Raw genomic sequence first — 72,089 nt, 5'->3', positions numbered from 1 at the left:
GTCAGAAGGGAAATGAAGCGGGTTGAAGTCGCCCCCGATCAAGAGGGGTAGCTGGCAAGATTCTATTTTAATACTAATCTCGTCCAGAAAAGCAGAAGACATCGCGTGGTCAGCCGGACCATATACCACCATTATTTCCAGCAAGGAATTGAGAGATCGAAGAGAAACCACCGTGCTAGCCCAAAAAATGTCATGGTCAAAAGCCACAAAATCAAAAGTATCTTTTTTGGTACCAAGCAGAAAACCTCCCGAATGACCAACTGAGGCCACAAAGTTCCAATGAAATCTGTCTATCCCAGCAATGGCCGATAATTCGCTCACAGAAAAGGAAGATTTGAAAGTCTCGACAAGGCCGATAAATTCAACATTTTCAGCTCAAACCAAGTCTTTAAGTTGGTCCCTGCGCCCCCTAGCGCTGAAACCTCTAATGTTCCAGAATAAAGCCTTCATCTATAAGACAAGTTTTTAATACGGAGACTCGACCTACTCGGCGCCATGCAGGATTTTGCATGCTTCCCTGTCCCACGTTTAGAGACCACCAGGGGAGCTTGACACCTGTCATCTCCCCCCTCGTCCCCACCGGCCACAACCAGTGGGGCACCCGAACCCACCCCAGCCTCCTTGGCTTTCGCAATATCAGCCTGGGCTATTTCATTCGCCCTAATAATACCAAGAATAGATGAGGGAGAACCCAAGCTAGAGTCTAAGCAAATACCCACATCATCTAAAATTTTGAGCAAGTGATTATCAGATTGTGAAGGAAGAACTAAACGCACAGGAGAGGGAGCCGTGGGGAGGGAGGGGGAGGGGGCTGGGAACGAACCTGAAGGGGGCAGATCCCGCGCCGCAGCACGCCGAGCAGCCCGATCGGCCACCCGCTCACCACTGTTGGAGACGCGGCCGCTCTTGCGAGCCGTGGAAGCAGGCGAGCGCACAGGCACAGGGCAAGCACGACTGGGGGAAGCCGCAGCAGAGGACGGGCTCGAGGCCGTACCCAGATCAGCATCGAGCCTACGGTAGAGCCCAGCCGCGGACTGCCTAGAGTCATCAGAAGCATGGCTCTTGGCGGAGTATTTCTTGACAGAGGATTTCTTCTTCTTCTTGGACACAACGGGGCTAGCCGAGGGTAGATCTTCAATGCCAGACAAGGAGGAAGAAGCGGGACAGGCAGAGAGATTGGAGCACACCGTTGAGAAAGGCGTGCCCTTAGCCCCACCAGAGGCCGCTTCCCCGCCGCCCAAATCAGGCACCGAGTCCTGGGCACCCCTGCCATTAGGCGCATTCTCCTTTAGCATCTCCTGATCTTCGGGAGAAAGTCCATCCCACTCCGACTGGGTGAAATAAGGATCAGTCCCTTTCATGGAGTCGTCGGGGCATCCGTCCCCATCTTTGCTCTTGTCGCTGTTGCCAGAAGCCGGGGGCGGGGGAGGAGGAGGAGGCGACACTGGACCCGAGGCCCCCTCCACCCTCACCCGGAGCCGAAAGCCACCAGCCGCAGGGAAGACGTCAATGACGCCACAGATGCACAGAGGGTCAACACACCAAACCCGAAGCAGGGCCGGCCCTAGGATGGCCAGAGAATCTTGGTCCACTTCAATCGGTTTCCCGATGAGGACCCCAAAAGCCATAAGGAACGTTGTGGTGCGCATGTTAGGAGGGACATCTTCAACCAGCACCCACACATCAGACAGAGAAGAAATTGCCTTGGACCCGTTAGAAGCAGCTTTGACCGAGACCACAATTTGATTCAGAGGCAGCGTGAAGCTAGTGCAAGAGGAAATCATACGGAGGCTCTCTTTAGAAGGAAAAGTCGCAGCAAATTCGAACTCAGGAAGTTGGCAAATTTGTCAATCCCAACCACCCTCATCCCATAGCTGAAGTTCGTCAAGAAGGGTCTGGGAAGAAATGCGTTTAGCCTGGACGGAGATAATGCCAACATTGGATAGCGACGGGATAGGGGCTACCTCCAGGATCCCCCTATCTAAAGCAAAAAAAGAACACCCAGGGATGCCGGTACCATAATGGACAAAAGCGGGGGGCTTGACGCGATTCTGACAGTCCACCGTTAGGTGACCGTCTTCCCTACAAATGAGGCAGAAGGGTGGGTTTTCGCATCGAGATTGGAAATGGCCGGGGCGGTGACACACAAAACAGGTGAGGATGGGGTTGGAGACTTGGGATTGGGGAGGGATGCGACCAGAGCCACGAGGAGGAGGAGGAAGGATACCGTCACCAGGCGCAGCAGGCCCAGATCCGGAGCCCCGCCCAGCAGCGGGACCGACAGGGCGGCGAACCGGGGCCCCCGACGCGCCTCGGGGAAAGAAGCAGGACGGTCCACCCCTAGCCACCACCGGAGCCCGCGACGGCGCGCCGCCCCGGAGAGCAGCACCCAGCGGAGGAGGCGCCTGGGTTGGCCCCGACGAGCCCGCCCTACTGGCCGCCGCCGCCGACTCCCAGGGATCGACCGCAGCCGAAGGAGCACCAGACACGGGGGGGAGAGGCACCGACGAGCCTGAACCAAAGGCGCGGGGAGACACGCCAGCCGACGCCGCTGCCGACCCCGCCTCCGGGGCGAGCGAGGCCTGCAGCTTCGCACGAAGAGCCGCCTCGTACTCCAGATCCGTGGCCGCCTCGTCGGAGCCATCACGCCCCCGCTTCTGCCTGGAGACCGCCTCACTGGAGGAAGCACGAGAGCAATCCATTGTAGCCACCGTCGCAAAGGAGAGGGAGAGGGGAGGGGGAGGAGTAGATCTGGTGAAGCGCCGAATGGGTAGACGGTGTCGAGACAGATCTGAGGAGGAGGCAGGAAACCCTAGAAATGGGGGAACCGCACCCCTCCGCACCCATAAGTACCCTGACCGAGCCAGGCCTGGCTCGATACAAGGCCTCACTGGAGGGGTGGGCTGGACCTAGGCCGCCCGCGGCCCAGAGACCAAAGAAGGAGGGGGGGAATCAGAAAAGGACGCCAAAGCCAACACCGAGACCGGCCCACCAGGCCCAGTAGCACCCACCGGGGCCCGCGCCACAGGCGGGGGAACCAGCGCCGCCCCTAATCCCAGATCTAGGGTTGGCACCAGCCCCGACGCCGCCGGAGCGACAGAGACTGCACCCGAGGGCGAGCAAGCAAGGGGACCCGCGTGAGGGCAAGACCCCGACGGCGGCGCAACCCCATACACCCCAATGGACATTAGCGGGACCGCAACAGGGGACCAGCACGAAGCACGCCGACGACCACGCGAAACGCGGCGCCACCCATCCACCTCCACGGCAGGCACGACGGGCCGCCCCGCCCCCGGGCGCGAACTTACGCCGGCGACCCGTCGCCGCAGCCACAGGGGGACAGCACACCGGGACAGGGCGGGGAGGGGGAGAAGGAGCCTCAGAATTTGACCCGGAGCCATCCGAATCAAGCGCCCAAAACTTATTAGCCCGGAGAGGGGCGATGTGACCAGAGCGAGAAGGGGAGACCAGAGAGGAGAGGGGAGCGGCACACGACGCCGGAGCGGAGCCCGGAGGAGTCCGCGGAGGGGAGGAAGGAGGGGAGGTCGCACGGGGCAGGGACGCCGCCGGGACGGAGCCAGAAGCAGGCGTCGCCACAGGGGGAGGGGGGAGAGGGGGGGAGAGGAGAGCCATCGCTTTGATATTCAACAATCCCATCCAAAAACCTGATTATAGATAATTTACTCTTTTTTAAGATATCAACAACTATCAATGTGCTAATGTCTTTCATTCTTCGTTTCTCTCCATAGAATTAGGTGATCTGACAAACCAACAATCAAATGTCGCGGGAGGAGAAGATTTGATCATGTTCATGGACACGATCATACGCCCCAAGCCAGCCAACCTGTGTATTTTAAGACTAGTTGTGGTAGTCAAAGTGTAACATATTGAAATTATTTCATGAAAAATTCTGAAGAGACATACACGGATATAATAAAAAGTTTGTAGGACCGAATGAAATAATCATAGACTCAATGTCAAGACAAAGCCTAAATGTATGAAATCCCAAAGATAATAGATGGACATGCCAAGTTGGTTTGTTCGCACACGTGATTTTGCCTATATTGGCCTCCGACGCTTTGCTCAATCGTCTCGACGAGCATGGTTATAATCATTTTCATCACAAAAAGAAACAATTATAATTATTTTTTAGTCACCTTCATTGCAGGGTCATACAATGCTTAATGACATGAGTAATAGTGTGAAGCAGAGTAATAAAACATGAGTGCAGTACATAATGGGACATGTCCCTAAATCTTCAAGAATTAATTACACCCGTGGTACATAAACTTGCAGCATGGTATGCCTGATTTTGAACACCTCGTAAAAGTGGTATAACAACTCCGGTTCGGGTCTGCAAGGGAATACAATTTTCACTCAACCCCATAAATCATGAACATGCATAATTGACTTGATAAAAACAGAAACCCTACTTTGTTTAGGTACAAAATCAACCTAGAGACGACACTTGGAGATATTTTAATCAAATCACCCTGCATACCCTTCTCTCTCTCGCACAAGTCTGTAACCCTATTATTTTCCCCCAAATTCAGCACATAAAACCGCCACTACACCGGCGTTTTCTGGCCACTGTTTCTTCAAACTCCTTGGTTTCAACAAGATTGTTCTGTTGAGACGAAGGCCTGGATGTAGCAATGGATTTTGCTCACGACGCGCTGTGGATGGATGTAGAAGAAAGTGGCGCTGATTTCTTCAAGGGCCGACTTTATTTAATATATGGTCTTTGACCTTTTCAAGAAAAAAAGTCTAGCACGAAGATGCGTGTAAGACCTAATTGACCAAGAAACATGGCAGCGCTACAAATATGCAATACACATAATTTAGCGATCAACTTGACAACTCGTGACGCGATCATGATCGTACAATGCGATTTTTTTCACACGTACACTAATACACAGGGTGATATTTCTTTTGTCGTGGATATACATAGTGTTATCTTGTTACTGGCTATCATGCCAATTGTATTTTGGAAAGATCCAGCAAATTGCTAGCTTGATTTAGATTTAGCAGGAAGTAACGAAACATAACATGATGAAAATCCGAAGATCAAAGAAAAAGAAAAACAGCAACCCTATTGGTTGCAGAACAACACTACACTCCATGAAACACCATCCAACCAGTACAAGGCAGCGCAACTTCGACTCTGATGGTCACGAGTCCCTCTGACCGGATCCACCTTCAGGACGATGCCCCAAGAGAGAAAGCGACGCCGAATAGCGCCACCATCGTCCGATCTAAACTAGATCAAGGGTTTTCCCCGGAGCACGTCGTGAAAGGCAAGGTGGGAGCTGCTACATCGATGCCTCCAACAAGGGAGCGGCACCGGAAGGCGCCGCCATCGACGACTCTGGCCATAACTGGAGTACGACTTTTGCCGACAGTCCCACCTACATAGCCTGAGCCCAGAATCCGATCAGCCTACACACCGACCACTACCTCTGCCTCCACGGCCAACCTCACCTCTTCGGCAAGCTCGACATGCTTCCAACCTTCCGTCCACATCCCCCACTGGACGAAGGATGCAACCCCCGCAGCAGCGCCATTCTTCTCCTATCGAAAGGATGCAACCAAGCAGGACGCCATTCGTCTTCTCGAGGATGCAACGCATGCGGGCCATTCATCTCCCGACGAAGGATGCAACAACCACCGCGACACCATTCCTCTTCCTCGAGCCACCACCATCTCGTCCTCCGCAGCAGCGTTGAGCTCACCAAACCACCAAACAGGAGGATGCAACATCAAGCAAGGTGCCATTAATCTCCCACAACTTCGTCCGCACGGCTAGCGGCGTCAACCACATCGCCACCCGAGCCGCCTCCAGACCCCTAGCCGCCAGGGCACCAGATCCGGCCGCACCCAGCTAGGGGCCGCCACGCAAACCGCTTGGGACAGTCACCTCCGGGCCTCCGGCCGCCCTAGCGCCAGATCCGGCCGGCGAGGCCTGTCAGATCCGGCCGCTCCAAGCCAGCCAAGGGACCCCAACACGCCCGCCGGATCCGCCGCTGCCCGCTGCATCACAGGCCACCAACTCGCCGGATCCGCCATACCGCCGCCAAGGGCGCCCGCTGCAGCAGCGAGCCACCCTACCCCCGTCGCGCACCGGTGACTGCGCCCGATCCGCGCAGCCCCGCTTCGCCTCCACGCCCCCGCGCCAGATCCGCGCACGACTCATCACGCCCGCGCCTGTAGCGTGCTATGGCATTCGAATGGGATATGTTCAGTATGCATACAGTAAACTAAGATCAAAGATCCCCTAGGGTAAAACTAAGAGCACAATATTTTTTCTCAAGAATGATTGAATGGTTAGAAAGACAGTGATATCCTTGGTCAATCATAGTTTAACTCCTGATGCTCGCATTTATGTCAGCTCAGTTTCTCGAAGGTGCTTTAATGTGCGTGTGTGCGTTTATAGAGATGAGTATTGTTACCCTAAAAAATGAGTGTATGTATTGCGTCTGATACTGTGTCAAGAAAAAAGAATGGACGACCAAACAGCCCTGAAAAATATGAAAATGAAAAGAAAAAGACCGGCGGAAAGCGGTCGCTTAACCACACCGCGCGGTGAAGCGACCCGATCGTCAGGCCTCGAAGCGCGCGTCGTGTGATATGAGAGCAGCGTCAGGCGCCAGCCCAAACCCACCACCGCAACCCCCACACGCGCTGCACGCCTGTGACACCCCTCGCCGCAGCATCATCGCCCCTGCAAGTGACCGCTGGCCGCGTGCGCCGTCCCGTCTCCTCCTCCCACGCCGGCCGCCGCCCCCCACAAACATTCCGCGCCGCGCACAGTCGAGGCTCCTGCGCCGCCCCTGCAACCCCGCGGGGAGGCGCCCGGTGCCGCTCGCTCGGCATTAAGCCCTGCGTCGCCATTTTATTAGAAAAAGAAACAGAGGAGGGAGCAACCGCTCGGTTTGGTTTGGTTTCGCGGCTCCCGGCTCCCGCTCGCGTCGCAGGGACCGAGGCGGCCACTGCAGGAGGAAGAACCCCGGTGAGGACAGCCGCTCTGCCCCCCTTCTCGCCACCCCCCTCCACAAAACCCATCCCCGAATCCCTGCTGCTGCGCAGTGGGGAGTTTCCCGTGCTGAAGTGGTCGGTTCTAGATTTCCTTTTGCTGCATTGGTTCTTCTCTTTCTTCTCTCCTCTTCGTACTAGCTAGTTCCGTCGATGTGCCTGTGGCAAGGGATCCGGCGTCCATTCAGTGCTAGATAACCATGGCAGCGGATCCGGCATTCCTTCTTCCCTGTTCTTGCTCCTGTTCCTGTAATGGGTGTGCAATTTCCATGGCAGCTACCTCATCTGGTGAGCTCCGTTAGGCCAGGCATCTTGAATACGGATTTAGGTTCTGTTGGTGTCCGCATTTGTGAAATTCAGTTATTCAGCTATCTGATAGAAAGAAAAAAAATCTCTGTCCATTCGTAAAATTCAGTTAGTCAGCTATCTTATACTGTATTTTCCCCTGGACATTCTTGAACTTCTTCGTGGTGGATTGCCGTGGCCGTTTGCTTGCAACCATATGGATCGGAGTAGTGCACTTGCATACTCTCTTGCTTCGCCTGGTGGCTGGAAATTCCGGGCAACGACTAGGACGCGTCCATTGTTCTTAGAGTCAAGTACTTCGACAGTGCCGAGTTTACATCTGGTGCAGCTTGTCAGATCTCCCCTGTAGTCCAGTTTCGGTACAGCTTTGTGTCCAATTGGGAGTCGGGACCTCATTCTCCATCCAATGCAATCCAGTCCAACGGTCGTACACCCTCACCGCGCCCCACCGCCATGTGCCTCCCAACCACCTCCCTCCCCCTCAAGTGAATTGCACTAGGAGACACATTACCTGTACTGAAATCTCTTGTTGCTGTTGGGCATTAATTTTGTTGGTTAGATGTGTCTTTTGGTGTGTGTTTTGCCTAGCTGTCCAGATCTCGAGGCTTGATAGAGAGTACTAGCTGTTTGATCCAGTTTCTTTTACACTTTTACGGCATGAACAATTGCTTCTTACTTATGGTAGTCGGTAACAAATGAGTTAGTCAAGTGAATGCCTTACTGAAATCCGCATTTTATGTTGAGTACAGTGGAGGTTACTTGTTTGCTCTGAAATTCTACTGCACTGTCTGCACAGGTCTACACAAACTTCACATTTTTTTTCAGTTAAAGCTCGTTATATGCAATCGTTTTCCATGTGCCCCTTGCCATGGCATAATCATCATGATGGCCCTTCCTGGATGTCACTTTCTCTATCATGCCTATTGCTCACTCAAGCTGCTAGGCATTTGCTCATGTTACTAACTTTGTTAATGTTCTGTCTAGGTATCAAGTTTCTAGTACACTCAAATGGGTGCTAGGGAGAACGGGGAAGAGAGAAATGACCAATCAACTGATGTGGAAGTGGAACGAGATGCTAAACTAGGGAAGGAAGCTGAATCAGACTATGAAGCAGCTAGAGACTCCTTTTCATCTCAAGGTGAGTCTAACAGCAATGAAGATACTAAAGCGAAAAGAGTCTCAAGGGTTCCGAAGAAGCTAGCAAAAAAGGACACCAAGCCAAACAGCCCACGTCTGGCCAGAACTAATTCCACTCGTCTAGTCAACAAGAAGCTGCAATATATTTCACCAAACAATAGTCCGAACAAAGCACCGAAGCCAAGCAAAGTGGCTAATGGTGTTAAAACTGTTGAAGTTCAAAGACCAGAAACTGTGGAAGTTACTTCTTGTCCTTCATCTGATGTGTCTGAGGAAACAAATGATAAAGCTATTGAGGGCAGAGCCACCCATGATAAGTCCACCGAGGGCAGGGCCAATGATAATAAGACCACCGAGGGCAGGGCCGATGATAATAAGGCCACCGAGGGCACAACTGCTGATGATAAGGCCATTGAGGGTGTAGAGACTGATGATAAGGCCATTGAGGGCGTAGCGACTGATGATAAGGCCATTGAGGGCGTAGCGACTGATGATAAGGCCATTGAGGTTATAGCGACTGATGATAAGGGCGTTGAGGGTGTAGAGACCAGTGATACAGCCATTGAAGAAGCAAAGGAAATTGATGTCTTAGACGAAGCTCCGAAATGTGATCAGAGTACTGGCACTGATGATGAAATTGCTGATACTGAACAGAACATACTTGATGATGACAACTCAGTAGCATATGAGAAGAATGATGAGAAGATTGAGGAATTAGAATCAAAAATTGAAAAACTGGAGCAAGAGCTTCGTGAAGTTGCTGCCCTTGAGGTTTCTCTCTACTCTATTATGCCAGAGCATGGATGTTCATCACATAAGCTGCATACGCCAGCTCGGCGTCTGTCTAGGTTATATATCCATGCATCAAAGTTTTGGTCCCCAGATAAGAAAGCTTCTGTTGCAAAAAACTCTATTTCTGGGCTTGTGCTTGTAGCAAAGTCTTGTGGCAATGATGTTTCAAGGTAAATAAACGGGTCATAGTATGTCTTAACTTTATTCTGCACATGGCCGTGAGTATTAACTCCTGCTAATTTGATTTAAGAATCTAATTTTGATGTAGGTTGACATTCTGGTTATCGAACACAATTGTCCTACGAGAGATCATTGCACAAACCTTTGGCATTTCAAGCCAATCACCTGCAGTTATGAATGCTTTCACTACAAACAGAAACAGTAATGCAAAAAAGCTTTACAAGAATTCCCCGCCAATGCGATGGAAAATGAATTCCAGTGGCAAGCAGGCTAGACCTACTATCATGCAGTTTCCGGATGATTGGCAGCAAACTGGCACTGTCTTGGCTGCATTAGAGAAGATTGAATCTTGGATCTTTTCTCGGATTGTTGAGTCTGTGTGGTGGCAGGTAAGGTTCACCTCATTTTATCCTGGCAATTTTGTCAGAACCGTAAATTTGACCTGCTACTTGTAAAACATGACTAGGAAAATATTTCCAATACAGTATGTCAATATTCTGATCGGTATTTCTCTTCCTAGGCACTGACACCCCGAATGCAAACTCCTGTTGAGGATTCATCAACGCCAAGTGTTGAGAAACTGTTAGGGCATTCTTTGGCTGATCAGCATCAAACCACTTTTTCTATTGATCTTTGGAAGACTGCATTTTGTGATGTGTTCAGCAGAATATGCCCTCTTCGTGCTGGTGGACATGAGTGTGGCTGCTTACCAGTATTGGCCAAACTGGTAAGCTGTAAGTTTCCTTTCATCATTTGAAAAGAATAATATTCTTTTGAAACGTGTTTATGAGCTGTTCTGTTATCATCAGGTGATGGAGCAGTGTGTAGCCCGTTTAGACGTGGCTTTATTTAATGCCATCCTCCGTGAATCAGAGAATGAGATACCATCTGATCCAATATCCGATCCGATTCTTGACTCCAGGGTTCTGCCAATTCCAGCTGGCAACTTAAGCTTTGGATCAGGCGCACAGCTGAAGAATGCAGTATGTATCTAAATGCAGACTGAACCCACATTGTTTTGGTTTGATGCTTTCAATTCCACGAAGAACAAACTAGAATAGGGCATTTCGACGACCTTAGTTCACTCCTTCCAAACAAATTCTACCATTAAATGTTGACACGTGAAATGACTCCTCAGGTTGGAAGCTGGTCCAGATTGTTGACGGATATGTTTGGCATGGACGGTGATGACTCTCACAAGGATGGCCAAGGCGCAGGAGGAAATGGTGATGTAAGAAGAGATGGAGCTGAATCCAATTCTTTTAAGCTGCTCAATGAGTTGAGTGATCTTCTCATGCTCCCGAAGGACATGCTTCTTGAGAAGTCCATCAGGAAAGAGGTCTGTGACCGTGCATGACTCCCAAGATACAAGATGCTAAACTGTTATGATTTTATCTTCTATTTAACTATCAGATGTGGTGTAGTTGAAGTTTTGAATTTTGTGTCAGGTCTGCCCGTCGATTGGCCTTCCACTAGTAACAAGGATACTCTGCAACTTCACTCCGGACGAATTCTGCCCTGATCCTGTTCCTGGTTTAGTTCTGGAGGAGCTGAATTCTGAGGTATGGCCTCTCTTGCTGAAGTTGAACGAACCCCTTACATCGTAGCGCACACAAAATGTCATGGAGCACCATACTGAATTTTGTCACTCATGCCGCGCAGAGCTTGCTTGAGCGCTTCACAGAGAAAAATCTGATCAGCACATTCCCATGCACCGCTGCTGCCGTTGCGTACCGCGCCCCTTCATCGGAGGATGTAGCAGAGAAAGTGGCAAACACCAGTGGCACCGGAGAGGTGCATCAAAGGGCCTCGATGGTCCAGAGGAGGGGGTACACCAGCGACGACGACCTGGATGACCTAGGCTCCCCCTTGATGTCCCTCTACGATCGGAGCTCCCCGCCCTCGCCTTGTGATGGGGTCGCACATTTCAGTACTCGCCAAGAAGGCGCCGTGGCAAATGTAAGATACGAGCTCCTAAGAGAAGTATGGTCGGAGCGCCGTGATTGAGCGAGCGACCTGCAGGACTTGTTTGGCTGTTGCTTTGCGTAAAAGGGCGAACCAAGTGTTGGGGGCGTGAAGAATTTGCTTTTGCATCCGGCACCGAAGAATCAAAGAGGGATGATGGCTCCTCGCTGGTGTTGTTTCCTTTGCCCCCCTCAGATTTGTCCACTGCAGAATTTCTACCCTTCATTCGTTCGCCGGTGAGCTCGTTTGTTAGTTGCTTTTTCTTCTTCTCATGTACTAGCATACATAGTGGAAAATTGTAAGGAAAGGATGGTGAATTCGATCCTGGGTGTAAAATATTAATGCGAGTATGGACCTATCGGTGTAAGTAAAGGCTGGAAGAAGGGGAATATGATCCTGGCCTGGGTACCTCGCCTGTTCCTTGTGTGTTTGATCATGACTGTATCTCTCTTCCCCGACATTTTGCACCTCCGGTCACTGGTGTTGTGCGTGCCTGAGCTGTTTCCGCTTTTCTAGTCTGGCTCCCATCATTGGCGGTGGTGTCCAGCAGAGTAGAGCACAACAGCTGCCCTTTTGCATTTCTGAAGGGAATAGACACTAGCAGCCAGCAGGAGTGAGTGCTGTGCAAGGGATGGCGGTTTTAACGGCATACTCTGGTCGATTGAACGTTGGTAGTACAAGCAAACTGGACCCGTACCTGGACTGAACGGAGATGTCGTGTGCACCAGTTCTTGTGATGGCAAAGCCGGCTGGCACGCTGGCAGCAACGGAGAAATCGGGCGCAGGACCGATGCAGCCACCAGCCGGATCTTTGCAATCGGAGCATTCCTTAGTAGCACAACTGTTAGCAAGTTCATGGTTCGGTTCGGTTCCTTTGATCCGTAAAAATAAATAAGATCATGTCATCTAAACGATCTTATATTTCTTTATGGAGGGCAATCCATTGGTTTAGACTTTAGAGTTCCTAGTATTTTATGTTTTGTCACTGGCCCTTACGGTTTTCCGTAAAAATAAACGGTCGGCAACGCTTCTTCTTCGAATTAGTCTTCTGAATTTCGATCCTTCTAAAGTTTGTCTGTCTGAACGGAGTCGACGGAGCTCCAATATATATTCCTGGCACTCCTTAGGGTGGTGAGGACGTGATGTTGGGGTTTCTTGTCGTGTCTGCGCGATGACTAGTTCTGGTGTCACTTCAGATGGATTCAAGGCTTCAACGATCATGATTGTGGCTCCATGGCCCTGAGCCTTAGAGGCATGTGCATGAAAAATTTCTGGCTATCATCAACAAGGTCAGACCCACTCCATAGGTGAGTGACGCCGGCGGCCTAGCGATGATATTTGTCGTTTGGTGGTACATCATACCTGGCCATAAGTCAGGCCAGACCGGGCCTAAAAAGCCCGCAACAGAAAAGCTAGGTCTAGGCCTGGCCTCTGGGCCTAGATTTCAGGCCCAAGCCCGACCCGTTTGTGGAAAACCCTTCAGGCCTCTTCCCTAAAACACACAAATGCAAAGCCCAGGCCCGGCCCAACCTAGCCTTTCGGCTCAAAACTTAAGCCCATGCCCGACCTGTGGGCAAGACCGGGCCGGGACAGGTCGGGCTATTTCGGGTCGGGTCGCCCTGGCTGGGTTTTCCATGGCCAGGTATATGGTCCAGGGACCTCAATGTATTTTTTATCATGTTGGAGATGCTTTGTATTTTTGGTGAACCTCTACAATATATTTGGTTCATTTTCACAAAAAGGATTACCTATATTTTGCCTCAATTTTATTATGTGGGCGGAATTGCCTTCTAAATATGCAAGAGTAATTACTATGTTATTGCCTCTGTGTTTTTTTGTTGGCATTTTGGCAAAATTTGGCTTCAAAACTAAAGGTTTTTTTGGTTGAGGACCATCTTTTTACTTGCATTTGAATGATTAGGGTGGAAGATTTTTTTTAGGGTAGATTAGGGTGGAAGATGTTGCCGCATGACACTATTAAGTAGAAATGGTCCATCTAAGCCCAAGCCCAAGCCATGAAATCATGGTTTGTTGCCACTCTCTCTGTCACGCACGGGTCGGGAGACGCTAGCACACAAATTCGCTAACACGAGGTAATCAGCCAACTGGATTAAGGTGGCACCACTACATAGCAGCGTTATTTAGTGTTTAGTGATCAACATAGTATTATTTCTTGCAATGATCACATATATTCCCTCCGTTTTCATTTACTTCGCATATTAGATTTTACTGAAGTCAAACTTTGTAAAGTTTGATCAAGTTTATAGAAAACAATACAAACATTTACCATAGCAAATCTATATTATGTGAAAGTACATTTAATAATGAATCTAATGGTATTGATTTGTCATTGTATATGCTAATATTTTTGTTTATAAACTTTGTCAAAGTTTACAAAGCTTGATTTTGACCAAAGCTAATACGCGAATTAAATAAAAACGAAGGGAGTAAAAGGAACACTTTCGTGAAATATTCTTTTTTTGGCAATGAGTGTGCCGTATAAAACTAGTCCATCATTTGAAAAATAGTTGTTTGAGGTTAAGACTTTTATTGTACATGGAAAACCCCAATGAACCCAACATGGCAAGTATGACACATCACAGAGGCTTATTATCCGGCCAATGCTGAGCCATCGCAAGACTGTGTGCGCCGCCCCCGACGCGACCTGGCGATCCATCCATTGAAAGTCAGATCGATTTATTCCGCTGCAGCCGTGATCCACCGAGTCCGACTGGAGATCTATTTGCGCTGTTGTGTCACCCTGAAAAGCAATGGCGGAGCCAGGGGTCTTCCTGGGAATTCCCTGGAATACCAAAGATTTTCGTGCAAAAAAAATTACTACATGTATTTTACAGTATAAAGCGAGTTGACTGGAGTTGGCTCATTAGCCCAAACGCACCACGACAGCCACGCACGGTGCCAGACGGGTGTCTGGTTTGGCGCGCGACCAGCCGAGCGCCCGAGCACCTCGTCTCCGTCCCTCGATTCCCAATTGAATCGATCCCCTTTCCCAACCTAGCGCTAGGGCTGGCTCCGGCGGCCGACCTCTCCTGCCTCTCCCTCGGCCCCTTCCCTCCAGTCGGCCGTCTCCCTCCCCTTCGGCGTCCAGTCCTCTCCTCCGTGGTTCCGTCAGGCGTCGGGCCGCCAATCCGCCTCCGGCCTCCCCTGCTCCCCAGTGCGGCGGCAGTCGGCAGCTCCCTCCGGACACCGTCCTCGAGCCTCCCTGGCTCGGCGGCTCCCCGGCGTGGCGGCAGCGCCTTCAGCAGGCAGCAGACGAGCAGTCCGGCCTCCCTCCATTCTGCAATCTGCATCCATCCACACAGTACTGCATCTATTCTTTCCCTCTGTTTCTAAACAAATCTGAAGATTGTTCAGTGATTGCTTGTAAACTGAACTTCAACTTGATTCATTTGCTGCTTACGATGAAGATGTTTGTCCAATGTACATCAGTCCATGCCAAATTGCCACTGCCATTGGTTTCTACTTTGTTTATGTGATTGTGATGTAGATGAAGAAGAAGGATGTTAGCATATTTGAAATGTGGGACAGATCTTGAAAGACAAGCAAAGTAACTTCTACATCCACACCAACTCCATTGAGGTTGAGAGCAATCTGCAGCTAGCACTAGTGCAAACACCCCGACCCCAATTGTAGAAGACGATGAAGCGGTTGATGAAGATGATGAATCAATGCCCCAATTTGAAGCAGATTTGGCAGCTCTGAAACGTGATCCTGGCAAGCGACTTCCCATATATTTGTATCATGCCAATGATCAGGATAGAGTTCGAAGAAGATACATTGACTTGGCTGCTTGTCAACCAAAGGATCATAAGTTTGAGATCAGAAATTTAGTGGACATCCTTGTCCCTTTTGCCCTACTTGGTTTAAGGATCATAAGTGGCTTGAGGATTTCCTGGCAAAAAAAATTACAAGAATACCCAGGAGCAATTTCCTGGCTCCGCCACTGCTGAAAAGGCGTGCACTTGTCCGATCCGCCGAGACGAAGGGTGGTCTCCTTGCTCCTGTATAAAGCGCCAGGAACGGAGCCACTTCAAATCCCGAGGGATTCATCCACTGCTGCTACCTTTTTCCTTGACATGAAGCCGATCAAGTACTGGTACTACCAGCACTAGTACGTGACGAAGACTAGTACTAATTGAGTACTAGATCAGATATTCAACTGATATTCAACTTCTTCTGCTACGTCCACACCCAGCGTCTATCCAGTTTTATCGACTCATGGCATCCATGAAGTACGATCTTCCGTTGCTGGACCGTGACACAAGGTTTACCCTATGGCAAGTCAAGATGCGGGCGTTGTTGGCACAGTCCGATTATGATGTAGCACTGGATAGTTTTGGAAAGAACAGAATTCAGGAATGGACTGATGAGGAGAAAAGAATTGATCGTAAGGCTTTGTCAAAAATTCAACTCCATTTGCATAATAATATTTTGTAGGAAGTTTTGAGCGAGAAAACTGCCGCCGCTCTATGGTTAAAGCTGGAAGGGATTTGCATGACTAAAGATCTCACCAGCAAGATGCATCTGAAGCAAAAATTATTCCTGCACAGGTTACCCGAGGGAGGTAATGTTTTGAATCATATTTCAGAATTTAAAGAGATCATATCTGATCTAGCTGCAATGGAGGTTAAGTATGAAGAGGAAGATACTGCTTTAATGTTACTTTGTTCACTGCCGAGTTCTTATACCAATTTTCGAGACACCATATTATACAGTCGTGATACTCTCACACTTAATGAAGTTTATGAAGCTTTGAACTCTAAGGAGAAGATGAAACTAATGGTGCCTCATGATGGTTCAAGTTCATCCCAAGCAGAGGGATTATCTGTTCGTGGCAGGACAAAGGAGAAGAACTCCAATAATGGAAACAAAGGCAAAAGTAAGAACGGCCACATGGGCCGGTCGCAATCCAGAGACAAGAAGTATTGCAGATATTGCAGGAGAGACGGGCATGACATCTCAGAGTGTTTCAAGTTGCAGAATAAAGAAAAGAGGAAAGGTAACAAACAAGGTGAAAATTCTGCTAACGTTGCTCGTGATGATAGTTCCGATGATGCTCTTGTCGTTATTGCTGGATGTGCTGAGACCAATGATGAATGGGTACTTGACACTGCATGTACTTTCCATATGTGCCCGCATAGAGATTGGTTTAATACTTTTGATTCCACTACCGCTGCTGGTTCCGTTTTGGGTTTTGATAATTCACCATGCAAGATTGAAGGCATAGGTTCTATTCGAATCAAGATGTTTGATGGCATAATCAGAACTTTGACAGATGTTCGGTATATTCCGAAGATGAAGAGAAATCTTATTTCTATGAGTGCCCTTGATGCAAAGGGGTACAAGTATTCAGGTGGAGATAGTGTTTTGAAAGTCACCAAAGGTTCCCTTATTGTGATGAAAGGTGATTTAAGTTCGACCAATGGTCTTTATTACCTTCGAGGTTCTACCGTTTCAGGTAACGCTACTCTAGTTGTTTCAAAGAATTCTGATTGTGATGCTGCTAACCTTTGGCATATGCGTCTTGGACATATGAGTGAACTTGGTTTAGCAGAGTTAAACAAGAGAGGTCTCCTTGATGGATATGAACCTGGTAAATTGAAATTTTGTGAGCATTGTATCTTCGGCAAGCACAAGAGGGTGAAGTTTAATACTTCGACCCATACAACTGAAGGTATTCTTGATTATGTGCATTCTGATTTATGGGGACCATCTCGCAAGAAGTCATTAGGTGGTGCAAGTTACATGCTGACTATTATTGATGATTATTCAAGAAAAGTTTGGCCTTATTTCTTGAAGCATAAATATGAAGCATTCTCAGCATTTAAGGAGTGGAAGATTATGATTGAAAGACAAACTGAAAAGAAGGTAAAGATACTTCGCACTGATAATGGTATGGAATTCTGTTCTAAGCAATTTAAGAATTATTGCAAGTCTGAAGGCATTGTCAGACATTACACCATTCCTTATACTCCTCAACAAAACGGTGTTGCTGAGCGTATGAACAGGACCATTATTTCCAGAGCCCGTTGCATGTTGTCCAATGCAGGTTTGCATAGGCGTTTTTGGGCTGAGGCCGCTTCCACTGCTTGTTATCTCATTAATCGTTCACCATCTATTTCTCTTAATAAGAAAACTCCAATTGAGGTATGGTCTGGTTCACCTGCTGATTATTCACAGTTGAGAGTTTTTGGTTGCACTGCTTATGCTCATGTTGATAATGGAAAGTTGGAGCCTAGGGCTGTTAAGTGCATCTTTTTTGGTTATAAGTCTGGTGTTAAAGGTTTTAAATTGTGGAATCCTGAAACCCAGAAGGTTGTTATTAGCAGAAATGTTATCTTTAATGAATCTGCTATGTTACATGATGTTTCATCTACTAATGTTCCCGTTGAGAGTGAACAACAGCCTACTATTCAGCAGCCTACTGTTCAGGTGGAGCATGTTATTGATTCAGGTGATACATCTGGTAATGAAATTTTTGATGCACATGATGAACCCGTCGTTAATGATGATCATGTCACTCCCACTCCAAATCAGCCTATTGTTCCACCTAGTTGGAATCTTGCACGTGACAGAGTTAGACGGGGTATTAATAAACCTAACAGGTTAATTGAAGAGTGCAATATTGTTTCTTTTGCTTTATCTGTTGCAGAAGAAATTGAAGGTAATGCTGAGCCTTCTTCATATTCCGAGGCTATTATTTCTGGTGATAGTAATAAGTGGATGACCGCTATGCATGATGAGATGGAATCACTTGAAAAGAATGGCACTTGGGATTTAGTAAAATTTCCTAGAGAGAAGAAACCTATTCGTTGCAAGTGGGTTTTCAAGAGGAAAGAAGGTGTTTCTCCTAATGATGAGACAAGATATAAAGCAAGGTTAGTTGCTAAAGGTTATAGCCAGATTCCAGGTATTGACTATAACGAAGTCTTTTCTCCTGTTGTGAAGCATAGCTCTATTCGCACTTTACTCAGTATTGTTGCCATGCATGATCTTGTGCTTGAACAATTGGGTGTTAAAACTGCATTTTTACATGGAGAATTAGAAGAGGATATTTATATGGAACAACCTGAAGGTTTTGTTATTCCTGGAAAAGAAAAGCTTGTCTGTAAGTTAAAGAAATCTCTTTATGGATTGAAGCAATCCCCTAGACAGTGGTACAAGAGATTTGACACCTTTATGCTCTCTCAAGGTTTCAAAAGGTCTAATTATGATAGTTGTGTTTATTTGAAAACTGTCAATGGTTCAACTATTTATTTGCTCCTTTATGTTGATGATATGCTTATTGCTGCAAAGAGTATGTCAGATATTGATGAACTAAAGAAGCAATTGAGTAATGAATTTGAGATGAAGGATTTGGGTGCAGCAAAGAAAATACTTGGCATGGAAATATCCAGAGATAGACCGTCTAGAAAAGTATATCTAAGTTAGAAGGGATATATTGATAAAGTTCTTCGTCATTTTAATATGCATAATGCCAAGCCGGTGAGTACTCCGTTAGCTGCACACTTCAAATTATCATCAGCTTTATGTCCTAAGTCAGATGCAGATATTGAGTACATGTCTAGAGTTCCCTATTCGAGTGCAGTTGGTTCACTTATGTATGCCATGGTTTGTTCTCGTCCGGATTTATCATATGCATTGAGTGTTGTCAGTAGATACATGGCTAATCCTGGAAAAGAGCATTGGAAAGCAGTTCAGTGGATTTTCAGATACCTGCGAGGTACTTCTAATGCTTATTTACAGTTTGGGAAAACTAGAGATGGACTTGTTGGATTTGTTGATTCTGATTTTGCTGGTGATTTGGATAAGAGAAGATCGCTCACAGGTTATGTTTTCACCATTGGTGGTTGTGCTGTGAGTTGGAGAACAACTTTGCAGTCTATTGTGGCCTGTTCCACTACTGATGCCGAGTATATGGCTATTTCTGAGGCATGCAAAGAAGCTATCTGGTTGAGAGGTTTGTACACTGAGCTTTGTGGAGATTCATCTTGCCCTACCATATTTTCTGATAGTCAAAGTGCCATATATCTTACAAAGAATCCAATGTATCATGAGAGGACAAAGCATATTGATGTCAGATTCCATTATATTCGAGATGTTGTTGCTGAAGGCAATTTGAAGGTATGCAAGATAAGTACTCATGATAATCCTGCTGATATGATGACAAAGCCAGTTCCTACCAATAAGTTTGAGCTTTGCTCAGGCTTAGTTGGTATTTCTCACTAGTCCTATGGACTTTGACGCACAAGGTGTTTATGCTGATTTGGATGGAGTTATTCACTTTCTTCGACTACTGGAGGGAATTTGGCTCAAGGTGGAGATTGTTAAATTGTGATCCAAATTCTAGTACCTGGTTGACTAGACGTAGTACAACCGGTATGGGCATTGTGTTGACGTCGACGCGTACGAGTACAACTCGTTTACTTGTCCTCCAAGGACTCTCATGTATTGCCCTCTTATATACCCCATGTAGTCGCACCTCAGACGGTATGTCGTCTCGTGCTTGTAATACTCCTCCATCATAGTGATTGCGCCTTCGTGCGTCCGTGGTTTTCTCCCGCAAGGGTTTCCACGTTAAATCCCTGTGTCTCTTTGTCTCGTTTATTCTCGTTATTATCTAACACTTAGGTCGATATTCTATGGCTGAGTGCCCACCACCCTGTGTAAGCAATGAAACAATAATTATTGCAGCATCACATTGTTTCTTCTATCCAATCCTAGCAATAACTTTATATCATGGAATGGAAAATACAAGATAATGTACCTTTAATGTCGCAAATGTCATATGGTTGGCGTATGTGATTGTAAATCTACACCAAAGACAACATAACAAAAAAGTTTGAAATATCAAGCATGTACATCTTTTCACGAATTCATTTGCTCTATTGATGTGAACCTTTTCTGGTCTATGTTAAAACTACTCTACATCCTAGTGTGTGGGGCACTAAAATAAATAGAAATATTAGATTACTCTTCTTATGAATGATAATACTTATATACATAGACAAATTTACCCTCCCGCCTGACCACCGAGATGCCATGCTCTCCAGTCATCAACTATCGAGAAGTTGAAGGATCTAATCCATGCATGTGTGCTCAAAAATGGAATCCACATATCATGGTCCCCGCTGCATTTAGAGGTCATTATTTCAAGATGCAGATCAAGTTTCAATCAACACATGTAAATACAAAGCAGAGAAAAATCACACCTGAACACAAGTGCACGGTAGCCCCTTCTTGTGAGGTTGAAATGGTACTCTATGCTGCTCGGGGCATCAAATGAATAGGGCATACCTTTTCTGCATCTCTTAAACTCTCCAATTGTTCCCTAGATGGATGCAAAAAGTCAACGAGTCAACAATGATTGGATGTTTGGAGATCCTACAACAATTATCTATGCAAAGGTTAAGGTGGTGCTCAGGTGTCTACTCCCAATACCTAGAAGTTCCCCTATTGTCAAAGCATCATTTAATTTTATGAGTCCGAACTAGAACGATGTGAAATAAAAATGTTACTCAATTCTAGGACAATTTAGGGGGTGTTTGGTTCAGAAGTCCTAGGACTTTTTCTAGTCCCAGGGACTAATCAAAAAAGACTCTCTAGTAGAGTCTTTTTCTAGTCCCTGTAGAAAAAGTCCCTCCCGTTTGGTTCCTAGGGACTTTTTAGGGACTTTTTCTAGTCTCTGGGACTAAAAAGTCCCTGAACCAAACACCCCCTTACTCAATGTTCCTGCCTGAATTGCGCCAAAAGTATTGAATACCTGCTCAAGCCAATCCATCCTCAAGTCTGAATTGATGGAGAGAGGACAACATATTTCAATACTCCCCCTCACATCTAGACATTTTAGTCCTTGGACATGGGACCGATGTAGGCCACATAATATATATTTTAATACCGCGCTGGTAGGGTCTTGAACTTGAGACCAGTTGGCTCTGATACAATATTTAATTCATGCTATATCCAATTTAGCCAAAATTCTAAACCGATGTTGAGAGATGGACAATATATTTCAACAGAAAGGCCCGCTAAACCAGCATTAATTCGACATGACAGTTGGACTACCATAAACATGGCAAAAGCTAACATGCACTAAGGTTGTCAAATCCAATAAGCGATGTGCGCAACTACTAGTAGTTGCAATTAATTAATTCATTCAAATGACATGATATGGACGCAAAGAAAATTAAATATGCCATATGCTAACTACTTAATCATGTATATATAGTTTTCTGAGCTAGTACAAAGGGAAAATATGTCATATGGTTGGTTACCTGCTTTACCCCAAGAGCATATCTGGTGAAGTCGATATTCGCCCAAATATCAGATAGGTAGTAACGATATGCCTACATATGAGAATGCAATTGTAGGCAAAGTTCACATCACATAAATATAGAAACATAATATTAATTGAACTAAAGAACATTTCTATAAAGTTACTAGTTTAGGGTAAGTACAAGAGTAACCTACATTACAATTGATGGCAGGTTGTTGGGTAGATAGCTCACTTTGCTGGGTGTATTCTTCTGACAGAAATCTATGTCTTAACAGATCGTGTTCACATTTGACACCCAGGATGTGTTCTTTTTCAATTTCAGAAATGAGTTGCAATTAATACATGGACCAATATAATTAACACAAATAAAATGGTAGCCTGTAATAAGTATTTTTCTTGAACCTAGTAAGAATCTTACATCTTCAATAGTATTTAGGACCATGGCACACATTGTATTCCTTGGTCTTATATAGCGTCCTTTACAGTTCCTCACTGCTGCCTTTGAAAAAGGAGAAGGAAAAAAATTGTTACCACTGCAATAGGTGAATGTGCGTGAATGTGGAATTACCTCGTATATTTGACTAGATATAATTCCAACACCATGAGCATACGGTATTTGGAAATTGTTATCATAAAACATGGAGTCTGTAATTGGGTTGCCGACTAGATAGCCCTACAATTAGTGAACACAGTAAAGAATAAGGATAATGGTAACACACTGTGTATTCCTTACTATTATTTGGTGTACTTTATTGAATGAAACTATTAGTTACTTGAATCTTAGTGAACTTACTTGCCTTGAGATTAATCCTGGGTTGCTTCCCTTGTTTGATTTCTGAAGCCAAAATGAAGATCATGTTAGGACTAACTACTAGGATAGGAGGCCATGATTAATCGCAAGTAACTCCAGGCATGAATTGGCACAACTGTCTATCTACTACATATACAGACTGATGAATTGCAATACCTTTTATATATACTTTTCTACATTGATTACTAGATTATTGTATCAAAATTTATTTTAGAATATGTGTACAACAATTTCACAATCTTTGGGTGGGATTTCTTAACTCCCAGCTTATCCTTGGCAAGCCAGATAAGATTCTTTGAAAGCTCGCCAACCTCAGGCGAGCACTCTTCCTCCTCATGCAATTCCTCCGCATCACATCCACAAGAATGACTCCTGTTGTTTGCAAGCCATGGGCCACCCAAGAGCAAGTTATATTCTTGGCTTGTCATTTAGGTACGTATTTTGATGGCCAATTGGTTGCAAAAGAGAGGTTAGCCCAAATGTAGGGTTTGTAAGCTTCACAACTCCAATTCTGAAACATTAATAAATCTTCTTTTCAAGAGAAAATTCTCTAGACATATTTTGGTGGGGGTCGCATCATGGTTAGGCCTCCATGACTTCCATCCCAATTCGTGGAGCAGCGATACATCCGTCAGTTCGTTGTGGACGAATGCCACCACGAGAATCACCAAGCAAAGAACCGGCGATCGTGGCTAGAATGACCAAACCCAACCTAGACTAGACAAAAGGTACAACACAAGGCATGGAAGCAAGGACCATCTACTACAAGAACCTGAAACCCAGTCTGCAACAATGCGACCAAACTCGACAACCATCATGATGAAAATGGCATCGACTAAAGGTAAAGCATCATAGGGACAAATTCATCACTAGCCTTGAGCTAAACAACTTGCATGAGCATAGGCGCAAACATCTTTGAGAAATTAGGCCACTAGCCAAATGATGTTGAACCTACGCCACCCATTCTGTAGAAGGGGGACCACGGGATGGACACACATACTGGAGGGAGCAGGAGGGCGCACACATGTACTAGGGATGAATACAATCACGACCTACAACCTACGAGGGCAGGGCAAAGACACACCCCATGAATAGCACAAAACGAACTTCCTTTAGTGTCCGAGTTGTTGTGAGGTAAAACCCTGAGCACCGACAAATGACCAATGAACAACCATAACACAACCATGACCAAAACCACCCACTGGCTGGACAGGAGTCAAACGTAGGTGGATGTGCCAGATCTGGCTGAACCACCGCTAGACCAGGCTCATAACAACCAAGATAACCTATTCCACGACCAAATAATGAACAAGATAGCTGCAGACATAGACATGTAGACTAGATGCCATGCAAGCGATGATGATGATCCAGGGCGAGCCGCCGCAGCTGACAACCATGTCAACTGGCGGTGTGATACGTCTCCAATGTATCTACTTTTCAAACACTTTTGCCCTTGTTTTGGACTCTAACTTGCATGATTTGAATGAAACTAACCTGGACTGACGCTGTTTTCAGCAGAACTGCCATGATGTTGTTTTATGTGTAGAAAAGAAAAGTTCTCGGAATGTCCTAGAAATCCACGGAGGCACTTTTCAGAATTAATAAGAATTTTTGGCGAAAGAATCAAGGTCGGGGGGGGGGGGGGCATGGGCTGTCCACGAGACAGGGGGCGCACCCTCCTATCTCGTGGGCCCCCTGGACCTCCTCCGAGCTCAACTCCAACTCCATATATACTGTCTTGGGGAGAAAAAAACCAGGGAGAAAGTTTCATCGCGTTTCACGACACGGAGCCGCCGCCAAGCCCTAATCTCTCTCGGGAGGGCTGATCTGGAGTCCGTTCGGGGCTCTGGAGAGGGGGATTCGTTGCTGTCGTCATCATCAACCATCCTCCATCACCAATTTCATGATGCTCACCGCCGTGTGTGAGTAATTCCATCGTAGGCTTACTGGACGGTGATGGGTTGGATGAGATTTACCATGTAATCAAGTTAGTTTTGTTAGGGTTTGATCCCTAGTATCCACTATGTTCTGAGATTGATGTTGCTATGACTTTGCTATGCTTAATGCTTGTCCCTAGGGCCCAAGTGCCATGATTTCATATCTGAACCTATTATGTTTTCATGAATATATGTGTGTTCTTGATCCTATCTTACAAGTCTATAGTCACCTATTATGTGTTATGATCCGACAACCCCGAAGTGACAATAATCGGGATACTTCTCGGTGATGACCGTAGTTTGAGGAGTTCATGTATTCACTATGTGTTAATGCTTTGGTCCGGTTCTCTATTGAAAGGAGGCCTTAATATCCCTTAGTTTCCGTAAGGACCCCGCTGAACACGGGAGGGTAGGACGAAAGATGTCATGCAAGTTCTTTTCCATAAGCACGTATGACTATTTACGGAATACATGCCTACATTACATTGATGAATTGGAGCTAGTTCTATATCACCCTATGTTATAACTATTGCATGAGGAATCACATCCGGCATAATTATCCATCACTGATCCATTGCCTACGAGCTTTTCACATATTGTTCTTCGCTTATTTACTTTTCCGTTGTTACTGTTACTGTTACAACTACTACGAAAACCCAAAAACATTTACCTTTACTGTTGCTACCGTCACTATTATTATCATACCACTTTTGCTACTAAACACTTTGCTGCACATACTAAGTTATCCAGGTGTGGTTGAATTGACAACTCAACTGCTAATACTCAAGAATATTCTTTGGCTCCCCTTTTGTCGAATCAATAAATTTGGGTTGTACTTCACCCTCGAAAGCTGTTGCGATCCCCTACACTTGTGGGTTATCAAGACTAATTTCTAGCGCCGCTGCCGGGAGCATAGCTCTATTCTCTGAGTCACTTGGGATTTTTATCTGTTGATCACTATGAAGAACTTGAAAGACGCTAAAACCAAGATCTATCCCTCAACTACGAGGGGAGGTAAGGAACTGCCATCTAGCTCTGCACTAGATTCTCCTTCTGTTATGAGTAAGTTTGCGACACCTGAACCTGCTACTGCTATGAATTCTGATATGTCGCATGTTATTGATGATGCCACTTCTTCTATGCATGATGAAACTACTTCTGTGCGTGATACTACTTTGCCATTAGGTGAATTTCTTGATGAACAACTTGCTAGAGTTAAGGGGAATGATATTACTGAAGATCCTATTACTGATGATAGTGATGATGAACGTTCCCCCAATGATTATGTATTACCTGTTGTTCCTAAGGGTTATGTCATGAATGAAAAAGCTGCTATGGAACTTCTTGCTTGCAATGATAGAAATGATCTTAAGAAATTATTAGCTAAATGGAAGCATCAGTCTCTTAATGTAACGCCCCGGATCCGATGCGCCAGGTGTCTTCCAGTTATTCGTCGTTATTGCCATGTATTTTGCTTGCGAGTTGCATTTTGCCATGTCATCATGTGCATTGCATTGCATACGTGTTCGTCTCATGCATCCGAGCATTTTCCCCGTTGTCCGTTTTGTGATCCGGCACTCCTATGTCCTCTGGCGCCCTCTTCTACCTCGTTTCGTGAGTGGCCGAGAAATGTTCTCGGAATGGGTCGAAACTTGGCATGCGATCTTATTATAGTGTAGACAGAGCGCCTGTCAAGTTTCGTCGCATTCGGAGCGCGTTTGACTGCCCAACCGCCATCCGTAGCGACACTGTTGTCGGTTTATTCGTCGGACGTTTTCGGTCTCCGGAAACCCATGCCGGGTTGCCCTCTCTTCTCTTCCTACAGCCCACTAATCTCTCATGCAGCCCACCTGAACCCCCTCCGTTCCGGACCGTGAGATCGCGATCGAAGGGTCCAGAAACCCCACTAACCCTAGCACATACCCTATTTATACACCCCTTCCTTCCAAAAATGGGCTACCCTAGTCTTCCCCTACCCCTAAACCCCCTTCTCCTCGGATCCGCCACCGACCACCTTTCCCCGCCACTTGTCGCGTCGCCATTGGCCCGCGCCGCCACCTGTCCCGTCGTCCCCGCGCCTCCATCGTGCCAGGCCCGCCCGAAGCCCAACGGCGGCCCGCCCCGGGCCGATCTGGGCCCAAGGCGCCCGCACCGCGCCGCCCGGCTCCCCGAGCCCTTCTCCCGCCAGCCCCGCCGCCGCCATGCCCCGACCTCGCCTCCCATCGCCGTTCTCTGCTCCGACGGGTCACCGGAGCCAGCCCTCGCCGGAGCCACCACCGGCGACCACCTCCGTCCAGGTCGCGCCTCCCCATCGCCCCTCTCCCTCTTGTGTGTCTCTCTCTCTCTCTCTCTCTCTCTCTCTCTCTCCAGGAATCACCATCGCTCGGAGCTCCCCGTCATCGCCCGGCCCTGCCGCCGCCGGAAATGGGTCCGGCCTCACCGGATCCGCCTCGATTCGGCTGGGCCCCTTGTCGCCTCGCCTCGGTCTTCGCCGGCCTCCTCAGACAACAGCGCCGCCGCCAGGGCTCCTGCCCGTGAGGAGCACGGGAGGAGGACGGTACCTCCAGTGCCGCACCCGTGCGTGGGCCCCGTGGCCCGCATCCACCACGTGGGCTGCGGCCCAGCCCAGCTCCCTCTGCCCCCAGCCAGCCCAGTTCCAGCCGACCCGGGCCTGCAGCCCATGGTGAGCCCCCCCCCTAAATCTCGCCCGTGCGTAGAATAGTTATATTGCGCTTGCTCTGTTTTTTTTGCATAAAACTGCTAAGTCCCGAAATAGTTACATTCTGGCGCTAAGTTTGACCTGCTGTAACTCCATGCATACTGCTCCGTTTCATGCATATAATATGTCAAAATGTTCATCATGATGTGCTCTTGACTTATTGTGACATGTTCATGTAAGTTCATCTTGATGCCCTAATCATCGTTGCAAGAGTGCTATATGATGTTAACTGCTGTCTGTTAACAGAACTTGATGATTTGTCTTTTTCGTTGCATTTTGTGTGTGCATCCTATGAGCTTGATGTCAACATGTGTTTTGAACTATGTCATGCCATATTTACTGTGGTGCCATCCATGTATTTTTGTGAGTCTTGTAGTGAGTGCGTCGAGCTCGTGAAGTAGGGTACTTGCTGTTACTGTTTTGCTAGTCTGAATCTGCTATATCATGATGCTATGTAAACCTGGTGCTACAAGTCATTCTATGCATAATCAGGAGATGTTCACTAAGGATGTTTTGTTATACATGTCATGCTCTATCCATTCATGCCCCTGGTTGCATTTATAGCCTGCTTTAGCCTGTTGTTATCCTGCTCTCAAATTGCTAAATAATGTTGCTGTCAGCTTGTTAACATTAAGTTCAATGTTGCCATGATTGTTGTTAGTGATTCATGCACCCTATGAACTTTATATTGCCATGCTTAGCTTCATAAACATGTCTTCTTACTACTTGTAACCTTGCCATTCCATGTATTTCTCTGTGGTGAGTGGTACAAGCTCACCAACTTGCCTACTTATTGTTGTTCCTGCCATGTATGAATCTGTCATATCACTTGCTATGTTTACATGGGTGCCATTATATTTTTTGTGCCCTTTTGGCTCATGGTCAGTAAGGGACTTTTGTTATATGCAATTAGTACATTCATGCCATGCATTTGTTTGCCATGATAAGTTCCTGTAACATGTTGTTTGATAGCTCTAAACATTGCAACTTGATGTTATTTCTGCTAAGCCTGAAACTGTTATTATTTGCAATCTTGCCATGTCTTTTGAGCATGTTCTAGTCATTTCTGGAGATAGCTCAGTGTTCATGTTTTGTCATGCTTTACCTGTACTTCATGCCCATGCCTTTTTGTTTCACGTTGAGATGCTGTAGCATGTTGTTTTGATGCTTGCTAGATGCCTAGTTGCTGTTTTGGATAGCTTGTCCTTTAAACTTGTATTGTGTGTATGTGTTGAACCGTTGCTCCGTTTTGAGTGTGCTCTATATGAAACTTGCTTAGAATTGCATGTAGTTTCATATTATCATGTTGCATCCTTGTTTTGAGGTGTTTGCTTGATGTTTGGATGCATTTAGCATCAATGCCATGTTTAACTTGTTTTGCTCATATCTTCTAGGCCGTAGCTCCGAACTAAATAAACTTTATATGTAACTTGACTAGAATTTCGTGTAGACCATCTTGGTGCATTTTAACTTGCTGTTTAACAACTTGAACATAAGGTTTATTCAGATCTGGACCAATTTCGAAACCTGCATATGAGGACTTACCGGAATTGTTATATGTTGTTTCCGGCCTCATTTAAACTTGCTTTGATGTGTTGCTCTTGTATGCATCATCTCTTGCCATGAGTAGCCTCATCTAGATTTTTCATGCATCATGCTTGGTTGTGCATCATGTCTTGGTCATGTGTGGTGTGTTTACCATGTTGTGTGCTTCTTCTCGATAGTTCCCGTTTCGTTGCGATCGTGAGGATTCGTTCGTCTACGCTTGGCTCAGCTTCATCCGTTCGTCTTCTTCATGGACTCGTTCTTCTTCCTAGCGGGATTTCAGGCAAGATGACCGCTACCCTGGATCTCACTACTATCATTGCTATGCTAGTTGCTTCATTCTATCGCTTTGCTGCGCTTCCTATCATTTGCTCTTCAAGCCTCCCAAACTGCCTTGTCAGCCTCTAACCTTTTCACCCTTCCTAGCAAACCATTGCTTGGCTATATTATCGCTTTGCTCAGCCTCTCTTATAGCGTTGCTAGTTGCAGGTGAAGTTGAAGATTGCTCCATGGTGGACAGGATTATGTTGGGATATCACAATATCTCTTATATTATTAATGCATCTATATATTTGGTAAAGGGTGGAAGGCTCGGCCTTATGCCTGGTGTTTTGTTCCACTCTTGCCGCCCTAGTTTCCGTCATATCGGTATTATGTTCCCGGATTTTGCATCCCTAACGCGGTTGGGTGATTTATGGGACCCCCTTGACAGTTCGCCTCGAATAAAACTCCTCCACCAAGGCCCAACATTGGTTTTACCATTTGCCTACAACCTATACCTTTCCCTTGGGAGTAATTAACCCAAGGGTCATCTTTATTTTAGCCCCACCGGGCCAGTGCTTCTCTAAGTGCTGGTCTGAACCAAGTAGACTGCGGGGCCCCCTTGGGGAAACTCGAGGTCTGGTTTTACTCGTAGGATGTCTCATCCGGTGTTGCCCTGAGAACGAGATATGTGCAGCTCCTATCGGGATTGTCAGCGCATCGGGCGGCTTTGCTGGTCTTGTTTTACCATTGTCGAAATGTCTTGTAACCGGGATTCCGAGACTGATCGGGTCTTCCTAGTAGAAGGAATATCCTTCGTTGATCGTGAGAGCTTATCATGGGCTAAGTTGGGACACCCATGCAGGATATAAACTTTCGAGAGCCGTGCCCGCGGTTATGTGGCAGATGGGAATTTGTTAATATCCGGTTGTAGATAACTTGACACCTGATCCGAATTAAAACGCATCAACCGCGTGTGTAGCCGTGATGGTCTCTTCTCGTCGGAGTCCGGGAAGTGAACACGGTCTTTGGGTTATGTTTGACGTAAGTAGGAGTTCAGGATCACCTCTTGATCATTGCTAGCTTCACGACCGTTCCGTTGCTTCTCTTCTCGCTCTTATTTGCGTATGTTAGCCACCATATCATGCTTAGTCGCTGTTGCAACCTCACCACTTTACCCCCTTCCTTTCCCATTAAGCGTTGCTAGTGTTGATACCCATGGTAATGGGATTGCTGAGTCTTCGTGGCTCACAGATTACTACAACAACAGTTGCAGGTACAGGTTATGCGATGATCATGACGCGAGAGCGATGTTTGCTTGTTTTTGGAGTTCTCTTTCTGCTTTTTCTTCGATCAGGGGATAGGTTCCAGGTCGGCAGCCTGGGCTAGCAGGGTGGATGTCATTTGAGCTTCTGTTTGTGTTTCATCCGTAGTCGGATGTTGATCTTATGGATGATGCATTGTTGTATTCGTGTGGCATGGTATGCCTCTTGTATGTATCCCCATCTATTATGTAATGTTGATGTAATGATATCCACCTTGCAAAAGCGTTTCAATATGCGGTTCTATCCTTGGTGGGACCTTCGAGTCTATTTAGGATAGTATCGCATATTGGGTGTGACAAGTTGGTATCAGAGCCTCGACCGACCATAGGAGCCCCCTTGATTGATCGTGTAGTTTGGCCGCTGTTGAGTCTAGAAGAAAACTGTTTTCGGAGTCTAGTTATATCGGAGAGTAGGAATTCTTTTTACTCCTCAGCCCCTTCGTCGCTCTGGTGAGGAATCTTGACTTAGGTGCTTTGAATTACTCCTCTTCCCTTTCAAACTTTCTTAGGATCACGCAGTTGGTTTTCCGATCGTTAGTTCTCAGCTCTTTTTATTCGGTGCATTTCTTGCCAAGTTGACTCGAGCCTCTTCATCGTTGCCAAGTTCAATCCTCAGTTGTTTTCTTTTCCCACCCACCCACCCTTTTTATTCTCGGAGCCCGAGTCCGTAATCGAGTATCCTTCCTACTTGTGCGAAGTCTTTTCTTTCTTTGCTCAATGATTTCAACCGGTGTTTTCTCTTCAAGATGTTCGTTGGTTTCCCCTTCCAAGTTGCCCTTGTTTTCCCACCCTCCCTCCCTATTCTTCCCGGAGCCTGAGACTGTTTCGAGAAGCAATTTCATTCGTGCGGAGCCTCTTCAGTCTTTCGTCAATTGTTTCAACCGGTGAATTTTCATTTTGTTCGACATTCTTCATCTCCTTTTCTTCTCCGGTGGATTCAATTCTAATTTTCGATAGTGATTATATTCTTTCCCTGGGATCAAGTGTTTTCCCTGCTTTTTCACCTCTCGCTAGTTTATCTTTCCGGAGTGCTCGAGACATTTCAGGAGATTCGTCTGTGCTCGAATTAATTCGAGGTTGTCACCTCATTCAAATATTTCAATTGTTCCGGTGCATCATCTGTCTGTTCAACAACCCTTTTTCAATGGTGTTTTCTTTTAGTGAGCCCATAACCCACAGGTCTTTTCCCAGGATCTTACCCGACTCTTATAATTCCCCTGGAGTTATTCTCAATTCTTTTTAAGTGTAACGTAAGAAAGAATTTCATCAGTCACATGCCTTCTCCAAGATCGCTTTCAAATCATTTCATTTTTGGCTCAACCTCTCTGCTTTTCATTCTACCGGAGTATCTCAGTAATTTTGGTGGTGTTTCCCGTCGTCATTTGAAGACCGAAGAAGAGTTTTTCCTCTAAATCTTGTCCATTCTCTCGAAGTTTCGTGGTTCTAGCTTCATGTTATCCTCGCGAATTATTCCATTTGTCAGATATTCCTTTTCTTACCCATCCGGAGTATGTCAGAAGTTATTTTTCCATTTCTTTTTACTGGAGGCCATCGTTCTAGAAGAATTCTTTGCCCTCACATTTCAGCTACCGTTATCCAATTATCCCGGTGCTTCGCTCAAATGTTCTTTAATCAGCTCATGATCTCTTTGTTCTTTCCATCTAAATCCCCTCTAGCATACTTGTTCTTCTAATTCTTCCCGGCGATTCTTTCTCTTTTCTTCGTTCATTTTCATTTCTAATGGTGGTTTGTTCAAGATTCTTTTTCCTTGATTATCTTTTTAATTCATTCGTTCTTTCCAATCCTACTGGTGGTTCATGAAGACTTTCTCAAGTTTTGTGCTATACCCCCCTTAATCCTTTTCAACAAGAATAACTAGTATGCAAATCCATCGCTTCTCATCAATTAAATTGGTGGAGGATAAGCATAACATAATTCTTATTCTTCTTTCAGCAAGTTGATTAACCTCTTCCTTTTGGAGTTTGTTCATTATCTCAAATTCTCGGTTCGAAGTGTTTTCATCTTTTATTTTCCGGAGTTCAAATTTCCTCGGCCATGTCGTCGAAACCCCCATCTAAATCATCGCAAGGCTCATCTTATTCTTTCTTCCTTCATTCTATCTCATCATCCTTTTGTCACCGGAGTTCTTCACGGTGGTTCTTCATGATTTAATTCATTCCTCAAGAGTTCATCAAGACTTTGTTGGAGGAATTCAAGTATCTTTTCTTCTCGAGTCTCGAAGTGTAATTAATTCTCCGTATTATTTTGAAGTGGAGTTTTGCTTTTCTTCATTCTTCTCAGCTATCCAATCATTTCCGTTTGTGGCCGGTTATCACCTTATGATCTTGAGATGTTACCTATAAGACCACAACAAGCTTATTCTTTTCGTTGTTGAATTTTCAACAACTCCGTTCTACCATTCCTTCTAAGGATGCTTCAAAACTCAGTTGTGGTAGATGATATCATTTTCTTCTTTGTTCCTTTCATTCAACTATTTCAATTCTTCCAGAGGCATTATGTTGTTCCTCTCGTCAAGTATCATTCCATCTTCTCAAGTTCATGTTCTATTCATTCCTGGTTTTCAGCCGGAGTGCTGCCTAAATCCTTTCAGTCTTATTCGTTTCTTATCTCGTTCTAACCGGAGTGGTTTTATAGTCTATCTGATTCCGTGAGCTTTCGATTCTCGTCATTCTCGTCGTTCCTCTATTCTTCTTGAGTGCTCTCGATTCTTTGCTTTTCTCTTGAGTTCTTGTTTCACCTCATCCCTTTCCCTTCCGTCTCGGTCCTAAGATATTGGGACGAGATCTCTTGTTAGTGGAGAAGTGTTGTAACACCCCGGATCCGATGCGCCAGGTGTCTTCCAGTTATTCGTCGTTATTGCCATGTCTTTTGCTTGCGTGTTACATTTTGCCATGTCATCATGTGCATTGCATTGCATACGTGTTTGTCTCATCCATCCGAGCATTTTCCCCGTTGTCCATTTTGCGATCCGGCACTCCTATGTCCTCCGGCGCCCTCTTCTACCTCGTTTCGTGAGTGGCCGAGAAATGTTCTCGGAATGGGTCGAAACTTGGCATGCGATCTTATTATAGTGTAGACAGAGCGCCTGTCAAGTTTCGTCACATTCGGAGCCTGTTTGATTGCCCAACCGCCATCCGTAGCGACACCGTTGTCGATTTATTCGTCGGACGTTTTCAGTCTCCGGAAACCCATGCCGGGTTGCCCTCTCTTCTCTTCCTACAGCCCACTAATCCCTCCTGCAGCCCACCTAAACCCCCCTCCATTCCGGACCGTCAAATCGCGATCGAAGGGTCCAGAAACCCCCCTAACCCTAGCACCTATCCTATTTATACACCCCTTCCTTCCCAAAAATGGGCAACCCTAGTCTTCCCCTACCCCTAGACCCCCTTCTCCTCGGATCCGCCGCTGACCACCTCTCCTCGCCACTTTCACGTTGCCATTTGCCCGCGCCGCCGTAGCCACCGCTCTCGGCCTCTCCCGCGCCGCCACCTGTCCTCCCCACATCGTCCCCGCGCTAGGCCCGCCCGAAGCCCAGCGGCGGCCCGCCCCGGGCCGATCTGGGCCCGAGGCGCCCACACCGCGCCGCCCGGCTCCCCGAGCCCTTCTCCCGCCAGCCCCGCCGCCGCCATGCCCCGACCTCGCCTCCCGTCGCCGTTCTCTGCTCCGGCGGGTCACCGGAGCCAGCCCTCGCCAGAGCCACCGCCGGCGACCACCTCCGTCCAGGTCGCGCCTCCCCGTCGCCCTTCTCCATCTTGTCTCTCTCTCTCTCTCTCTCTCTCTCTCTCTCTTAGATCTCTCTCTCTCTCCAGGAATCGCCATCGCTCGGAGCTCCCCGTCATCGCCCGGCCCTGCCGTCGCCGGAAATGGGTCCGGCCTCACCGGATCCGCCTCGATCCGGCTGGGCCCCTTGTCGCCTCGCCTCGGTCTTCGCCGGCCTCCTCTGCCAACGGCGCCGCCGCCAGGGCTCCTGCCCGTGAGGAGCACGGGAGGAGGACAATACCTCCAGCGCCGCGCCCGTGCGTGGGCCCCGTGGCCCGCATCCACCACGTGGGTCGCGGCCCAGCCCAGCTCCCTCTGCCCCCAGCCAGCCCAGCTCCAGTCGACCCGGGCCTGCAGCCCATGGTGAGCCCCCCCTAAATCTCGCCCGTGCGTAGAATAGTTATATTGCGCTTGCTCAATTTTTTTTGCATAAAACTGCTAAGTCCCGAAATAGTTACATTCTGGTGCTAACTTTGACCTGCTGTAACTCCATGCATATTGCTCCGTTTCATGCATATAATATGTCAAAATGTTCATCATGATGTGTTATTGACTTTGTTCCATTGTGCCATGTTCATTTGAGTTCATCTTCATGCCCTAATCATTGTTGCAAGAGTGCTATATGATGTTAACTGCTGTTTGTTAACAGAACTTGATGATTTGTCTTTTTCGTTGCATTTTGTGTGTGCATCCTATGAGCTTGATGTCAACATGTGTTTTGAACTATGTCATTCCATCTTTACTGTGGTGCCATCCATGTATTTTTGTGAGTCTTGTAGTGAGTGCATCGAGCTCGTGAAGTAGGGTACTTGCTGTTACTGTTTTCCTAGATTGAATCTGCTATATCATGATGCTATGTAAACCTGGTGCTACAAGTCATTCTATGCATAATCTGGAGATGTTCACTAAGGATGTTTTGTTATATATGTCATGCTCTATCCATTCATGCCCCTGGTTCCATTTATAGCCTGCTTTAGCCTGTTGTTATCCTGCTTTCAAATTTCTAAATAATGTTGCTGACAGCCTGTTAACATTAAGTTCAATGTTGCCATGATTGTTGTTAGTGATCCATGCACCCTATGTACTTTATATTGCCATGCTTAGCTTGATAAACATGTCTTCGTACTGGTTGTCACCTTGCCATTCCATGTATTACTCTGTGGTGAGTGGTACAAGCTCACCAACTTGCCTACTTATTGTTGTTCCTGCCATGTATGAATCTGTCATATCACTTGCTATGTTTACATGGGTGCCATTATATTTTTTGTGCCCTTTTGGCTCATGGTCAGTAAGGGACTTTTGTTATATGCAATTAGTACATTCATGCCATGCATTTGTTTGCCATGATAAGTTCCTGTAACATGTTGTTTGATAGCTCTAAACATTGCAACTTGATGTTATTTCTGCTAAGCCTGAAACTGTTATTATTTGCAATCTTGCCATGTCTTTTTGAGCATGTTCTAGTCATTTCTGGAGATAGCTCAGTGTTCATGTTTTGTCATGCTTTACCTGTACTTCATGCCCATGCCTTTTTGTTTCACGTTGAGATGCTGTAGCATGTTGTTTTGATGCTTGCTAGATGCCTAGTTGCTGTTTTGGATAGCTTGTCCTTTAAACTTGTATTGTGTGTATGTGTTGAACCGTTGCTCCGTTTTGAGTGTGCTCTATATGAAACTTGCTTAGAATTGCATGTAGTTTCATATTATCATGTTGCATCCTTGTTTTGAGGTGTTTGCTTGATGTTTGGATGCATTTAGCATCAATGCCATGTTTAACTTGTTTTGCTCATATCTTCTAGGCCGTAGCTCCGAACTAAATAAACTTTATATGTAACTTGACTAGAATTTCGTGTAGACCATCTTGGTGCATTTTAACTTGCTGTTTAACAACTTGAACATAAGGTTTATTCAGATCTGGACCAATTTCGAAACCTGCATATGAGGATTTACCGGAATTGTTATATGTTGTTTCCGGCCTCATTTAAACTTGCTTTGATGTGTTGCTCTTGTATGCATCATCTCTTGCCATGAGTAACCTCATCTAGATTTTTCATGCATCATGCTTGGTTGTGCATCATGTCTTGGTCATGTGTGGTGTGTTTACCATGTTGTGTGCTTCTTCTCGATAGTTCCCGTTTCGTTGCGATCGTGAGGATTCGTTCGTCTACGCTTGGCTCGGCTTCATCCGTTCGTCTTCTTCATGGACTCGTTCTTCTTCCTAGCAGGATTTCAGGCAAGATGACCGCTACCCTGGATCTCACTACTATCATTGCTATGCTAGTTGCTTCGTTCTATCGCTTTGCTGCGCTTCCTATCATTTGCTCTTCAAGCCTCCCAAACTACCTTGTCAGCCTCTAACCTTTTCACCCTTCCTAGCAAACCATTGCTTGGCTATGTTACTGCTTTGCTCAGCCTCTCTTATAGCATTGCCAGTTGCAGGTGAAGTTGAAGATTGCTCCATGGTGGACAGGATTATGTTGGGATATCACAATATCTCTTATATTATTAATGCATCTATATATTTGGTAAAGGGTGGAAGGCTCGACCTTATGCCTGATGTTTTGTTCCACTCTTGCCGCCCTAGTTTCCGTCATATCGGTATTATGTTCCCGGATTTTGCGTCCCTAACGCAGTTGGGTGATTTATGGGACCCCCTTGACAGTTCGCCTTGAATAAAACTCCTCCAGCAAGGCCCAACATTGGTTTTACCATTTGCCTACCACATATCCCTTTCCCTTGGGAGTAATTAACCCAAGGGTCATCTTTATTTTAGCCCCCCCCCGGGCCAGTGCTTCTCTAAGTGCTGGTCCGAACCGAGTAGACTGCGGGGTCCCCTCGGGGAAACTCGAGGTCTGGTTTTACTCGTAGGATGTCTCATTCGGTGTTGCCCTGAGAACGAGATATGTGCAGCTCCTATCAAGATTGTCGGCGCATCGGGCGGCTTTGCTGGTCTTGTTTTACCATTGTCGAAATGTCTTGTAACCGGGATTCCGAGACTGATCGGGTCTTCCTGGGAGAAGGAATATTCTTCGTTGATCGCGAGAGCTTATCATGGGCTAAGTTGGGACACCCCTGCAGGGTATAAACTTTCAAGAGCCGTGCCCGCGGTTATGTGGCAGATGGGAATTTGTTAATATCCGGTTGTAGATAACTTGACACCTGATCCGAATTAAAACGCATCAACCACGTGTGTAGCCGTGATGGTCTCTTCTCGGCGGAGTCCGGGAAGTGAACACGATCTTTGGGTTATGTTTGACGTAAGTAGGAGTTCAGGATCACCTCTTGATCATTGCTAGCTTCACGGCCGTTCCGTTGCTTCTCTTCTCGCTCTTATTTGCGTATGTTAGCCACCATATGATGCTTAGTCGCTGTTGCAACCTCACCAATTTACCCCCTTCCTTTCCCATTAAGCGTTGCTAGTGTTGATACCCATGGTAATGGGATTGCTGAGTCTTCGTGGCTCACAGATTACTACAACAACAGTTGCAGGTACAGGTTATGCGATGATCATGACGCGAGAGCGATGTTTGCTTGTTTTTGGAGTTCTCTTTCTGCTTCTTCTTCGATCAGGGGATAGGTTCCAGGTCGGCAGCCTGGGCTAGCAGGGTGGATGTCATTTGAGCTTCTGTTTGTGTTTCATCCGTAGTCGGATGTTGATCTTATGGATGATGTATTGTTGTATTCGTGTGGCATGGTATGCCTCTTGTATGTATCCCCATCTATTATGTAATGTTGATGTAATGATATCCACCTTGCAAAAGCGTTTCAATATGCGGTTCTATCCTTGGTGGGACCTTCGAGTCTCTTTAGGATAGTACGTATCGCATATTGGGCGTGACACTTAATGCTAGAATGAAACCCGATCCTACTTTTGCTACTTCACCTATCTGTGTTACTGATAAGGATTATGAATTCTCTATTGATCCTGATATCATTACTTTAATTGAATCAGATCCTTTTTATGGCCTTGAATCTGAAACTGTTGTGGCACATCTTACCAAGTTGAATGATATAGCCACCCTATTTACTCATGATGAGAAGTCTCGCTATTTATATATCCTTAAGATATTTCCGTTCTCATTAAAGGGTGATGCTAAGACTTGGTATAATTCTCTTGCTCCTGGTTGTGTGCGTAGTCCCTAGGATATGATTTATTACTTCTCTGCTAAATATTTCCCTACTCATAAGAAACAAGCTGCCTTGCGGGAAATATATAATTTTGTGCAAATTAAAGAAGAGAGTCTCCCACAAGCTTGGGGATGTTTCTCCGGTTACTTAATGCTTTGCCTGATCATCCTCTTAAGAAAAATGAAATACTTGATATCTTTTATAATGGACTAATCGATGCTTCCAAGGACTACTTAGATAGTTGTGCTGGTTGTGTTTTCAGGGAAAGAACAGTCGACGAAGATGAAATACTATTGAATAATATTATGACTAATGAAAATAATTGGACTCTCCCCGAGCCAGTTCCTTAAGTAATTCCTGAACCAATTGAGCCAACTCCTGAGCCTATTCCTAAACCCACTCCGAAGAAGAGAGGTGTTTTATTTCTCAGTCCTGAAGATATGCAAGAGGCAAAGAAATCAATGAAAGAAAAAGGTATTAAAGCCGAAGATGTTAAGAATTTACCTCCTATTGAAGAAATACATGGTCTTAATTTACCGCCTGAAGAACCACATTGTCTTGATAACCCGACACAGGTAGTAAAGGTAAATTCTCTCTATAGATATGATAAAGTTGAAATACCCTCTACTAAATTTCATAGCCCATGCTTAGATGAATTTGATGACTTTATGGCTATACAAGAAAGTTTTAATGCTTATGTTGGTAGAGAGTTAAAGAATAATGCTTTTGAGATAGGACAGGTAGGTGATAATCTGGCTAGAGTTAAAGATGAACTTCACCGCGTTAGCAAATATGCTTCTATGGTTGCTACTCAAGCTGAGCAAGTACTCAAAGCTTAAAATGATTTGCTTGATGAATTGAATAATAAAAATGACTTTGCTGTTAGAGTGGCTACTAGAACTGGTAGAATGACTCAGGAACCTTTGTATCCTGAAGGCCCCCTTAAGAGAATCGAGCAAGATTCTCAGAGAAATAATTTAGAGGCACCTAGTTCTTCTAAGAAGAAGAAAAAGAAAGATGATAGGACTTTGCATGCTTCTAATGAACCTACTGTAGGCACACCTGAGAATCCCAATGATATTTCTATCTCTGATGCTGAAACACAATCAGGTGATGAACATGAACCTAGTGATAATGTTAATGATAATGTTCATGTTGATGCTCAACCTAGCAAAAACAATGATGTAGAGATTGAACCTGCTGTTGATCTTGATAACCCACCATCAAAGAATCAACGTTATGACAAGAGATATTTTGTTGCTAGGAAGCACGGTAAAGAAAGAGAACCATGGGTTCAGAAACCCATGCCCTTTCCTCCTAAACCATCTAAGTCAAAGGATGATGAGGATTTTGAGCGCTTTACTGAAATGATTAGACCTATTTTCTTACGCATGCGCTTAACTGATATGCTTAAAGTAAATGCTTATGCTAAATATATGAAGGATACCATCACAAATAAAAGAAAGATACCGGAAGCTGAAATTTCCACCATGCTTGCTAATTACACTTTTAAGGGTGGAATACCAAAGAAACTTGGAGATCCGGGTGTACCAACTATACCATGCTCTATTAAAAGAAATTATGTTAGAACTGCTTTATGTGATCTTGGAGCCGGTGTTAGTGTTATGCCTCACTTTATATCGTAGACTTGAATTGAATAAGTTGACACCTACTAAAATATCTTTGCAAATGGCTGAAAAATCAACTGCTATACCTGTCGGTATTTGTGAGGATGTGCCTGTTGTGGTTGCAAATGTCACTATCTTAACGGACTTTGTTATTCTTGATATTCCCGAGGACGATAGTATGTCTATTATCCTTGGTAGACCTTTTCTTAGTACTGCAGGGGCTGTTATTGATTGCAACAAAGGCAATGCCACTCTTCATGTTAATGATAATGAGCATACGGTACACTTTTCGAGGAAACAATCTCAAGTTCATAGCATCAATTCTATTGAAAAAGTTCCAACTATCATTTTTGGAGGTTTTGAATTTCCTCTTCCTACTATCAAGAAAAAGTATGATATTCTTATTGTTGGGGATTTCCATATCCCCGTTGAGGTAACTTAGTGCTATTCGAAATTTCTCCAGTTCCGTGTTATTCGGAATGAGTTTGTTAACAAGGCTTGATCAACCTTGTTAGTGGATTCATTTTGATGATCACGAGATGGATGAAACTAGAAGGCACAACCTTCTGTACCCTCTTTTTACTTTCTGTTATTTAGAATAAATAAAGCAAAAATAGTATTATCTGCCTGTTTTCTGAATTGTCCGTGCATTAAAAAAATAGTCCGAAAATAAAAGTGCTCCAAATGCCCTGCAAATTTAGTATGATTTTTTCTGGAATATTTGAGGATTTTAGGCACTGAAACACTGCAGGAGGGCCAAGCACCAGGCCACAAGAGAGGAGGGTGCGCCCCCCTGTAGGGCGCGTCCCCCTATCTCGTGGGCCCCTGGTGGCTCCCCTCCACTTATGCCAGCACCCACACACTTCATCTTCTACCCAAAAAAATCCCCATCCAGCTCAAGCCCGAGTTCTAGCTCGTTTTGCTGCGATTTTCGATCTCTTAGCTCAAAGCTCCATTCGCAAAACTGCTTTGGGAGATTGTTGCTTGATACGTGACTCCTCCGTTGGTCCAATTAGTTTTTGTTCTAGTGCTTTATTCATTGCAAATTTGTGCTGCATAGGTGACCATGTTCTTGAGCTTGCATGTTAAATTTTTGAGGTCCCAAGCGATTCCAATGCATGATATAGGCTCTAGGCACTTGTAGGAGTAGTTGCTATCAATCTTGTTTAGTTTTATCCACTTTTATTTTGAAGTTACTAAAATTTCAGAAATTTTCAGAAAAAGAAATATGCTTAGAAGAATGTACCAAGGTGGTTCCTCGGCAAAGAAAGGGCCCAGGATTGCTATACGTGAACAAGATGTTAATTTGCCAAGGGACGCAAATGTACGGGCTTGCGAGTGGCCATCCGATGATTTTATGGTCGAAGCAGGCTTCAAGGAGGAATTTGACGTGTATGTGCGTAATGCCGAGCTGGAGGACTTCTTACAAGATAAGTGTCCTCAATATTATCAATTGACTGATTCCTTTGTGCGGAGGTTCAAATATATTTCTTCGCGTAATTCTCCTAGTGTTATGTTTGATATTTATGATACATCTTATACCATGGATTTAGAGGATTTTACAACTGCTTGCAAACTCCCGTAGTGGGGTAATATTAATGGTCCTCCCAAATCTGAAGTTAGAAATTTTCTTGCTAGTATTACTGTGGGAGAATCTAGGGACATAACACAAGCTACCATAGGAAGCATTCATTTTCCTGCTATACATTACTTTGCTCTCTTTATTGGTAGATGCATTAACGGTAAGGACGAAGTATGTCACATGTGTGCCCCTGATCTTTGTGTCCTCAAGAGTGCTGTATCAGGATATAGAGGTTATAACTTGGGGGCAATAGTTGCACGTAGGTTGCAGAATAATAGTAGAAGGGGTAATTTCTTTGGAGGAATTTATGCAACCCGTGTGGCTAATTTTCTTAATATAGCGCCACGAGAGGGGGATATGATTGTACCTCCTGTTTATTTGGATAAAGAAGCTATGTTTGATCATAATTTTCTTGAGAGGAATGAACAATTCCTCCATTATCGACTAATCTATGATAGACGCAACGTCGTCCCTGTTACTCTTCCTGCTCCCTACCTTTTTGATTATCAGACAAAAGGAAGATATGTCGTCACCAGGGAAGAAGCCATTGAATATGAGAGGGGAATGGAGGCAGCTCGCCAACACGCTGCTGCTCAGGAGGCGGTTGCCTTTTCATCTTAGTACTACCCCAGTTTCACTTATGGATATTAGCCAGGCGGTCACTGGTATTAGACCAACTTAGGCCAAAAGGCTAAGCTTGGGGGAGTACGTATTTCTCACCGACTTTACATTCATATTCACACACTAGTCGTCGGTGCTCATACTCTTTCATTGTATTATCCATGTTAGTTTAAATTTCTTTTTCTAGCTTTCTTCTTGTGTGTTTGTTAAACCTTAAGAAAAAACAAAAAATTAGTTAGTTTAATTTCCCTGATTGTAGTAGAAATTAAAATGAAAACCCAAAAAGATTTCTAGTTCTTCTTTTACTTGTTGGGAGCTTTCCCGTGTAAATAGTTTTATTTTATTTTCTTTCTTTTGGGGGTTGAGAAGACCATATTGAAAATGCTTAGTGGCTCTTTTATGCATGATTGTTTATTTATGTAGAGCCCATATTACTTGTCTTCTCTCTTGAGTTGAATGCTTGCAGATTCCAGCTTAGTCCAATGCACATGCACTCTTATTATTATACACATCGTTCGGTCGTGCAAGTGAAAGGCAATAATGATGATATATGATGGACTTATTGGGATGAGAAAAGTTGGTATGAACTCGACCTCTTTTGTTTTTGTAAATGTGATGATTCATCGTTCCTGAGTCAGCCATTATGAAGTAAACATATTTGCAATGAAATTTAGAGATTATAGTTGCTTGTGCCATGCTTGATTAGCTATGAGTTATAATGGTTTACCTTGCGTGCCAACATGCTATTAGAATGATTATGATGTGGTATGATGGGATGGTATCCTCCTTTGAATGTATTAAGTGACTCGACTTGGCACATGTTCACGCATGTAGTTGAATCAAATCAACATAGCCTTCATGATATTTATGTTCATGGTGGATTATATCCTACTCATGCTTGTATTCGGTGTGAATTAATTTTAATGCATGCTTACAACTGTTGTCGCTCTCTCAGTTGGTCGCTTCCCAGTCTTTTGCTAGCCTTCACCTGTACTAAGCAGGAATACTGCTTGTGCATCCAAACTCCTTAAACCCCAAAGTTTAGTCAGTCCGCTGGAGAGCACACTGTCATTTGCATTCATTATTATTGCTTTATATTGGGTATGACTTGACTGGATCTCTTTTACCATGAATTACAATGTTTAGTCAGTCCTTGATCTTTAAAGGTGCTCTGCATTTATGTTTTGCGGTCTCAGAAAGGGCTAGCGAGATACCATTTTGTTATATCATGTTATGATTATTGTGAGAAAGTGTTATCATCCGAGTTTTATTATTATGACTCGCTAGCTGATTATGCTATTGATATGAGTAATTATGAGACCTATGTGTTATTGTGAGTATGGTTAGTTCATAATATTTGCTGAAACTTGAATGCTGGCTTTTCATGTTTGCAACAACAAGAGCAAACAGAGTTTGTAAAAGTTTTTCTTTATCACTTTCAGTTTGTCAACTGAATTGCTTGAGGACAAGCAAATGTTTAAGCTTGGGGGAGTTGATACGTCTCCAACGTATCTACTTTTCCAAACACTTTTGCCCTTGTTTTGGACTCTAACTTGCATGATTTGAATGAAACTAACCCGGACTAACGCTGTTTTCAGCAGAACTGCCATGATGTTGTTTTATGTGTAGAAAAGAAAAGTTCTTGGAATATCCTGGAAATCCACGGTGGCACTTTTCAGAATTAATAAGAATTTTTGGCGAAAGAATCAATGTCAGGGGGCCCACGGGCTGTCCACGAGACAGGGGGCGCCCCCTAGGGCGTGCCCTCCTATCTCGTGGGCCCCCTGGACCTCCTCCGACCTCAACTCCAACTCCATATATACCGTCTCGGGGAGAAAAAAATAAGGGAGAAAGTTTCATCGTGTTTCATGACACAGAGCCGCCGCCAAGCCCTAATCTCTCTTGGGAGGGCTGATCTGGAGTCCGTCCGGGGCTCCGGAGAGGGGAATTCGTCGCCGTCGTCATCATCAACCATCCTCCATCACCAATTTCATGATGCTCACCACCGTGCGTGAGTAATTCCATCGTAGGCTGGCTGGATGGTGATGGGTTGGATGAGATTTACCATGTAATCAAGTTAGTTTTGTTAGGGTTTGATCCCTAGTATCCACTATGTTCTGAGATTGATGTTGCTATGACTTTGCTATGCTTAATGCTTGTCACTAGGGCCCGAGTGCCATGATTTTAGATCTGAACCTATTATGTATTCATGAATATATGTGTGTTCTTGATCCTATCTTGCATGTCTATAGTCACCTATTATGTGTTATGATCCGACAACCCCGAAGTAACAATAATCGGGATACTTCTCGGTGATGACCGTAGTTTGAGGAGTTCATGTATTCACTATGTATTAATGCTTTGGTCCGGTTCTCTATTAAAAGGAGGCCTTAATATCCCTTAGTTTCCGTAAGGACCCCGCTGAACACGGGAGGGTAGGACAAAAGATGTCATGCAAGTTCTTTTCCATAAGCACATATGACTATTTACGGAATACATGCCTAAATTACATTGATGAATTGGAGGTAGTTCTATATCACCCTATGTTATAACTATTGCATGAGGAATCGCATCCGGCATAATTATCCATCACTGATCCATTGCCTACAAGCTTTTCACATATTGTTCTTCGCTTATTTACTTTTCCGTTGTTACTGTTACAATTACTACAAAAACCCAAAAACATTTACCTTTACTGTTGCTACCGTCACTGTTATTATCATACCACTTTTGCTACTAAACACTTTGCTGCAGATACTAAGTTATCCAGGTGTGGTTGAATTGACAACTCAACTGCTAATACTCAAGAATATTCTTTGGCTCCCCTTGTGTCGAATCAATAAATATGGGTTGTACTTCACCCTCGAAAGCTGTTGCAATCCCCTGCACTTGTGGGTTATCACGGTGGTGAACATGGAGGGCTTGGGGGGGCGCTTGGGTTTGTGAGCAGCGTCAGGCCGATGGTTTTAAGTAGGTTAGAGTTGGGGCTCGCAACGATGAGACTAAGGACGACAACATTCTAGGGCGACCCTGCTGCCCTCATTAACCATGTGTGCTTGCTGACGATGTCATATGGTGGTGGCAACACTAGTAGAAAAAGGGCCTACAGTCCCGGTTGGTGAGGGCCTTTAGTCCCGGTTCATGAACCGGGACTAAAGTTCGGTACTAATGCCCTGACCCTTTAGTCCCGGTTCAATCCAGAACCGGGACAGATGGGCCTCCACGTGGCCTGTCGCTGAGCCCAGGCAGGAGGGCCTTTGGTCCCGGTTGGTGGTACCAACCGGGACCAATAGGCATCCACGCGTCAGCATTTCTGTGGCTGGGGTTTTTGTTTTTTTTTGAAAATGGGGGGGGGGGTTTGGGGGGTTTTGGGGGGTTAATTTAGGTGTTTCATATATTGTGCTATAGCTAGCTAATTAATAGAGAGAAGTGTCCTCTCTTTTGTCCGTGCTTGGTCGACGCTACGTACCATACATACATACGTATAGAGAGGACTAGCTAGACACGCTAGCTAGCTAGTAAGCAAACAGAAGATCGTCATGAACATATATGCATACAGAGAGAAGTGATATCGACCACCTCTCCTTCTCCGAGAGATTGGTCGAACAAACAAGTTCTCGTATATCTATCCGACACTACCGGCTACATATATACAATAATTATCTTTTACAAATATATAATCTCCTAAAATACGGACGCGTGGTCCACATAGTATTCTCCGTCTTCAGCGATCACGTGGTCAAGAAAGAATGCCGCCAATTCCTCTTGAATTGCTCGCATGCGATCTGGTGCTAGGAGTTCATCCCGCATCCGAAACATCTAATTTTAAGAAGGGGGTCAATACATATATATATATATATATATATATATATATATATGAATGAATGAAACTCAACACAAATGATGGTAATAAAATAAAATTGTGAATATTGTTATTTACGCACTTCATATTGTTTGTCGGAGTAGCCCCGCTCACAGGTCGTGTGGCGGATGGACTCGCAAATGTAGTATCCACAGAAATCATTCCCTTGTTCCTGCCACAACCACTTTACAAGAAATAGAGGTCAATCAAACTGATAATTAGCAAGCATGCTAAATGGTATTGATGAAACTAGCGCTTGAATCACTAGGAGATGCCTGGAATATGCTACTATATATAGTACTTACTTTCGGGTGCCTAAATTGCAGCTTCTTCGGTAGTCCCGGAGCTTTTTTGGTGAATTTTCTCCAAGCCCTGCCATACAAAGAAAACAATTACTTGATATCAGAAATGAACAAAGTTGCTGATATGGTGGATAATGATCGATTTAACTTACTTCTCGAGCATTTCAGTCATGTCCGCATACTCCTTGGGATCTTTTCGCTTGGAGTCTAAGACAGTTACTACTCCCTTCTCAAGCTTAATCTCTAGGAGAATATAGTGGTAGCTGCGCACACATGCATAACTCATCAATATTACATTACTATAACCTGGACTAATAAGGAAACCGAATATGCCACAAGACAGTAACACTCACTTGAAGTTGTAAGGAAAGAGTATTATATCTTTGTGTTCATTTATTTCCAACGATCGTAGCAAGTTGGCCTCGGTTTCTTGGGCACGATATTGAACCTCAGTTGCATCTATGAGATACGTGTTAATGAACCCAATATCTCCCACTTGTCTTTTCTTCAATTCGGCGATCTTCAATCTGCATAATATAGTGAGGATAATTATAAATACATGCAAATGAAAGGGCTGAGTTATATAGAGAGACTTAATGACGGAAGTAGTACTACTTACAGACAGTAGGAGGTGACCGTTGCTTTATCGATGGCCAATTGATTGAAAAACTGATAGAACTCCTCAAATGGAATAGGCAACAGTTCAATTCCAAGGAGGTCATGCTCCTTTTTAACTCTCACATACAAAGTACTCCTCCCCTCAGACTCTTTGCAGGTTTTCATGTACCAATCATGCAATCTTCGCATCATCGTTGATAGAGAACTTTCATCTTTGACGAGAGGCTTCCCGTACTCGTATCTTTGTATCTGCACCTCCAAGATATCATAATGTACATCGTCGGGCAGGTAATCTGCAGGATTGCCATAACCGGGCACCATCCTCGGATCGACGATGTCGCTAGCAGGCACCTTGAGCGGGGGGCACGATTGCTTCGCTTGTTCGCCGAGCTGGGCAATTTGTTTCCCAGCTCGTCGTTCTTTCATCCTTTGATCACTTTTAGTACTTCCCGACCTCTCCGCTTCGGCAAATGCCTTTCCAATAATGCGCTCATAGTTGCCTTTCGGCGGAGACTTGGGTGGTTTTGTCAGGGCAGCCAGAGTGCGCTTCCCTTTCACCGGATCTACCTTCTCCTCCGGAGGTGGATGTCTCTTTGCTTTCAACCCTTGAAACCAGTCATCCACTTCGGTCTGCGCGATCTTCGCGTTTTCCTCCTCGCTCCTCTCGTACGGTAACTTCTCTGGAGTCTTCAGAGAAGGACCGAATCTGTATCTCCTCCCGCCTTTGGCTGTACTGCTAGACGCCGGCAGAGTAGACGGAGCGGATGTCTTCTTTCCTTGCTTACGAGGTGGAGGAGAAGGACTGCGACGCGCCGTAGAAGCCGGAGCGGCGGCGGGTCTCTTCCGCCCTTGCTGACGAGGCGGAGAAGGAGGAGGCTGGCTGCTCGGGCGCGCCGGCGCAGGCGGAGAAGGAGGCGGAGTGCCGCCACGCGCCGGAGAAGGAGCGGGCCGAGTGCCCTGATCGTCACTCGCCGGTGGAGGAGGCGGAGTGCCCTGACTCGCCGGAGGAGGAGGAGGAGGCGGAGGCGTCCAGTTCGGAAGGTTGATGAGATCCTTCCGCCATAGGCATGGAGTCTTCAGAGCAGAACCCAGCCGATACTCCCCTTCACCGGTAGGGTGGTCAAGCCGGAGGTCCTCAAATCCCTCCGTTATTTCATCGACCATCACCTTAGCATATCCTTCTGGAATCGGCCGGCAGTGAAAAGTTGAGTCGGGTTTAGTAGGATAAACAGAGCCAACAGCCGCCTTGACCTTCAAATTGCTCCATTGCGCCATAAGGTGGCAATTTTCAGCATCCGTGATAGCATCCACGGGATAGCTGGCAGGAGCCGTCAAGGCATGCTCTGGCTGAAGCAGCTCGGTGGAAGCCACGCTGCTTTTCCGCTGAGATGGCGGGGTAGCTTCGGGGGAAGCTTCGGCAGGTCGTTTGCTGCGATCTGCTTCTCGTTCCTCTAGCCCCATTACCCTTTCGTGCAGCGACTGCAGTTGGCTCTGCTCCAGTTTCTTCCTCCTCTCGTGGGTTTTGTAACCCCCTGCGTCCGGAAATCCAGCCTTCCACGAAACGGAGCCTGGCGTGCCTCGTGTCCGTCCAGGGTGCTCAGGATTGCCGAGGGCCATTGTGAGCTCGTCCTTCTCCCTGTCTGGAACGAACGTCCCTTGCTGCGCTGCTTCGATATATTGCTGAAGCTTCTTGACTGGTATGTCCAATTGTTCCTCCGTCCAAATGCACTTCCCTGTTATAGGGTCCAAGGATCCGCCGGCCCCAAAGAACCAAGTCCGGCAACGTTCTGGCCAGTTCATTGTCTCTGGTTCGATCCCTTTATCAAGCAGATCATTCTCAGCCTTGGCCCACTTAGGCTGGGCTACGAGGTAGCCACCTGACCCCGTGCGATGGTGAAGCTTCTTCTTCTCAGCATTTCTCTTGTTTGTCGCCGACATTTTTTTACTCTTTTCCGATGTCTTGTGGGCCACAAATGCGGGCCAGTCATCTCTGATCTTCTCATATTTGCCAATGAATTCTGGTGTCTCATTTTTTTCGACATACCTATTGAGGTCTTTCTTCCAATTCCTGAATAGGTCTGCCATCTTCCTCAGAGCAAAAGACTTGATTAATGGCTCTATAACTGGCTTCTCCGGATCATCCTCCGGCGGTAGGGTGAAATTTGACTTCAGCTCAGTCCAAAGATTCTTTTTCTGCATCTCATTGACATAAGACACCTCAGGGTCTTCGTTCTTAGGCTTATACCATTGCTGGATGCTGATCGGGATCTTGTCCCTAACCAGAACCCCACACTGAGCAACAAATGCCTTCTTTGTCCGGTAGGGTTCAATCGGTTGGCCGTCGCGCGCGATTTGTATGATCTCAAACTTTTCATCCGAGCTCAACTTTTTCTTCGGGCCTCGTCTCTTTACCGAAGTTGTGCTCGATCCGGAGGGCTAGAAAAAAGAACAAAGACGAGAGTTAATTAATATGTGTACATACCAAAACAATGAATGCATCAATTAGCTAGTCAGCACAGGCTTAACTAATATATATACCTGGCCGGACTCGGTTTGGTGATCACCGGAGCCGTCCTCACGGTCTACTTCTTCACCCTCTCCTTCTTGCACCGGCATTGGGTCATCGGAGCCATGTAAATCAATGAGGAGAGGGCCAGCTGCTTCTTCACCCTCTCCTTCCAGACCATCGTTGTCGTTGAGAAACATCGAGGAGAGGGCATCACTTCCTTCTGCGATTATGTCCCTCAACAACGCTTCTTGTGCTTCGTCTCGGGGGGTGTCCATAGTTTCTACAAATATTTACAACATGGCAATTATTATTCAAACATGACAGATATGGATATATTAGTGGCAAACGTAGAACTAGCTAGCTAATCACAATAAGGAATCATATTAGTGGCCTCGACGCTGCTTCTCTAGGGTTTGGGGTGGCCTCGACAACGCTTCAAGGGTTAGGGGGTGGCCTCGAGAACGCTTCAAGCTAGGAGGGGGTAATATCGACCCCCCCACGTGTTGAAGCTATCGGGAGGGGGTCGGCGTTGAACACTACATCTATGTCCCACAAGTGACGTGGGCATCGACGCCCGCGGTAGGGTAGAGGGTCGTGGATCGCCGAGCGGTCGAGGGTCAAGGGGTCGGGAGGATCGCCGAGGGGTCGAGAGCCTTCGACCCTTGACCCCTTAACGACCCTCGACCCTGAAACCTTCGACCCTTGACCCCTTAACGACCCTCGACCCTGAAACCTTCGACCCTTGACCCCTTAACGACCCTCGACCCTCTACCCTAGTTCCCGACCCTCGACCCCTCGGTGATCCTCGACACCCTCGTTATATCGACAACGAAGCAACATACATATACATGGGAAAATAATGTTATCGGGGAGGGGGTATCGGTACCCCCCCCTCGTGTCAAAGTTTCTTCTTTCTCCTCTATTCCTTTCTTTCTTCTTCTCCTCTCATGTTGAAGTTATCGGGAGGGGTATATCGACGATGACAGAGGAGAAGATCGAAGAAAAAAAAGAAGAAAAAAAGAGGAGAAGAAGAAAGGAATAGAGGAGAAGAAGAAAAAATAGAATATTTTCTATTTTTTCTTCTTCTCCTCTATTCCTTTCTTCTTCTCCTCTTCTTTTTCTTCTTTTTTCCTCTTCTTATTTATTTCTCCTCTTCTTCCTCCCCTCTTCTTCTCCTTTCTTCCTCTTCTTTTTCCTTTTTCCTCTCATTCTTTTTCTTCTTCTTCCTTATTAAAAATACATGAAGTAGTATTGCTTGTTTTTTTTAAATAATGTTCAAATAAAAATCTATGAACAGAAAACATATATATACACAGAGAACATATATACATTTTTATAAAAATGCAAAAAACAAAAAAATCTAAAAAAAAGACATATAAACAGATATACACATATACATATATACTCATACATATACACACATAATCAGGAAAAAAAATATATTTGCAAAAAAAAGGGGGAAGAGGGGGGCGGTGCCGGCCCTAACCAAAGCGGCGCGGGGCGAGGCAGAGGCGACGGCGAGGCTGAGGCGACGGCGAGGCAGAGGCGGGGCGGCGACGGCGTCGGGACGGCACGGCCGGGGTGGCCCGCGGCGACGGTGTCGGGGCGGCGCGGGGTGGCGACGGCGTCGGGGCGGCGCGGGGTGGCGACGGCGTCTGGGCTCGAGGGCGCGCCCGGCGACGGCGTGGGCTCGGGGGCACGGGCGACGGCGACGGCGGCGGGGCAGCCTGGCGGCGTCGTCGGGGGGCAAATGCGCGATGAAACTGAAAATTTTCACAAGTGTTGTTTATATACACTAAGCATTAGTCCCGGTTGGTGGCACCAACCGGGACTAATGCCCACCTTTAGTCCCGGTTGGTGCCACCAACCGGGACCAAAGGCCAATTTTCAGCAGTCCAAAGGGCGGGAACCGGCGGCCTTTGGTCCCGGTTGGTGGCACCAACCGGGACTAAAGGGGGGCATTAGTCCCGGTTGGTGCCACCAACCGGGACCAAAGGCCCCCTTTAGTCCCGGTTGGTGCCACCAACCGGGACCAAAGGCCTTGTGCTGCCCTGCGCCAAATGTTTAGTCCCACCTCGCTAGTTGAGAGGGAGCCGCACCAGTTTATAAGGTGCGGTGCGGCTCCCCTCTCGAGCTCCTCTCTAAAGCAGGCTTTCGGGCCTAACTCTGCCATCTGTGCCTGTGAGCCTACTGGGCCTTTCACGGGCCTGAATCCTGGCCCATAGGGTTTCTAGTCGTATTCAGGCTGTGGGGGCCCAGTAGGTGGCATTTTTTTTGTTTTTTTGTTTTATTTGTTGCTTTATTTAGTTTATTTTGGTTTTGGTTTATTTTTCTTTTGGTATTTTGCTTTATTTTTTAATTCTTTTTTCTTTTAGTTTTAGAAAAATTATAAACTTTCTGTTAGTGCCATTAGTTTTCAAATCTGAAAACTCTTTTTTTGTTTTCTTTGTTGCTTTATTTATTTTATTTTGTTTCTACTTACAACAAAATACTTATTGTTGCTATTTTTAGTTTTTTTCAGTTTTTTGTTCTGTTTTCTGCATTATTTAGTTTTTGTTGTTTTTTGCTTTATTTTTTAATTCTTTTTGCTTTTAGTTTTAGAAAAATTATAAACTTTCTGTTAGTGCCATTAGTTTTCAAATTTGGAAACTCTTTTTTTGTTTTCTTTGTTGCTTTATTTATAAACCGGTGTGAGCGCCCTTCGGTTGGCGAGGTTTTAAAATTCATAGTTTTCAAATGAACTCTGAAAAAGTTGGCATAGCATGTGCATGTACAAAACGGACAATGGTATCATACTCGTCTGTTACAAAGTTGGCATGTTATCATCATAATAGTTGCGGGAGAAAGTCTTCACTTTTTCTTCGCTTGTGTCGTTTGCTTATTGCGCCGTAACCATGGATAATCTTCATCGTTTATCAGGATGCTTGGGTCAGCCTTGACTTTGAAGGGGGAATTTCATGAAACTTTTCATACTCTTCAGACATGTCTGTCTTGCCCTCCACTCCCAGGATGTCCCTTTTTCCTGAAAGAACTATGTGGCGCTTTGGCTCATTGTATGATGTATTCGCTTCCTTATCTTTTCTTTTCCTCGGTCTGGTAGACATGTCCTTCACATAGATAACCTGTGCCACATCATTGGCTAGGACGAACGGTTCGTCAGTGTACCCAAGATTTTTCAGATCCACTGTGGTCATTCCGTACTGTGGGTCTACCTGTACCCCGCCTCCTGACAGATTGACCCACTTGCACTTAAACAAAGGGACCTTAAAATCTACTCCGTAGTCAAGTTCCCATATGTCTGCTATGTAACCATAATATGTGTCATTTCCATTGTCGGTTGCTGCATCAAAGCGGACACCGCTGTTTTGGTTGGTGCTCTTTTCATCTTGGTCAATCGTGTAAAATGTATTCCCATTTATCTCGTATCCTTTCCAAATCATTACAGTCGAAGATGGTCCCCTGGACAACAAGTACAGCTCATCACAAACAGTGCTGTCACCTCTGAGACGTGTTTCCAACCAACTGCTGAAAGTCCTGATGTGTTCACATGTAATCCAGTCGTCGCACTGCTCCGGGTGTTTGGAGCGCAGACTGTTCTTGTGTTCATCGACATACGGGGTCACCAAGGTAGAGTTCTGTAGAACTGTGTAGTGTGCTTGAGACCAAGAATATCCGTCCCTGCATATTATTGAGTCCCTTCCAAGCGTGCCTTTCCAGTCAGTCTCCCCTCATACCGCGATTTAGGGAGACCTATCTTCTTAAGGCCAGGAATGAAGTCAACACAAAACCCGATGACATCCTCTGTTTGATGGCCCATGGAGATGCTTCCTTCTGGCCTAGCGCGGTTACGAACATATTTCTTTAGGACTCCCATGAACCTCTCAAAGGGGTACATATTGTGTAGAAATACGGGCCCCAGAATGACAATCTCGTCGACTAGATGAACTAGGACGTGCGTCATGATATTGAAGAAGGATGGTGGGAACACCAGCTCGAAACTGACAAGACATTGCGCCACATCACTCCTTAGCGTTGGTACGATTTCTGGATCGATCACCTTCTGAGATATTGCATTGAGGAATGCACATAGCTTCACAATGGCTAGTCGGACGTTTTCCGATAGAAGCCCCCTCAATGCAACCGGAAGCAGTTGCGTCATAATCACGTGGCAGTCATGAGACTTTAGATTCTGGTACTTTTTCTCTGGCATATTTATTATTCCCTTTATATTCGACGTGAAGCCAGTCGGGACCTTCATACTGAGCAGGCATTGAAAGAATATTTCTTTCTCTTCTTTCGTAAGAGCGTAGCTGGCAGGACCTTTATACTGCTTCGGAGGCATGCCCTCTTTTTCGTGCAAGCGTTGCAGGTCCTCTCGTGCCTCAGGTGTATCTTTTGTCTTCCCATACACGCCCAAGAAGCCTAGCAGGTTCACGCAAAGGTTCTTCGTCACGTGCATCACGTCGATCGAAGAGCGGACCTCTAGGTATTTCCAGTAGGGTAGGTCCCAAAATATAGATTTCTTCTTCCACATGGGTGCGTGATTCTCAGCGTCATTCGGAACAGCTAGTCCGCCGGGACCCTTTCCAAAGATTACGTGTAAATCATTGACCATAGCAAGTACGTGATCACCGGTACGCATGGCGGGCTTCTTCCGGTGATCTGCCTCGCCTTTGAAATGCTTGCCTTTCTTTCGACATTGATGGTTGGTCGGAAGAAATCGACGATGGCCCAGGTACACATTCTTCCTGCAGCTTGCCAGGTATATACTATCGGTGTCAAGTAAACAGTGCGTGCATGCGTGGTATCCCTTATTTGTCTGTCCTGAAAGGTTACTGAGAGCGGGCCAATCGTTGATGGTCACAAACAGCAACGCCTTTAGGTTAAATTCCTCCTGTTTGTGCTCATCCCACGTACGTACACCGTTTCCATTCCACAACTGTAAAAGTTCTTCAACTAATGGCCTTAGGTACACATCAATGTCGTTGCCGGGTTGCTTAGGGCCTTGGATGAGAACTAGCATCATAATGAACTTCCGCTTCATGCACATCCAAGGAGGAAGGTTATACATACATAGAGTCATGGACCAGGTGCTGTGATTGCTGCTCTGCTCCCCGAAAGGATTAATGCCATCCGCGCTTAAAGCAAACCATACGTTCCTTGGGTCCTTTGCAAACTCATCCCAGTACTTTCTCTCAATTTTTCTCCACTGCGACCCGTCAGCGGGTGCTCTCAACTTCCCGTCTTTCTTACAGTCCTCACTGTGCCATCGCATCAACTTGGCATGCTCTCCGTTTCTGAACAAACATTTCAACCGTGGTATTATAGGAGCATACCACATCACCTTCGCAGGAACCCTCTTCCTGGGAGGCTCGCCGTCAACATCACCAGGGTCATCTAGTCTGATCTTATACCGCAATTCACCGCATACCGGGCATGCGTTCAGATCCTTGTAGGCACCGCGGTAGAGGATGCAGTCATTAGGGCATGCATGTATCTTCTCAACCTCCAATCCTAGAGGGCATACGACCTTCTTTGCTGCGTATGTACTGTCGGGCAATTCGTTATCCTTTGGAAGCTTCTTGTTCATTATTTTTAGTAGCTTCTCAAATCCTTTATCAGGCACAGCATTCTCTGCCTTCCACTGCAGCAATTCGAGTACGGTACCGAGCTTTGTGTTGCCATCTTCGCAATTGGGGTACAACCCCTTTTTGTGATCCTCTAACATGCGATCGAACTTCAGCTTCTCCTTTTGACTTTCGCATTGTGTCCTTGCATCGACAATGACCCGGCGGAGATCATCATCATCGGGCACATCGTCTGGTTCCTCTTGATCTTCAGCAGCTTCGCCCGTTGTAGCACCATCGTGCACATCGTCTGGTGCATCTTGATGTTCAGTAGCATCACCGTATTCAGGGGGCACATAGTTGTCATCGTACTCTTCTTCCTCGCCGTCTTCCATCATAACCCCTATTTCTCCGTGCCTCGTCCAAACATTATAGTGTGGCATGAAACCCTTGTAAAGCAGGTGGGTGTGAAGGATTTTCCGGTCAGAGTAAGACTTCGTATTCCCACATATAGGGCATGGACACCACATAAAACCATTCTGCTTGTTTGCCTCAGCCACTTCGAGAAAATCATGCACGCCCTTAATGTACTCGAAGGTGTGTCTGTCACCGTACATCCATTGCCGGTTCATCTGCGTGCATTATATATAATTAAGTGTGTCAAAAATCATTACAGAACATCATGAATAGATAACTAAGTGACCAAATTAATAGAAGTTCATCATCACATAAAAACCAAAGTAGATACATAGTTCTCATCTAACAACATAAAGCTCTGCAGAGCATCTAAATTAATTAAACCATACATTGAAACTATGTAAAACATTTCAATGCGAAAACAAATGCGATCATAATCGCAACCAAGGTAACAACTGATCCAACGGCATAATGATACCAAGCCTCGGTATGAATGGCATATTTTCTAATCTTTCTCATCTTCAAGCGCATTGCATCCATCTTGATCTTGTGATCATCGACGACATCCGCAACATGCAACTCCAATATCATCTTCTCCTCCTTAAGTTTTTTTATTTTTTCCTTCAAGAAATTGTTTTCTTCTTCAACTAAATTTAACCTCTCGACAATAGGGTCGGTTGGAATTTCCGGTTCAACAACCTCCTAGATAAATAAAATCTGTCACGTTGGTCGGCATAATTTTCATAAACAATAAATGAACCAATAGTTATGAAAAGATAATATATACCACATCCGAATCATAGACAGGACGAGGGCCGACGGGGGCGGATACCAAAACCATCGGCGCACTATATAAGATGCAATAATAAAAGTAAGAAAATAATACAAGTATCTATCTAAACAAACAAGTAATAATATTTTTCCTTTCAGAAAGAAGATAAGAACAAGAGGCTCACCACAGTGGTGCCGGCGATGAGATCGGCGCGGGTGATCGACGGCGGTGAAGACGGGGACGGGGCGTGACGGACCACTAAACCTAGATAAATATTGAGGAAAATGGAGCTTGGCGGTCGAGCTTGGAGAGGAGAAACCTTAAGTAGTGTGGCTCGGGCATTCCATCGAACACCTTGTGTGCATAGGAGGTGAGCTAGAGCACCACCAAGCCCTCTCCCCCTCGGCCAGAAAAAACAGAGCAGTGTGCTCTGCTCTTGCGCGAGGGGCTATATATAGGCAGAACCATTGGTCCCGGTTGGTGGCATGAACCGGGACTACAGGTAACCCTTTGGTCCCGGTTCATGCCACCAACCGGGACCAATAGTGGTGGGCCAGGAGCCAGGACCATTGGTCCCGGTTCGTCCCACCAACCGGGACCAAAAGGTCCGGACGAACCGGGACCAATGGCCCACGTGGCCCGGCCGTCCCCCTGGGCTCACGAACCGGGGCAAATAGCTCCATTGGTCCCGGTTCTGGATTGAACCGGGACTAATGGGCTAAACTGGCCTGGACGAAAGCCCTGTTTTCTACTAGTGCAAGGGAGTGGATGACATGTGGAACTAGGGTTTGGGAGCGGCGTGGGGCAGACTGCTTTTGCTGAACTATTGAGTTGGCCCCCGCCATTGAAGTTTTTGTAATCTTGGTACTCTATTTCACTCTCCTTAGTTAGGGAAACAAGTAATTTTTTTTGCCTCCTCTTAAGAAAAACATATGTACAAGCTTATTACCTTGTGAAATGTGTTGCGCGATAATTGGGGACATCTTTCCAGCATATGAACTTCCTCCAACAAAGAAAGGATTTGACCGGTAGCGTGGGTGATCGATAAACCACTGCATCAACATGCATAAGATGGCAAGAAAAAGCCATTCAACTACAACAGTTGTAAATAGAAAGATAAGTTTCACCTTGTTGAGAAATGTTACGATGTGCAAAGTAGACGAGAAATCCCCAACATCACGATGACTTTCTAGATCACGAGCATACGAGAAACCAGTACCCACTGGAGAATCCAACAAGATGATGCTTGCCACCTGAATATAGTACATGCTTATTGGACAAGAGATGTGGGTAGGAAAGTCTGGAATGTTAAGATTAAATAATATCTCACCTTGGACCATGAATCAGGAGTATAGGCCAACTCTGGCAAACTACCATTATAAGGTGCAAGAACAAATTTCATTGGACCTGTGAAGCAAATATTATGTATATCTCATGTAAAATATCAACAAAGATCGATCTGGTGGTGAAAATAATATGATGTGATCAGTGAGAGAAACTATTTTTTTATAAGCCAGCACATTCAGTTTTCAACAAATTTTGGTTGTGTGTTTAGTCATCTAGAGCGGAGGGTAAAAATGCCTTCCACTATTGCATGTGCACCTGCATCAGGAAAAGCATGCCTAATAGATAACTTCATTTATTGTCAGGCATGAGATAGGACATCTGTTGTTATGCCACACTCTCATATGATATAATACCAGATTATCTTTTTATTCATTTAATTGTATGCCACAGAAAAATGTCTAGTTGGCATGCATGATACTTGCTATGGTATCCCCACTACAGAAGGTCTTACCCAATAGTTTGCTAGGGATTCACGCCCATGTTATATAAGAGGTATTTTAATAGCAGTCCTAGTGCTCCACGTGTATTATACTAAAGCTTGTCATGTAGGCAAAGTCTGAGGGGCACCCTATTTAATGAATCTTTACCATATCGTACTAGTCAAGATATGGCTCTTAACATCAACATCATGAAAACTGATGCCTCTTGTCTAACAGATCACCTTAAATGACAACAATTTCAGATACAAGGCATATTCAACAAACTGTCATCTAACTCCTACACAATTTAGTTTTACATGAAGGTTCATGTTTTTATCCTTTTCTTTTTCTCTTTTATATTGATTGATTAATGTTTTCTATTCGTCTTTTTATGTCTCACACAACTACACTTGCACGCACGTGCACCTGCGAACAACTGCAGTCGCACATTCGCATACCGGCGCTATTGTAATTGCACGCAACCTAGTTGTACGCAATTGCATGTCCACCGGCCACATGCAACTACAGTGCAGGTCTGTATACCAACGTGCAAGTGTAGTTGCACTTATGTGATTGTGCACAACTACATATTCATGGATCTCACGCAACCGTAGTTGTGCACAACTACATTTCCATCAGAAGCGTGCAAACGCACTTGCACATCCGTTTTTGTTGTGCACAACATGCAACTGTAGTTGCACATTTGTGTACCTATGCGCAGCTGCACATCCACTCACCATCTGCAACCGCAGTTACAAACCCGTGCACCTATGCACAGTTGCACACCCAACGGCCGTTTGCAACTACATGTCCAAGTGACACACAAACCTACATTTACGTATGTTCTAAGAAAAATACAATAAAGAAGACATAAAATACAAAAATAAAATTAGGGAAATATAAAGAAGCAACAAAGAAATATAGCGATGTCAGCAAGACTTGATTAATTCTCATCTAGATGAGAGCTAGCCACACCCATAAGATAAATCTTAAGATACGATGAACTGCATAAAATTTCAAAGTACTATAGTGATCTAAATTTATCAAATCAGTGTTACACCTAGCCAAAATTTTGATTATCCAAATTCTGTGATTGCAGTATTTGTGATTGACCAATGATCCCACTCAATGCTAATTCTCGAACCTTTATTAGAGGCTGACATGTGCTACTTTCAGCCGTGGAGCATAACTGCGGAGATATCCTTTTCAATTTATCTGCACGGGTTAGTTGGGGGTTGGAGCGATCTATTTCGGTGGGCAAGGGGAAGCCCACTAGTGGGCCTTCAGGAGTTTGATCAGGTTAGCATCTAGTAAAAGCCAACTCCGTAAATGATACTTCTATAGTACTCCCTCCGTTCTAAAATAGATAACCCAATTTTACACTAAAGTTAGTAGTCACTCCGTCCGAAAATAGTTGTCTTCAAACTGGATAAAAGGGGATGTATCTAGATGTATTTTAGTTCTAGATACATCTCTTTTTATCCATTTTGATGACAAATATTTTCGGACGGAGGAAGTACAGAATTGAGTCATCTATTTTAAAACGGAGGGAGTACTATTCCGCATGCCATTTTAGATGTTTGCATATTTTCCAAAATTAGGCATTCCCTCCAATCCATATTAATTGTCACTGATTAATACTCCTCCGTTCGAAAATACTTGTCATCAAAATGAATAAAAAGAGATGTATTTAGAACTAAAATACATCTAGATACATCCCCTTTTATCAATTTTGATGATAAGTATTTTCGGACGGAGGGAACAGTAGATCAGTTGGAGTAGTAGATTATTTTGCACATCCAGGTTGTGAAGAGATTGACCAGGTCAACTGCTCAATCGATCCTGCAAGCACGTACGTAAAGAAAGAAATATGGCTCTGTATCCTGTATCTTGTGAATTGCACACCGGTCAACACAACCTGATAAACATTTCCAAGCTGAGAGGAAGTGAACGGCAGTATGCTTCTAGTAAAGCTATAGCTAGTAAGCCCATAAGAGACAAGACGATTAGAGGGAGGATGAGGGCCTCACCAACTTCGTAGAAAATCAAGCTAGAGCAGTGGGGTCCGCCCGTCAGCCACAGGACCACGGGGTCCGTGTCGGGGCTCCTCTCCGACTCCACGAAGTAGTAGAAGAGCTCCGTTCCCGTCTCCTCGTCCACGTTGACGTACCTGCAGAAGCACACGAGCACTTAGAGAAAGAAGAAGCATGGAAACTTGCAGGAAGAGGCAGAAGCTTTGCTTACCCGGTCTCGAGGTGGAAGGGAAGGCGGCCATAAGCCAGGGAGATGGGTCACCACCGTCACCGAGTGCGAGAGTGGCAGAAGAAGCAGAGCGAGGGGAACGACGAGACTCGGGAACAAGGAAGCCATGCCCTCAGGCTGGTCACAATGGGCAAGAACATAAGCTAGTAACTTACATATTTCCCTAGACTATGTTACTATCTCCATAGTGGATATGAACATCTATATAGTGTCATGCAACGATATATTTATTAGGTTATAGACTCATTGTTTTTTGAAGTGTGTGATGTTCCGATAACTTAGCTAGTTACCACAAACATCTCTCTCTTTATTAAATATGTGCCACATAAGCAAAGTTGTATTGAAGTGTGTGATGTTACTCCTAAGTTCCTCCCCGTTGTGACCAGCCTCAGCTTCTCACTACGAGATGGTGTCCAACAGGCATCTCTTTTCATTGCCCGTCGTCGACCTTATACAGCTCAGGTTTGAACGCGGGTCCTTCTAGTTCTAGATCCGTGCCTGCCATTAATTTCAATTCACATGCTTGGTCTGCCCGCCAATTCATTACCAAATCAATCGCCTTCTACATCTGTGCATGCAAGAGCCGTGCTTGGTCTTACCGGAGACGTAGACTAGGGCCCTAGTGGCTGGCACACCCACACCTCCCTGTGTGCCGCGGCTGCCGACACATGCCATCCTTGTGCACATGCTCGTCACGCCGTATGCTGTTGTAACAATATGTAACGGCTCCGTCATGTAAACTTTAACCTACTTATCAATGCAATGATATGCAAGGCTTTGATTGATCTTGATGAATATGAGTATTACAAGAATTGATCTACCGCGAGATCGTAAAGGCTAAACCCTAGAAGCTAGCCTATGAAGTTATGATTGTTGTCCTACGGACTAAACCCTCTGGTTTATATAAACACCGGAGGGGCTAGGGTTACATAAAGTCAGTTACAGAGAAAGGAATCTATATATCCGAACCATTTTGCGAACTGTATCCTGATAGAGCAGGTTCAGGCTGCTGCCACCATCCATGAGAACTCGCGTAAGGTGGAAACCATCAATAATTGGGTCAAGGACCAGTGCTGCTGAACCGCCATGACGGATAATAGTTGGAAGGTCCCTGCGATCGAAGGTGATCGAGCAGGACGACCATGGGTTGTACTTCGGAGCCACTGGCTCCATCGTGTAGACGCCCCTAAGTGTACGCTTGTGCTCCCTTTTGGGATGTGCAACGGCGGAGCCAGGAAATACATACAAGGGGGGCCGGGCATTGAGCACAACTCTAAAATTTAGTAAGATGTACGAAATTTATAGAAATTGACACCAGATAGCAAAATATGTAAGCAATTCAGTGTTGATAACACAGGCATATGTCTACACACATAGATAGGTCTAAAGCAAAATGATGAACTAAAAATTATCACTCGAACTCGACACAACGGCTTTCCGTATTGAATTCATCAATAATTGCATCGGTTGAGAATCCTATTGCAATCTCTTTCTCAATGTAGATCAGCAAGCAATCTCTTAGAAACATGTCTTCCATTTTGTTTCGGAGTCTTGTTTTAACAAGTTTCATTGCCGAAAATGCACGCTCTGTTGTTGCGGTTGTGACCGGTAAAGTGAGAACAAGTCGAATTAACCTGCAAATAGAATCGATTAATACTTGATGTTATGGTCAAATCAACTCATATAAGAGTGGAAATATTGTATAACCTGTCAATCAAATAATAGTCAACTGATTTTTCTGTTTTTGCAAGTTGTTGACAAAGATCTCCTATAGTTGACAGATTCTAAAATCTTGGATTTATAGGTACATCAAGCTCATAATGTTGTAGCTGACATCTCAAATCGTTTCTTTCTTGTTCTGAAGAGTCAGCGGGATAGTATTTTGAAGCGAGAGAACATACATCATCAATGTTTAATGAACTAAACAAGTCCTTGGGATTCAAAGAATTGCATAGGATGAGAATCTTTGTTGCTTGTTCGCTAAACCTGCAATTGAGTTCATGTAATTGTTGGTCAACTGCAACTGTAAAAATATCATACCGATAGTGATGCTCGGCTGTACTTTCATCATTTGCACGAGACCGAATGAAATCTACATAGTTGTCGGTCATATTTGGAGCAGTAATTCCATGTTTCTGGCAAAATAAATTCACATCACTAATCAATTTAGCCCAGCCATCATCTCTTAGCCGCTGTACCAACTTCTTTGTAGTAGAAACATCATCCATGGCATTCACAATGTCTTGAGATTTCTGCTGTAGTTTCTTGCATAACATATATGTTATTCCCATAAGCTCTTTCATGACATGCAGGATAAATACGAAGTCAAATGACATCATCAACTTAACAGCACCAGCAGCCTTAGCTCGTGCAGAAGGTGAAGAACCAGACCCACTAGTAGTAGCAACATTTTTAGTACCAAAAATGTAGGACCATAAAGCTTCAAGAGGCTACAAACTGAACCATAGTGAGAACTCCATCTAGTGTCACAAGGCCGCCGCAAAGTTCCAATCTGGTTTGCTCCACTTCCTGTTTGAAGCTCACTAAGCTCAATGAGATGCTCCATTTCAGCCACTTGATTAGCATGCAACTCATCATTTCTCTTGCTAGAAGACACAACAGTATTGACAACAAGAGCAAGGTGATCAAAAAAATTATGGACTTCGATTACTTCTTTAGATGCACCAACAAGATCTAATTGGAGCTGATGAGCAAAACAATGAACATAGTATGCGTATGGACACTCTTCCATGAACTTGGCTTGTAGACCATTCCACTCTCCACGCATATTACTAGCACCATCAAATCCTTGTCCCCGAATATTTTGAATATCCAAGTCATGTCGAGACAAAACAAAATCTATTTCTTGTTTCAAAGTTGCTGAAGATGTATCTTTAACATGAACAAGATCGAAAAAGTGCTCTCGACTGAAACCTTGTTTATCAACAAAACGGAGAACAAGGGCCATTTGCTCTCTTTTAGATTCATCTCTTGATTCATCGACAAGCAAGCAATACTTGGCATCACCAATTTCATTACGGATTGAACTTTGCACGTCACAAGCCATAATATGCAGGATTTCTTTTTGAATAGTTGGTGAAGTATACTTTGCATTTCCTGGAGCATTACCTAGTACAACAGCACCAACCTCCTCATCATAAGAAGCTATCAGTTTCACCATTTCAAGAAAGTTACCTTGATTCTTTGAGCCTTCACTTTCATCATGTCCTCGGAAAGGGCAAGCTTGAAATGCTAACCACCGTAAGGTATCAATTGTTGCTCTAAGCCTCAGCCTATTCGCTTGTATGTCTTCTGATGTTTGTCTCTCCATTAACAGCTCAATATGACATGGTTGATTCTTCAAATTATCATAGCATTTGGCCGCATAGTTGTGAGCAGAGTTACAAGTCTTTCCCATATGAGTTAAGAAAGCACAATTATGTCCATTATTAACCTTTCTCCAATTCTTGAACCCTTTCACAGTGAACACATCTGATCCAACTTTTCCAAGTGGCTTCTTAGAAAACAGAAAACATTGGAAGCAAAAGACGGCATCTTTTGTGGGTGAGTATTCCAATCAAGGAAATTCCTTGAACCAATGATACTGAAACCTACGTGGGTGGCTTGCTGGACCACTAGGAGGGTATAGTTCCTTTTTAAAGTGATATGCTCCACGCTTCACATAAGCTTTTCTTGCTTTTTCTTGGTCGTTGATAGGAAAATCCCAGAGTTGGCAACGCAACCCTGGGTCTCTTTCAAGTACCAAAACACCACTACCATCAGGGCCCCTCTGAATTCTGAGTGGGGCATTTTCTTCCTCTTCTTCTTCTTCTTCTTCTTCTTCTTCTTCTTCTTCTTCTTTCCCTTCCCCTTCCCCTTCCCCTTCCTCTTCCTCTTCCAAATCAGAGCAAGCAACAACCGACTCTGCATCAATTCTATTTTTCTTCTTGAAGAAAGAATCAATGGTCTTCAGTTTGTGTTTGGCCATGATTATCCTACAGAGATTAACCACCAGAAGTTACAAAACTGATGTTTCAATAAAAATTAGATCCACAAACGAATCTGCAAATTAGGAGATCAAAGTGAAAGATTTCTCAGCTTGTACCTGTGTGGGCCGCCTCCTGCTGTGCTCCAAGTGGGAGAGAAGAAGATTAATCGGTGATCCTTGGGGATTTTGCCTCGTCCAACAAAGGGATCTTGGTCTTGGAAAGTTGGAAGAACAGGGGAGAGAGAAGGGGAGCTCCCAAGCTGCACGGGTGGGTGAGAAAGAATAAAATAAAGGGAATGGAGGCAGGTGGCTGTAGCCTGGAAGAAACACCCGTGAGAAGAGGGGCAAAAGTCAAAAAGGTTTCTCACTTTTTGCTGGGATCTTCTGTGAGCAATGCGTGCATTTCTTTGCATTAAAATGATGTACGTTTCATAGATCTTGATGTATAGAATCAGGGGTATCCAAAAAAATTTATGCATGTTGGGGGGAGCCGTGGCCCCTGCTGGTCCCCCTGGATCCGTCGTTGGGGATGTGGGTGGCGTAGATCATGTTCACCGTTTTCACTTGGGGGGGGATTTCTTCTGCCCCCCTGTGTTTGGTGGTCGGGGTTCCTCGTCATCGTCCTCGCTTTGCGACCCTTTCTCCTTATTCTCGGCATTTAACTTGCCGACCTGTTTAAAACCCAACATTCCCTGTTGGTATGATTGACTGGTTTATCTGGAGTGCCATGGATTTGGCATGATCGATCTAGTATGCGGTCCAGATTGGACGGGCCCGGATTTTTCCTTTTGAATGGCTTCTTCCGCTGACTGGACTTAGAGCCACGGATGACCGCCGTGTCTTCGGGACCATCAGCGTTGTTTTAACGCTTATGTATATTGCGTCGGGGCTTGCCGTTGCTGTTTCTGGCTTCAGAAGTGCCAGGTTTGTTTGCATTGTTGTTGCTACGGGCTAGCCAGTTGTCTTCTCCCGCATAGAAGCGGGTCATGAGTGTCGTAAGGGCTGACATGGACTTTGGTTTTTCCTGGCCAAGGTGTCTGGCCAGCCATTCGTCGCGGATGCTGTGTTTAAAGGCCGCTAGGGCTTCGGCGTCCGGACAATCGACGATTTGGTTCTATTTAGTTAGGAACCGAGTCCAGAATTTCCTAGCTGACTCTCCAGGTTATTGGATTATATGGCTTAGGTCATTGGCATCCGGAGGTCGGACCTATGTGCCTTGGAAGTTGTCGAGGAAGGCGCTCTCCAACTCCTCCCAGCTGCCAATGGAATTTTCGGGCAGACTGTTTAACCAGTATCTAGCTGGTCCCTTGAGTTTGAGCGGGAGGTATTTGATGGCGTGAAGATCATCACCGCGGGCCATATGAATGTGGAGAAGAAAATCCTCGATCCACACCGCGGGGTCTGTTGTGCCATCATATGATTCGATGTTTACGGGTTTAAACCCTTCTGGGAAATCGTGTCCCATTACTTCGTCAGTGAAGGACAGGGGGTGTGCGGCGCCTCTATATCGGGCCAGGTCGTGACGTAGCTCGGATGGAGCTCGTCTGCGGTTTTTGGCCCGGACGTGGTTATCTTTGTCACATTCAACTGGATGGCCGTCATCGCGTGTCGAGGCACGCCCCCGTGATCCATAGATGGATCTTTTCTGACCTGCTCTCTTTTCCAAATCGTGTCGCAGGTCATGTGTGTATCCCCGAGCTGTTGTATTTCTATCAGTTCGGTGAGCTAGTGCGGGCTGGTGTTCGGCCCGAGGTGCCGCTTTGTCCTGGCCACGTGGTAGTCGGTCAGCCGCATCGTACCTTGGTAGGACGGGCTCTAGCGCGTCGTCATCAAACTGTGGTAACAGTTTGCGCTTCGGGTAGATTTTGGTTGGGCGCGCAAGGCCGTATTCCTCGGCTGCCAGGACATCAGTCCATCTTTGATTGAGCAGATCTTGATCATTTTGAAGCTGCTGCTGCTTCTTTTTCAGGCTTCTTCCAGTGGCAATCAGCTGACGCTTAAAGCGTTCCTGTTCGGCGGGCTCCTCAGGTACGACGAAATCTTCGCCGCCAAGGCTCACCTCGTCCTCGGAGGGTGGGAGGTAGTTGCTATCCTCCGAGTCTTCATTCATGGCCTGTTTATCAGGGCTGGCTCGCCCATCTTCCCGTTCCTCCTGATCGGAGGTTGGTTCAACGGGGTCTTCATTGTTTTCGGTACCGTCTGGAGTGTTCTCCTCTTCTATGACGGTATTGCTGTTTTTACTATGGCGTGGCTTAGAGCGGCGCCGCTGACGTCGACGCTTCAGTTGTTTTTCAGGAGGTTTATCCTCAACTGGCTTTTCATCGTTGTCGTTCTTTTCTTTGGGTGTATCCACCATGTATATGTCATAGGAGGAAGGGATGTCCAACGCCCTATGGGCAGTGGTTCCTGATCCTCTCCGTCATCGTCATCCATACCGTCGATGTCTTCGGAGTCATAGTCAAGCACGTCGGTTAAGTCTTCGACAGTGGCTATAAAATGGGTGGTGGGTGGGACGCAAAATCCTTCGTCGTCCGCTTCCCACTCGAGACGGACATAGCTCCGCCGAGAGTCTCCCGACAAGGAGAGGGATTTCAATGACTTTAGCACATCCCCTAGAGGCGAGTGCTGGAAAATATCCGCGGAGCTGAACTCCAAGACTGGCGCCCAATCAGGTTCGATGGATGCGGATGCACGCGGTCCAGAACCCGTAGCCGAAAACGAGTCCGAGGTTCCGGTAACACAAGCCCCGCTCGATGTTGGGTCTGTGTGCGGCTCAAGCACCACTGAGTCTGCGGCCTCTGTGACGGGGTTTAGCTTCCCGTCTTAGGACGACGCAGTCCACTCCAGCTCTAGGGCCAGGGCGGCCATAGGTGCTATCTCCTGCGTGTGGCCCGATGACAGATCTAGGTCATGTTCATCGTGGTGGCCGGGGACAGCCGTCATGAGCTCAAACCCGTCGAAGATCAAGTCTCCACGGATATCGGCCACAAAATTCAGGCTTCCGAATCTGACCTGATGGCCAGGGGCATAGCTATCGATCTGCTCTAGATGGCCACGCGAGTTGGCCCCTAGTGCAAAGCCGCCGAATACGAAGATCTGTCCGGGGAGAAAAATCTCCCCATGGACTGTGTTGTTGTAGATGATTGATGGAGCCATCAAGCCTATCTTTGATGACACAGCGGAATTCTCAATGAAAGCACCAATGTCGGTGTCAAAACCGGCGGATCTTGGGTAGGGGGTCCCGAACTGTGCGTCTAAGGCTAATGGTAACAGGAGGCAGGGGACACAATGTTTAACCAAGTTTGGGCCCTCTCTATGGAGGTAATACCCTACTTCCTCCTTGATTGATCTTGATCAATATGAGTATTACAAGAGTTTTTGATCTACCACGAGATCCTAAAGGCTAAACCCTAGAAGCTAGCCTATGAAGTTATGATTGTTGTCCTACGGACTAAACCCTCCAGTTTACATAGACACCGGAGGGGCTAGGGCTACATAAAGTCGGTTACAGAGAAATGAATCTATATATCCAAATCGCCAAGCTTGCCTTCTACGCAAAGGAGAGTCCCATCCGGACACGAAACAAAGTCTTCTGTCTTGTATCTTCATAGTCCAACAGTCCAGCCAAAGTATATAGTCCGGCTGTCCGAGGACCCCTTAGTCCAGGACTCCCTCACCGGGCGCCGGCTAGACAGGTGGGTAGGAGTGCTCCGGCTCATCCTCCTCCTACTCGACCTCATCCATGTGGGCGAACATCTCCGCCTCGTCTGTGGCCTCTTGCGCCTCCATCTCCTGCTGGCGACGGTGTCTTTCCTCCGCAGCCGACTCCGACCGGAGGGAATCAAGGATTGCCTGCTGCTCCGCCTACAGATCCCCGTCGCTAGTGTCCCCATCATCCTCCTCCTCGGTCTCATCCTCCTCTTTCTCCTCCTCCTCCTGCTCCTCTTCCAACTCCTCCTCCGTATCCACTACATCCGGAGGTAGCCCCGCGGCGATCCGGGCTTCGCGCCTTGTCCGTATCTGCTCAAGGAGCTCGAGCCGGCGCTCCGGCATCAGAAAGGGCTCGCTCCTCACCTAGTGGCTTGGAGGCATGGCTACTAGATAGACAGATAGAGTGAAAAGTGGCGGCAGCGACAGAGAGGAGGAGGAAAATGTGGATGGATGGTAGGGTTTCGGTGCCATCAGTCGACTTAAATAGCCGGACAATGCACTACGCGGTGCCACCCGTTCGAAGAATGAGACGAGATTCGGGCCGCCGGGTTTGAGGGCGTTTTTCGGTCGGGACCCTTTCGCCAGTCCTACGTGGCGGGTGTGCCCAGGCGTCCCCATATCCGCCCCATATTTGAGCTGGATATGGGGTGTGCCGGTCAGCCCGGGCTTTTGAGGACCATCTGAGAGGCCCGTCTGGGTCAAAAAATCATGACCGGGCAGTGACCAGGTGGCCTGCCCGAGCGTTTGGAACGGGTTTGAGGGGTCCGGTTGTAGATGCTCTAAAGCTAGCTCATGTATATATGTACTTCTAGGAACTACTATGGTAGCAGGACAGTTAATCATCGTGAGAAAGTGAATTGGTGTCCAACCGAGCGCAAGAGCGGCCTCTCCTATACATCTCAGATTTGGATGTGGATCTTGTAAAATAATACAATAGGTCGCACGGGAATCACAAGTGAATTGCAAAATTGGGAGGTTTTATGACCCGCCTTAATTAAGATGGGACAACTGTCAAAAAGAAAACGAAAATCCTATTCGTACGTAAACTTCCTACAACTTCCTACTAGCTCATTTAGGTCATAACTACCTTCATGAGTTTAGCTAGCTGCTTCCCAAGGGTGGAGGGATAACCCACAAGTGTAGGGGATCACAACAGCTTTCGAGGGTGAAGTACAACCCAAATTTATTGATTCGACACAAGGGGAGCCAAAGAATATTCTTGAGTATTAGCAGTTGAGTTGTCAATTCAACCACACCTGGATAACTTAGTATCTGCAGCAAAGTATTTAGTAGCAAGAGTGGTATGATAGTAATGGTAACAGTGGCAACAGAAAAGGTAAATGTTTTTGGGTTTTTGTAGTAGTTGTAACAGTAGCAACGGAAAAGTAAATAAGCGAAGAACAATATGTGAAAAGCTCGTAGGCAATGGATCAGTGATGGATAATTATGCCGGATGCAATTCCTCATGCAATAGTTATAACATAGGGTGATATAGAACTAACTCCAATTCATCAATGTAATGTAGGCATGTATTCCGTAAATAGTCACACGTGCTTATGGAAAAGAACTTGCATGACACCTTTTGTCCTACCCTCCCGTGGCAGCGGAGTCCTAGTGGAAACTAAGGGATATTAAGGCCTCCTTTTAATAGAGAACTGGACCAAAGCATTAACACATAGTGAATACATGAACTCCTCAAACTACGGTCATCACCGAGAAGTATCCCTATTATTGTCACTTCAGGGTTGTCGGATCATAACACATAATAGGTGACTATAGACTTGCAAGATAGGATCAAGAACACACATATATTCATGAAAACATAATAGGTTCAGATCTGAAATCATGGCACTCGGGCCCTAGTGACAAGCATTAAGCATAGCAAAGTCATAGCAACATCAATCTCAGAACATAGTGGATACTAGGGATCAAACCCTAACAAAACTAACTTGATTACATGGTAAATCTCATCCAACCCATCACCGTCTAGCAAGCCTACGATGGAATTACTCACGCACGGCGGTGAGCATCATGAAATTGGTGATGGAGGATGGTTGATGATGACGACGATGACGAATCCCCCTCTCCAGATCCCCGAACGGACTCCAGATCAGCCCTCCTGAGAGAGATTAGGGCTTGGCGGCGGCTCCGTGTCATGAAACGCGATGAAACTTTCTCCTTTATTTTTTTCTCCCCGAGACGGTATATATGGAGTTGGAGTTGAGGTCGGAGGAGGTCCGAGGGGCCCACGAGATACGAGGGCACGCCCCTAGGGGGCGGGGCGCCCCCCTGTCTCGTGGACAGCCGTGGGCCCCCTGACCTTGATTCTTTCGCCAAAAATTCTTATTAAATCTGAAAAGTGCCTCCGTGGATTTCCAGGACATTCCGAGAACTTTTCTTTTCTACACATAAAACAACATCATGGCAGTTCTGCTGAAAACAACGTCAGTCCAGGTTAGTTTCATTCAAATCATGCAAGTTAGAGTCCAAAACAAGGGCAAAAGTGTTTGGAAAAGTAGATACGTTGGAGACGTATCATGGAGAAGGGAGGCCGGCGACGGAGATCGACGGAGCCCTTCCATCGCCTTGCGGGGGCTATGCGGGAGGGGAGAGGAGGGTACTCGACCTAGACTTCATTGGCTCTTTGCCGCTCTCTTTGTCACGCACGAGACAAGAGACACTAGCACACAATGTTGCTAACATGGTAATCAGTCCACTACTGCCACGAGGTGTCCGCACTGCGTAACAATGTTCTTTAATGTTTAGTACCAAACATTGTATTACTTCTGGCAATGTTCACATATAATAGAAACACTTCATGAAATGGAAAATTTGGTCGTCAATGCTGCTGGGGAACGTAGCATGCAATTTCAAAAAATTTCCTACGGTCAAGCAAGATCTATCTAGGAGATGCATAGCAACGAGAGGGGGAGAGTGTGTCCACGTACCCTTGTAGACCGAAAGCGGAAGCGTTTAGTTAACGCGGTTGATGTAGTCAAACGTCTTCATGATCCAACCGATCCAAGTACTGAACGTACGGCACCTCAGTGTTCAGCACACGTTCAGCTCGACGACGTCCCTCGAACTCTTGATCTAGTAGAGGGTCGAGGGAGAGTTCTGTCAGCATGACGGCGTGGCGACGGTGTTGATGATGTGATCCACGCAAGGCTTCGTCTAAGCACTACGACGCTATGACCGGAGGAGTAAACTATGGAGGGGGGCACCGTACATGACAAAGAGAACAATTGACGTGCCCCCTACCCACGTATATAAAGGAGAGGGGGAGAGAGGCCGGTGGCCAGGAGGGGCGCGCCATGGGGGGAGTCCTACTTGGACTCCTAGTCCAAGTAGCACTACTAGGGAAAACCCTAGTAGTAGCATGGGTTTTGATGCTATCAGCAGCGCGGGTAGCCGCGCTACTACTACGGCGCTACAGCTAACAGTTAGTAGTAGCGCGGTAGTTACCCGCGCTACTACTATTGACTATATCAGCAACGCTTTTCTGGAACACGCTACTATTAAGTAGCTGTAGAGCTTTTCTATCCCCGTGCTACTGCTGTATCTTTTATCATTTTTTCCTGCTTCCTACCCCGTTGCAATAAACTGCAATTTCACATATACCAGATAACAATATCATTAACCATAATACCATATAGTCATACAATATCATAAAGCATTATAGGTACTAGGTAGTACTAGATAACAATTTCATATATAGTTAACATGCATCCTGACAAAAATATAGCATATATGATAAGCAGTACTACGTAGTCATACAGCCACACACACATATATAGTTCTAGATGATATCGATGACGATCATCATCCTCAAGCCTGGGCGGTGGTTGTTCCTGATTGTAATTAGGATGGCCTGTCTAACACGAAGATTCTTGCAAACGAGGAATCTCTTCCACCCAACCGAGTTTAAGTGTGTGCGACCGTCTGTGTCCACGCCGTAAGTACATGTGGTGATGGAGCCCCTTGCGGTAAGGCATATTCCAGCTGAGCCTTCTTCATCAAGCTCTATACCACAACTCACAGATAGGCTCTTTGGCATTTCTGAATAAGAAAAACATATCAATTAATAAGTAGCCTCACACACACTCTTGCAAATATATTTCTATTGAGTATATATTTCTACACTATGAAAAGACACAGTACTACACATTTCTACTAAGCATAAATTCTACTAATAAGTATATATGTTTTATCTACACTATTAATAGTTCCTTGGATTCTACACTAATAAGAATGTGATCGGACTCTACACT

At 45.7% G+C, this 72,089-nt stretch overlaps 1 protein-coding gene and 1 pseudogene across 1 annotated transcript; one reads left to right on the top strand and one right to left on the bottom strand.

The window, feature by feature from the left end:
• Nucleotides 1–6,648: 6,648 nt before the first annotated feature.
• LOC123112394 (uncharacterized) lies at nt 6,649–11,836 on the top strand. Its single transcript, XM_044533371.1, has 8 exons — nt 6,649–7,009; nt 8,323–9,437; nt 9,536–9,836; nt 9,968–10,174; nt 10,257–10,430; nt 10,586–10,786; nt 10,896–11,009; nt 11,110–11,836. The coding sequence occupies exons 2-8, from the start codon at nt 8,347–8,349 to the stop codon at nt 11,452–11,454; spliced, it is 2,433 nt and encodes an 810-aa protein (XP_044389306.1). The 5' UTR covers nt 6,649–7,009; nt 8,323–8,346; the 3' UTR covers nt 11,455–11,836.
• A 2,173-nt stretch (nt 11,837–14,009) lies between these two features.
• On the bottom strand, nt 14,010–60,227 carry LOC123116401 (serine carboxypeptidase-like 4; annotated as a pseudogene).
• Nucleotides 60,228–72,089: the final 11,862 nt, after the last annotated feature.

Source organism: Triticum aestivum, chromosome 5B (genome assembly GCF_018294505.1).
Source record: "Triticum aestivum cultivar Chinese Spring chromosome 5B, IWGSC CS RefSeq v2.1, whole genome shotgun sequence".
NCBI classification, from domain to species: domain Eukaryota; kingdom Viridiplantae; phylum Streptophyta; class Magnoliopsida; order Poales; family Poaceae; genus Triticum; species Triticum aestivum.
This window is presented reverse-complemented; position numbering and strand designations above follow the sequence as displayed.

Excerpts from the sequence above, each read along its gene's own strand:
- LOC123112394 (XM_044533371.1), top strand. The coding sequence starts at position 8,347 with ATGGGTGCTAGGGAGAACGGGGAAGAGAGAAATGACCAATCAACTGAT. Across the intron at positions 10,431-10,585 it reads GCGCACAGCTGAAGAATGCA|GTTGGAAGCTGGTCCAGATT; the intron begins GTATGTATCTAA and ends ATGACTCCTCAG. Across the intron at positions 11,010-11,109 it reads TGGAGGAGCTGAATTCTGAG|AGCTTGCTTGAGCGCTTCAC; the intron begins GTATGGCCTCTC and ends CATGCCGCGCAG.